General features: G+C 32.2%; 7 protein-coding genes across 10 annotated transcripts in view; 3 read left to right on the top strand and 4 right to left on the bottom strand.

Annotated features, from left to right (window-relative positions):
- The first annotated feature begins 3,866 nt into the window (after positions 1-3,866).
- On the top strand, positions 3,867-12,415 carry LOC107930325 (homeobox-leucine zipper protein REVOLUTA). Its single transcript, XM_016861988.2, has 18 exons — positions 3,867-4,536; positions 5,008-5,173; positions 6,672-6,751; positions 6,858-6,948; positions 7,327-7,422; positions 7,518-7,631; positions 8,067-8,150; positions 8,262-8,417; positions 8,789-8,863; positions 9,109-9,215; positions 9,360-9,543; positions 10,194-10,382; positions 10,489-10,569; positions 10,766-10,900; positions 10,992-11,311; positions 11,789-11,894; positions 11,978-12,127; positions 12,232-12,415. Exons 1-18 carry the CDS (start codon positions 4,310-4,312, stop codon positions 12,379-12,381), a joined length of 2,511 nt encoding a protein of 836 aa, XP_016717477.2. The 5' UTR covers positions 3,867-4,309; the 3' UTR covers positions 12,382-12,415.
- A 1,681-nt stretch (positions 12,416-14,096) lies between these two features.
- LOC107930246 (serine/threonine-protein phosphatase 6 regulatory subunit 3) lies at positions 14,097-21,091 on the top strand. Of its 2 annotated transcripts, none has more exons than XM_041085970.1 (19): positions 14,097-14,423; positions 14,910-15,013; positions 15,198-15,284; positions 15,402-15,477; positions 15,567-15,641; positions 15,755-15,808; positions 16,209-16,268; positions 16,374-16,490; positions 16,575-16,669; positions 16,780-16,988; positions 17,108-17,205; positions 17,375-17,478; positions 17,634-17,799; positions 17,927-18,049; positions 18,469-18,551; positions 18,847-18,988; positions 19,071-19,100; positions 19,288-19,358; positions 20,137-21,091. In XM_041085970.1, the coding sequence occupies exons 1-19, from the start codon at positions 14,385-14,387 to the stop codon at positions 20,867-20,869; spliced, it is 2,466 nt and encodes an 821-aa protein (XP_040941904.1). In that variant the 5' UTR covers positions 14,097-14,384; the 3' UTR covers positions 20,870-21,091. The 2 variants fall into 2 exon arrangements, with proteins under 2 accessions (XP_040941904.1, XP_040941905.1); XM_041085971.1 differs by having other exon boundaries at positions 14,112-14,423; positions 20,140-21,091.
- A 3,044-nt stretch (positions 21,092-24,135) lies between these two features.
- LOC107930156 (auxin response factor 18) lies at positions 24,136-28,517 on the bottom strand. The gene is made up of 5 exons (XM_016861767.2): positions 28,405-28,517; positions 26,096-27,096; positions 24,628-25,457; positions 24,448-24,513; positions 24,136-24,353 (listed from the first exon to the last, which is right to left on the bottom strand). Exons 2-5 carry the CDS (start codon positions 27,080-27,082, stop codon positions 24,272-24,274), a joined length of 1,965 nt encoding a protein of 654 aa, XP_016717256.2. The 5' UTR covers positions 27,083-27,096; positions 28,405-28,517; the 3' UTR covers positions 24,136-24,271.
- Positions 28,475-29,107, bottom strand: LOC107930071 (GATA transcription factor 11). The gene has a single exon (XM_016861667.2). It carries the CDS (start codon positions 29,105-29,107, stop codon positions 28,475-28,477), a length of 633 nt encoding a protein of 210 aa, XP_016717156.2.
- Positions 29,108-31,688: 2,581 nt separating this feature from the next.
- LOC107948839 (uncharacterized) lies at positions 31,689-39,805 on the bottom strand. Of its 2 annotated transcripts, XM_041085972.1 has the most exons (15): positions 39,682-39,805; positions 39,278-39,386; positions 38,080-38,191; positions 37,131-37,250; positions 36,565-36,669; positions 36,375-36,458; positions 36,158-36,273; positions 35,960-36,061; positions 35,470-35,583; positions 34,614-34,670; positions 34,412-34,478; positions 33,683-33,736; positions 32,252-32,326; positions 32,096-32,131; positions 31,689-32,012 (listed from the first exon to the last, which is right to left on the bottom strand). In XM_041085972.1, exons 2-15 carry the CDS (start codon positions 39,295-39,297, stop codon positions 31,920-31,922), a joined length of 1,155 nt encoding a protein of 384 aa, XP_040941906.1. In that variant the 5' UTR covers positions 39,298-39,386; positions 39,682-39,805; the 3' UTR covers positions 31,689-31,919. The 2 variants fall into 2 exon arrangements, with proteins under 2 accessions (XP_040941906.1, XP_040941907.1); XM_041085973.1 differs by lacking the exon at positions 39,682-39,805 and having other exon boundaries at positions 39,278-39,671.
- A 2,087-nt stretch (positions 39,806-41,892) lies between these two features.
- On the bottom strand, positions 41,893-47,560 carry LOC107952943 (alpha carbonic anhydrase 7). 2 transcript variants are annotated; one of them, XM_016888163.2, is made up of 7 exons: positions 47,545-47,560; positions 43,640-43,857; positions 43,141-43,247; positions 42,914-43,016; positions 42,242-42,409; positions 42,056-42,109; positions 41,893-41,981 (listed from the first exon to the last, which is right to left on the bottom strand). In XM_016888163.2, the coding sequence occupies exons 1-7, from the start codon at positions 47,558-47,560 to the stop codon at positions 41,898-41,900; spliced, it is 750 nt and encodes a 249-aa protein (XP_016743652.1). In that variant the 3' UTR covers positions 41,893-41,897. The 2 variants fall into 2 exon arrangements, with proteins under 2 accessions (XP_016743652.1, XP_016743643.1); XM_016888154.2 differs by lacking the exon at positions 47,545-47,560 and adding an exon at positions 43,951-44,045.
- Positions 47,561-65,956: 18,396 nt separating this feature from the next.
- Positions 65,957-71,447, top strand: part of LOC121212376 (acanthoscurrin-2-like) — a 7,477-nt gene continuing 1,986 nt past the window's right edge. The window contains exon 1 of the mRNA XM_041084852.1: positions 65,957-66,052. Within this exon, the coding sequence (XP_040940786.1) occupies positions 65,957-66,052 (96 nt within the window). The remainder of the gene's footprint in view (positions 66,053-71,447) is intronic.

Genomic DNA, 71,447 nt, shown 5'->3' on the forward strand with positions numbered 1-71,447 from the left:
TCTTTGAGACGGACTAAGCATCGCACGTTATTGAACTTGTTGCTTCTTTAGGCAACCTTTAGCACTCATGATTTATTCTATGTTGGCTGACAAAATCTCAATCAATGGCAATACCAACTAATTAAGGGGGGTAAATCGACTTTAAATATACAATACTTCGAAAAATTTTTCCGCAAAAATTAACTTTCCCTTAATAATAAAAATAATAATATTTATTTATTGTTAAGCAAAATATTTATTACTAATTGAGAATTTGAAATGATTTAAATAGTGAAGTGAAACGTGTTGGTTAATTACTAGAAAATAAAAGAATAATTAAAAGGAAAAATGGAATTTTAAGGTTGCCCGAATGTCTCCTTCAGAGAATATTTGTTGTATTACAAAATAAGCCCGACCAAATTAAAGGAAATATTCCCAATAAATAATTATTTATAAAATAGTCCCTATACATAGTGATTTTTCATTTTTGGGCATGGCATGCGCATTTTCACTTTATATAATTGTTGGTCTAGTATTAAGAAACATATATTATTTAAAGTCAATGGTCCCTCCTTTTTTTTTTCTTTGGTGTGTATTGAATATGTATATGCATATGAAATCATCCTTCTTAGAAATCTCAACTTTGCTACTCAATCATGTACGAGTTAATTGCATTAAACATATTTAAATTATGATATTCGTGTTAAATTAGTTTTTAAAATTTAAAAGTTCTAATTATATCTTTAAATTATCGAAGTTATATCAATAGGATTTTCACGTTACTACAATTGTTAATTTAACTGTTAAATGAGACATCAAGTTTAATGTGGCATAATTTAAATGATTTTTTAAAAGAAAAATGTGAATATAGATAATTTCAAGATATTATTATAATATTTTAAATTTTGGGGACTAATTTAAAACGAGTATCATAGTTTGGAGATACCTGATTTGCATATACGATTAAAATATGCTCAAATTCTATGTACTTTTCGTACATTTAAATTTTAATAATTTATTTGTATTTATAGAAATTTAATCTATATTTTTCAAATTTAAGAGAGATTATAAATACATAGATAATAGCTTCCCTCTATATACCCAAATATTCTTAATTGCTGAAATTTGGAGAAAATAATCTCTTAAAAAAAACAACTTAAAAAAGCCAAAAAAGAAGGCTAAATTCATGCTAGGGATGAAATTGGCAAATTGTTTGATTGATGAGTATACACATTAAAGTTTCCATAAGAGGTTTCTAGAAATATTTGATTTGTTCTTCTTTGGAATGGCTTCAATGAGGCAATAAAGGAATCCTTAAAAGGAACCCAAAGTTGGAACCAATTGAAAATGTGTTCTTAAAGATAGAAAAAAAAAATACAAATAATTTTTGTATGAATTTTATTGAGTTAATTGCATCAAATATCTTCAAACTATAACTTTTATTTTAAATTGGTCTTTTAATTTTAAATTATTTTTAATTACATCCCTAAATTATCAAGATTACATCAATTAGGTTATTCTATTATTAAAATTATTAAAGTAATTATCAAATAACATGTCGGATTTATATAGCATAGTTTAAAATGAAATTCAAAAAAAAAGAAAAAGAAAAAATGAATATGAATGTAATAAAAATAGATGTAGTAAAAATATTAGTTTTGAGGCTTTCAAAGCAATTACAAAAGCTTTATTATTCACATTTTCCTTTTTAGTTTTTATTGTTAAAAGTTGTGTGGCGATGTTTAGATATGTCCATGAGTTGGGTTGTGACCCCATTCAAAAAAAATTCAAGTGTAGACCCGTTTTTGGGTTAGCTCAGTCAACCAAAAAAGCCCATTTTATTATTGAAAAACAATGAAATCTTAAAAAAAAAATTAATATTTTTATATTTTATAATTAAATTTAAAATTAAAAAATAACTTTATTATTTAAATTGAACTCGAACAGAACTGGGCCAGGCTGATGTGAAAAAAATCATTGTCCAAGGCTGTCCCAACTCGGGCGGGCTACTTGGCCCTTGGATAGGTTTAACAATGTTTTAGATTTCTCTAAATTTTTAATTTTAGATTATATCAGATACGATTTGTTGTGTCATTTTATAAATTTTAGAGATATAATTAAAATTTTATAATTTAATTATTTAATTATTATTAGACCGATAGTTTAATCGATTGAACGGAGGAGCATTCATGGTTTGATATCTATCTAGTTTTTAAAATGTTGGGGCGAAATCAAGAGGATAGGTAAGAGTCATTGCCCCTCAAAATAAAAAATTGTCAATTCAGCCCATTTATAAATAATGAAATTATATAATTAGATTCATTCAAAAGTCGGTTCAAATTTTTTTATTTGAATCTGAATACAAATTAATTCTCGATCTAACATGTCGAGTTCTAACAACACTCGATAAGATAAAACTTTAAAAAAAAAAACCTTTAAAAGGTGTAGTTTACTTGTATTAAAAGCCAAACCTAAAAGAAACAAAGAAAAATAAGATTGGTGCATGAACAACAATTATTGAACTTAAGAAATAATGTTGAACAAACATAAAAATTATTAAAAAAATAAAATAAAAAAGACAATTAGACAAATAAAAACAGAGATATTTGAACTAATCCTATCTGTAATCACTTGATATATTGATAACCAAACACCTAACCCTACAAGACAAAGACAAAAGACAAGGATAAAGACACACAAATCCAAAATAATTTTATATATTAAATAAAAATGAAAAACACAAATTGGTAAGATTTTGCTCATTTAATCAATATATCAATTATTGGTTTAATAATTCGTATTTTACTGTTAATTTTAGTGTAAAGACAGGGTTTTATTAAAGTTATCAAACCAAATTGAAAAGGGAATTTGATTATAAGTTTTTTAAATATAAAATAAATTATAAAATTATTTTTAATATAAAAATAAGGGTGAGAGTTCAAAAACCTTTTAATTATAAATAATATAAAATATATAAAATATTTTTATCAATCTCATATTTCTTTGGGTTAATTCCATCGACCCCCTAACTATAATCCATATTCTAAATTAGTATATAAATTTCAAAATATTCTAATTCAGTACCAACATTATGCCAGTCAAGTTACTCTGTTAGCTTACCTGTTAATTTAGATCTTAATTGAAATATTGGATATGACGTGAAAAATATTTAAAATATATGGATTAAATTGTAAACGTTTATATTTTTATAGCACGTGCAACTAAAATTAGACATGTTAAAAAAGGACAAACTATTAATAAATAATAAATGAATCAAATCCAAACTATCCATACAGTATAAACACACATGTTTACACATGTCAGATTGATATTGCATTTTATATCTAAATCCTTCTCAAGATTTATCAACTAAGTGCCGTATCACCACATGAACCAAAATTGGAAAAACTTATCAAGTTCAAGGACTAATATTTACGAAAAAAATTTCAAGACTAAATGTTGCCTCATCCCAATATTTATATAGTTAAAATATGTCACGAGTCTCTCTATTTTTTAAATTTTAAAATTCAAATCTAATTGTTAACATTATTAAAATTATTATGTTAAATTTAATTTCATTACAACATCATTGTTTTAGTTATACTGCTACAAAGTGAGTATTTTTTTATTTCAAAACGTCACACCAACAAATTTAATACTATTAACAATTCAACCTGAATTTTGAAATATTAAAAATAGAGGACTAAATTCCAAATTTTATAAAAAGCACAAGGACTTATGACATATTTTAATTGATAATATAAAGACTCAATTAAAATATTTCAAAATTTAAGATCATTTGGTGCAATTAAACCCTTTCAGACTTTGTAGGCACAGTCTCATGAACACACTCATATAGAAAATCTCTGCCAAGTTTATCGGTTTGCGTGCAAATGAAATATAAAAATTTTCATTTCATCTCTTTCCAATTCCTCACTGTTTCAAGCTCAGACTTATTAGATCACTCGCTGTCTCACAGCTTTTTTTTTTTTCTTCTCTTCATTTATCTATCTCTTTGAGAAAAAAAGTTTATATTTTGCAGAAAGAACCCTTCACTTTGTATTATTGACACCCTTTTTCTTGTTCTTCATCATGGTTAAGATTTGTGTTCCTCTTGACATTTCTTTGTTTAGTTCTTTCAGAAAACCAGCTTTTTTCTAATGCTAATACTTTTGTGGCTCTCTCAAAAAAGAGAGCCAAATTTTGTTATTGTGTAATAAAGAAAAAAAAAACCCAGTTGAGTTGACCCCCTTTTTGTTTTGGTTTTAAAAATTGGATCTTCGAGAGACATCAAAACACAAACAGCTGTTTCAAAGATTGCTTCTTTGAGATGGCTATGGCGATGACACATCATCACAACAGGGAAAGCAGCATAGACAAGCATTTAGATACAGGCAAGTCTGTTAGGTACACAGCTGAACAAGTTGAAGCTTTGGAACGTGTTTATGCTGAATGTCCAAAACCAAGTTCTTTGCGTAGGCAACAGTTAATAAGGGAATGTCCTATTCTTTCTAACATTGAGCCTAAACAGATCAAAGTTTGGTTCCAAAATCGCAGGTAAACAAATAAAGCTTGAAACTTTGGTTCTTGTTTTGCAAGGAAAATTTGGGTTTTCTTTCTTTTTTTTTTAAAGGTTTAAATATGTCTATAGTCTCTGTACTTTTCAAAAATTAAGGATTTAATCCTATACTTGTATTTTTAAGAATTTAGTCTCCAACTTTTCAGAGTCCAACTGATAGGACTGTTATTTTTTTTTGGTAAATTGGATGGTGTATCATTTTGAAATAAAAAAAAATATGTAATTGAAAAAATATAACAGTAGTAACAATTGGACTGAAATTTAAAATATAAAAATTGGAGAGATTAAATTTCTAATTTTCAATGAGTATAAGGGCTATAAGGATATTTTAATTTTTTTTAAAGCCTATATCCCTTATGAAAAATTAGAAATTTAGTAATTATACTTGTACAGGCATATTTTAACCATTTCAAAAATGACTAGTTTTCATGGTTATGGGGTTTTTGCAGGTGTAGAGAGAAACAAAGGAAAGAAGCTTCAAGGCTTCAAACAGTAAATAGAAAATTAACAGCAATGAATAAGCTGTTAATGGAAGAGAATGATAGGTTGCAAAAACAGGTTTCTCAGTTGGTTTGTGAGAATGGGTACATGAGACAGCAATTGCATACTGTAAATGTATATTCTTTTTAGTCCTTTTTCACTCCTTTAACTGTATCAAATTGTATGTTTTGTTGAGTTTTAATGCTTGGATCCTTGTGTTTGACCATTGGAATGGGCTGTAAAAGTACTATAGTTTGGATTTTGTCCCCACCACTCAAAAAATGGGTAAATTAGTCTCTGTTGGTTACCATCATCAATTTAACAGAAAGATCAATTTGTTATTTGATTTACCGTGCAGGGACTAATTTGTTATTTTTTGAGAAGGAATAAAATGTAATCTAACTCTTACTACAGGAGTCTCCATGGTACTTTATATAGACCAGACTTGTCTTAATTTTGTCATCATGGGGTTTACCTTGTGAATTTTGTGTCTAATGCTATGCCTTCGCATGTTGTTTTTGTTTTGCCTCAAATTGGGCATCTTTCAACAAAAGTATCATGGAGAGGCTCTAGTACTAGGATTTGTATTGCATTTTGCCCCTTCTACTTAAAAAATGGACAAATTAATCCTTGAACATTAGATCAAGGAGCAAATTGGTCATTGTGTTAAAAATTTTATCCATTTCTACTCTTAAAAATTAGTCCCTATACATAAGAACGTGATACATCATATGTAATTGTCTAGTTATTTTGTCACATCAGTTTGCTCTTTAATCTAACCTAGATGGACTAATTTGTTCACTTTTTGAATAAAAGGAGCAAAATACAATCGAGCTCCTAATACACGGCCCATCACCGCATTTTTGTTTTCTTGTTCTTGGCACATTCTATACATATATATATATATGCACACTTCTTTTATATTTTTACCTACTATTGCTTACTTTGTGTTAAGAGGATTGTTTTGGGGAATTGTTATAAATTCATGGTTCTTTGACTTGTTTCCATAAATGCACATTTCAGTTCGTGGAATGTGCCTTTTTTGTATTTATATCACACATGTTGCTTGTTCAATCTTAGAGTATTACTTTGGCCAATTGATATAAACAATTCCACTTGTTTATTGCTGTTTGATTTTGTATCTCATGCTATGCTCCCCATGTGTTTGTTTTTTTGCCTCAAATTGTGTTTCTTTGTTTTCTTGTTCTTGGCACTTTCTATATATATGTGTTTGCATATATATATGCACACTTCTTTTTATAGTTTTACCATCTACTGCTTACTTTGTGTTAAGAGGATTGTTTTGGGAAATTGCTATAACTAAAGATATTTCGTTTTTGTGTTCATGGTTCTTGTTCTTGGCACTTTCTATATATATATACACACACACATATGTGTGTGTGTGTATATATGCACACTTCTTTGTTATGGGAAATTGCTATAACTAAAGATATGTTCGTTTTCGTGTTCATGGTTCTTTGACTTGTTTCCATATATCTACAATTCGGTTCGTTGAATGTGCCTTTTGTATTTACGCATGCTGCTTGCTCCATACATATAAACAAAGATTATGCTTATACGTGAACATTTCCACTTGTATGTTGCTGTTTATATTTTCGGGATTGCTTTGTAGGCATCGGCGACTGATGCGAGCTGTGACTCTGCGGTAACCACTCCTCAGCATTCACTGAGAAATGCTAATAACCCTGCTGGGTAAGTTAAACTATTAACTACGATGAACCAGTACTCACTCTTGCTATCTCTATCTTTCGTTATATTTTGCTAATGAATTTGATGGATTTCATTATGTTATTACCAGACTCCTCTCTATCGCGGAGGAGACCTTGGCAGAGTTCCTTTCCAAGGCTACGGGAACTGCTGTCAATTGGGTCCAGATGCCTGGGATGAAGGTTTGTCATTGTTCTATGAGGATGCTAGTGATATTATTTTGGATAAACGATATTAATAATCACCCAATTATTAGTAAAATATTTTTTTAGTTATCCAATTTTGAAAAGTTATAAAATGGTCACTTAACTATTCAATTTTGTCTTTTTTAGTCACCCAACTATCTTGGATTTTGGGGTGTTTTCATTTAAAAAAAAGATAAATTGAATAGTTGAGTGTCCAATTTTACTATAAGTTGGGTAACTATTTTGTAATTTTTCATGGTTGGGTGGCCAAAAAAAAATACTAATAATTGGGTGACTACTAGTGTAGTTTACCCCATTATTTTTCTTGCGTCACCAATCGGGATGGCTAAACCCCATTGGTTTATCTATTGTCAGCCTGGTCCAGATTCAGTTGGGATATTTGCCATTTCCCAAAGTTGTAGTGGAATGGCAGCTCGAGCTTGTGGTCTTGTAAGTTTAGAACCTACAAAGGTATGAAATTCTTATTGTCATTATGGAGAATCAAGACGATTTTATTTAATATTCATAGCATGGTTTGATTTGAGCAAAACAATTATTGTTAATAGATTGCAGAGATTCTTAAAGATCGTCCATCTTGGTTCCGGGACTGTCGGAAGCTTGAAGTTTTCACCATGTTTCCAGCTGGCAATGGTGGTACGATTGAGCTTGTATACACACAGGTGAAGAAGATCTATTTCATTTTATGTTATTGGAAGCGGTAAAAGTACCGTGGAGGCCCTTGTAGTAAGAGCTGAATTGTATTTTGCCTCCTCCAGTAAAAAAGGGGCAAATTAGTCTTTTTGTTAAAAATTTTCTCCATATCTACCGTTAAAAACTGATCCATATACGTTAGCATGAGGTACACGTGGCACGCCACATGTCACTGTTTGATTATTCTGTCAGTCATGCCTTTTTTTACAGTAGAAACGAGTGAAATTTTCGACAGAAAGGATTAATTTGCGCTTTGATCTAGTATACATGGGCTAATTTGCCCATTTTTTGAGTAAATGGGCCAAAATGCAATCTGATACCTGTACAGGAGCCTCCATGATATTTTTACCTATTAGAAGCTTACTCTCTTATCACGAGGAGACTAAAAACGATAACTTTTTTAGATGTTTGCTCCTACTACATTGGCTCCTGCAAGGGACTTTTGGACTCTAAGGTACACTACAACTTCAGAGAACGGCAGTCTCGTGGTATGTATGTCGTGTACTTGTCATGTAATAAATGATGCAGATCAATGCTATGTACAAGTAACTTGATATGCATGCTTCTTCTTTATTTTTCCTTTTGGTCTCTTTTCCAAGGTGTGTGAGAGGTCTCTTTCGGGTTCCGGTGCTGGCCCGAGTGTGGCTTCCGCAGCTCAATTTGTGAGAGCTGAAGTGCTTCCTAGTGGCTATTTGATTAGGCCTTGTGAGGGTGGAGGGTCGATTATCCATATTGTTGACCACTTGAATCTTGAGGTACGACCTAACACGTAGGTACTTTTCAGCTACGTTGCTTTGACTTAGGGCCCAAAAATAGTAGATTTGCCATTTAGCCCCTTAATTTTTATGAAATTACATGTTAGTATAACGGTAAATTACACTTTGGCCCTCTAATAATTTATGGTTCATCTCTAGCCCCACCTAAAGCAATTTTTTGGCTTCGTCCCTGCACTGACTTCTCTATTTTTTCATAAGTACACCCATGTTCAACAATATATGGGAACATGACTCTCGAAGTATATAGAAGAACTTGGAGAATATTGAATGTACCATGAATCTGTGTAACATAGGTTTTTCAGACATCTTTGGACGACAAAACTTAATTTTGGGACACCTTATTGATGCAGGCATGGAGTGTGCCGGAGGTCTTGCGCCCCCTTTACGAATCATCCAGAGTAATTGCTCAGAAAATGACTATTCCGGTGAGTAGTTTCGTTATTGTAAGGTGATAATGTACTATGGTTAGTGTAACTCTAAAAATATCAGACATTTAACATCATTACGGGGAATCGAGACAAATTTGGACACATGTTGGACAATGTGGATGTGTTTTATAAATTCTTTTTTTTATGATCAAATACCAAAACACGAAAAGTTTCTTCAATTTTTGTTCCTATTGCCTTGAATGACATTTTTTAGAGTTACTGATTAATCAAAGTATGTGAAGGCGCTGCGCTATGTTAGGCAGATTGCTCAAGAGACAAGCGGCGAGGTGGTTTACAGTTTGGGCAGGCAGCCTGCTGTGCTTAGAACATTTAGCCAAAGATTAAGCAGGTAACTACAAGATTATATTAAACCCGATTTAAATACAAGTTTGATATTGGAAAAAAGATTCACATGTGTATGTCCACAAGCCATTTACCCGAGCATTCCTCTTTAGTTTCATTGAAGTATCATGCGACTATCATTTACTTGCAGGGGCTTCAATGAGGCAATAAATGGATTCAACGAAGATGGCTGGTCGATAATGAATTGTGATGGTACAGAGGATGTGATAATTGCTATTAATTCCGGCAAGAGCTTGAGCAACAGTTCGAATTTGACCACCGGTCTTTCATTCCTCGGGGGTGTTCTATGTGCAAAGGCATCCATGCTGCTTCAAGTAAGTTCAAAACCATTATCATATGTGCAATGGCTGACTGTATTAACAAAATGGGTAGACTACACTTGCAGTCACCCAACTCTTAGTAAGTTTCTTTTTCGATTTTTTACTTTTTGGTCACCAACCGTTAAATGGTAGATGGAACTGCTTTTAAAATTGGCATAATAGCAACTGAACCCTCAACATTTATATATTGTGTCAATTTAGTCTTGATTCTACAAAAATTAACCCTTAACGCTTACACATTGTGTAATTTGGTCCTTTTTCCCCTCCGATTTTGCTTTTCTTTGTGACAAATGAAAGTAAAACTGCAAAAACAAAGTCCACATTGCACATTGTTTAAATGTTGAGGGTTATTATTTTGGAATCAAGACTATATTGACACAATTTATAAATATTGAGGGTTAAAGTTGTTATGACGCGAATTTTAAAAGTTGTCAAGTTATCTTTTTGATAGTAATTTAACAGTTGGTGACCAAAAAAGAAAATTTTGAATAGTTAGGTGTTCATTTTGTAACTTTTCATAGTTTGTTGACAAAAAAAAAAATATTAATAGTTGAGTGACTATTAGTGTAGTTTATCCTAACAAAATTATTCACATAGTAAGCAAGTTTTCTTTTCCATATTACCTTTGTTGCTATTTGTGTCAGAATGTTCCTCCTGCTGTTCTTGTCCGATTCTTGAGGGAACATCGTTTGGAATGGGCTGATTTCAATGTCGATGCTTATTCAGCTGCATCATTGAAGGCCGGAACATATACTTATCCTGGAATGAGACCTACAAGTTTTACTGGGAGTCAGATCATCATGCCACTCGGCCAGACGGTCGAACATGAAGAGGTATATCTTCTATGTTCATTTTTCTTGAAGTACCCGTGTTGGACACAAACAGTGTCCCATACAACTGAATTTGAGTAAAATAGATTGGTTATTTATTATATGTCAGCTGCTCGAAGTTATAAGACTCGAAGGCCAGTCTCTTACGCAAGAAGACGCGTTTCTATCAAGGGACATTCATCTATTACAGGTGCTTTTTAACAATTCCTGGTTCAATGTTTATGTTTATTTCCGTGTTAAATTGGAATATTAAACTGTGGACACTTTAACTTTATTGGTTGTGTTCTGATTCATTACATTAATTAATACTCGTCGCCTCATAAAGGTTAAAATCGTGATGTCAGTTTATTTAAATTTTGTTCATATTTGTATTATTTTCTTTGCAGATATGTAGTGGAATTGATGACAATGCGGTTGGGGCCTGTTCGGAGCTTGTGTTTGCACCAATAGATGAGATGTTTCCGGATGATGCTGCCTTACTACCTTCGGGATTCCGCATTATCCCGTTGGAGTCAAAACCAGTTAGGTTTCACTGCACCTGAGTTTTTCTGTTAATCATTTCTCATATCGATGATCAGTGATGGTGTTATTATTATTCATTCTGATACATAGGATTCGTTGGCTACAAATCGGACTTTGGATCTTACTTCGAGTCTCGAAGTGGGGCCTGCAACAAGCCAAGCTGCCGGAGATTCTCCGAGTCAGAATGCACGATCGGTGTTGACAATTGCCTTCCAGTTTCCCTTCGATACAAATCTTCAGGATAATGTTGCGACCATGGCACGCCAGTATGTCCGTAGCGTCATTTCTTCTGTCCAGAGGGTTGCTATGGCCATATCTCCATGCGGATCGAGCCCAACTATAGGACCAAAGCCATCTCCAGGTTCTCCTGAAGCACTTACGTTGGCTCATTGGATCTGCCAGAGCTACAGGCAAGTTGCTTAGAAAAACATTAGTAGTTGTCACTAACATGCCACGCTAGAGGGTAAAAGTACCATTAAAGTTTCTATACTTGAGAGTTAGATTGCATTTTGCTCTCTTTACTCAAAAATGGACAAATAGTCCTTATATGTTAGATAAAAGAGCAAACTGGTCCTATTAAAATTTCTATCAATTTTTACTGTTAAAAAATTGTCCCCGTATGTCAGTATGAGGTATATGTGTTTCATTAGTCTAGTCAATTTTTAACAATACAAATAGATGGATTTTTTAACAGAAAAAATTAATTTGCTTTTTGATAATTTGCTATTTTTTTATTAGAGGGGTAAAATGTAAATTGACACTGTACATGGGCTTCCATGGTACTTTAACCCATGCTAGAATTTTTCGTGCTTCTGAATCAGCTCATGCATTCCCACCGAACCCATGCCTCTTTGCTAACGGGTCGTTTTTGTTTCTTTTTTCCGCAGTTTCCATTTGGGGGAAGAGTTGTTGAAATCTGAATCACTTGGTGGCGACTCAGTATTGAAGAATCTTTGGCAACATCAGGATGCAATATTGTGTTGTTCGTTGAAGGTACGGTAACGGTTCCATCGAAAAAAATGAATACTAGAAGCTCATAATTCTCGAGTAATGCTTCCATTTTTTTCATTTTTCAGTCAGTGCCGGTTTTCATCTTCGCAAATCAGGCCGGTCTAGACATGCTCGAGACAACTCTAGTGGCTCTACAAGACATCACACTGGACAAAATATTCGACGAGTTGGGACGCAAGGCATTGTGCTTTGATTTCACCAAGTTGATGCAGCAGGTTAGTATTAACCGCACCATACTAGTTTCAACCCGACTTTAAACTGTTCGGCTGATGAATATGGGAAATTCATCTCGTAACACATTCTATACTCTCTTTAACAGGGATTCACTCACTTGCTGGCCGGAGTTTGCATGTCGACAATGGGCCGCCATGTCTCGTATGAGCAAGCTGTTGCTTGGAAAGTACTTGCAGCTGATGCAAAAACTGTCCATTGCTTGGCATTCTCTTTTATAAACTGGTCTTTTGTGTGAACAAAAAAGAAAATTATAAATTAAAATTTCCGAATCCCCAGTTTTTTTTCTCTCTAGCCAAACATGAATTTGATGAACAAAATCAGAAAAGGAGAAATGAAAAAGAACAGAGAAAGTTCAGCTCAGGTTTGCATTTTATTAATCTAATTAAGATATTTTTAGTGCACCCCAAGTATTGTTTAAAATGAAATGGTTAAAATGTTACAGGTCCTGTATTTTTTGTAAATTAAAAATTTAGTCCTTGCAATTTTATTTCAGAATTTCTATTTTTTTTTTTTACTTTTCAGATTTAAAAAAAATGTAGGTTCAAAATTGTTAATGTTTTTAAATTTATTTTGTTAAATTTGTTAGTGACATTTAAGAAAAAGAACTAAGAAAATTATAATGAACTTGAAAAATAAAAAATACAAGTACTAAAATTTAAATTTATCGATAAGGTAATAATTATGAAAAGATTATTGTCAATTTCCCTCCTACATCTATTTGAAAACTAAAAGAAATATTAAAAAATGTTGCATGAAAAGCAAACAAAAGGTAAATTATTTTATTTATTGATTGGATTATTTTCACTGTAGATCCCTAAACAATGATCATGATTTTAAATTGTCAAAAATTTAAAAAATTCTAATTGAATCCTTAAAGCATCAATAATATATTAATTAGGTCATTTTGTTAGCTTAGCCATAAGCTTGGATGTTAAATATTAACTTACATATAATGCTAAGCATATTAAAAACACAAAAAATAAAAAAAAAATAGATTTATGTACCTACCTTGTGAACAATTTGAATTTGGTCCAAACAATTTGTTAATCAATTTTTTATCTAGTTCAATCAGTCTTTTACAGATTCAACTCTTCTTCGGTTTATTACAATGGATTAAACTAGTTGGACCATAGGTTCTTAGATTAATCAATCAATTGGTCGATTCAAAAAACCATGACTAAATTGGTGGTTAGGAAGATGGAAAAAAAATCCTTCTTAATGCAATGTTTGAAGTATCAATTAAAATGTTTTGAAATTCAAGGACCAAACTAAAAATATAAACAATAATTTGGAGACGTTTGATGAAAGTAATCCTTAATTTTCGGGGTAAACTACACTCGAGGTCACTAAATTATTAGGAAGTTTACGTTTTGGTCACCTAACTTCAAAAAGTTACAATATGGTTATTGAACTATTCAAAAAAAAATTATTCAAGTCACCAGACTGTTAATTTTTTTAAAAGTACTACTAGCGAGCTCCAAGTAACGATTCAACTATCAGTATAGTGGATTAGTACATATGGACAAGTAGAAGAACATACCTTAGTTCTAAGTCAATCTAATGGCCAGTGTCAGAGATCGAAAAAGAAAATTCATTGGATTTTGGTATGTAGATTCATGACATTCAAAGATATTTCATGAAAAAAATTAAATTATAGAAAAGAAGGAGAAAAAGAATTTTTGATTGATGCTAACAATGCGAATTAAAAAGGCCATATAACAACGATTTTAACAGTCTAATGACTTAAATAAAAACTTTCAAATAATTCAGTGACTATTTTGTAATTTTTTAAAGTTAATTTATCAAAACTTAAGCTTACTAATAGTTTAGTGACCTTAAGTGTAATTTAACCTAATTTTGTTTTATCAAATTCCAGGGGTACATTGGGAAATCAAAAAATAAAATAATCAAGTCGCACGTGTCAAATACATTTCAATTTTTTTTTTTGCCATCCATCACCTCTCCCCCACCGGCCCACCTTCTCTTTTGTTTCATTTCCCTCGGCTACTATTACTACAATCTTCATCGGCTTCATATTAAAAAAAGAAAATCGATCCATTTTTTTTTCTATTTCATTTAACAACAAAGCATTAGGGTTTTTAGATTCCGCCCTCTTTTTGAACTCCCGCGTTTTCATTCAAAGCAATCTTTGAACAATTCCTAGATTCGTTGGTTAATTTTTAGGGTTTACAGATCTATTCAGCTCATCTGTTTAAAAACCGTTTGATTCTCTTCACCATGTTTTGGAGGCTCACATCCATGTCTGCTTATTCTCCCGTGAGTAAATTGAATAATTAATTACATTTTTTTTTAAATTTTAAATTTTTTTTAAGTACTGATTTTAATAAGGGTTACTTAGGGAGCAATCTTTATACTATGTATTGAACATTTTTATTTTCTTGTTGGTTGGAACGAATTAAATGATGTTCTTGTTGCTTAGTTAATTTGAAATTTTACTTTGGATTCATCGGTTGTGTAATAAAGTTGATTCAGTGACTTAAATTTGTCCGCATCGTTGGGAATATTCATTTTATTTAAATCGATGAAATCATTTTGATTTTTAAGCTTTTTTTTGAAGTTGGAAATGACTGGAGGTCCTTTTATTTCAAGCTATCTAATTTGCGAGAATCATTTAAACTATGTAGATATGGTTATTTTCTAGATTGATGCTGGTTCTCCATTTCAAGTGAATTGTTCTAAAGGACATTGATGAGTGTATTTATTGGGATTTGGTTAGTTTCATTGATGGATATTCTTTTGTAGGTGGAGTCGATATTAGACAAGGAAAACTTTACTTTGGAAGAGCTTCTTGATGAGGAAGAAATAATCCAAGAGTGCAAAGCTTTAAATAGTCGACTAATCAATTTGTAATTTTCATGCCTTTCACTAATTTTCATTATGTTTTCTATATTTTATCATTTTCTACTCTGTTGTAATTGGTTGGAATGTAGAAGTTATTTGCTACAATTAAAATTTTGAAGGGTTTGTGTAATTTGAGTGAGAATTAGTCTTGCTTGATGCTCATTACGTACTTAATTCTTTAATGTTCAGTCTACGAGATAGAGCCCAAGTTGAGCAGTTATTGCGATATATTGTCGAAGAACCTTCAGAAGATGATGACAGCAAACGGACCTTCAAGTATGTCATTTTCATCTGGAATGATACTGACTAGATTTCTTACTGTTTTCTTGTCTTGTAACTTTTCTGATGTTTATTCTTCTCTTTTCTTGATGATCTTTTCATTTTTATGTCTAGGTTCCCATTCATTGCCTGCGAGATATTTACATGTGAGATTGATGTTATTCTGAAGACTTTAATTGAGGATGAAGAGGTATGGGTTCCATTTTCATTCTTGATTATGCATCTTTAGTTATGGAAATTGCTATGATTTTGTTTCATATGCTTTTTCCTTTGTTGCAGTTCATGAACTTGCTTTTCTCCTTCTTGGAAACGAACCGTTCTCATAGTGCTTTGCTAGCTGGTTATTTCAGCAAGGTGTGTTGTTCATGTTCTGATTTTTTCTGTGTGTTTTTTTATGTCATGTTTTCTATGATTACTACTTTGCTTATTATCACCACTTGATACATTCCATTTCCTTTGGACATTAGGTTGTTATATGCCTCATGCTACGGAAGACTATTCCACTTATGCACTATGTCCAAGTAAGTAAAGCTTTTTTGTTTATTATCACTTAGACTTCTTGCAAATATGTTGTAAGCTTCTTCTATGAATTGCACTTCTGATTTGAACTTTACCTTGTTCCCAAAATTGAGCTTTGCATGGTTTATTTGACATGGACATGCATGATCCAGCTATAAAAATTTTCATCTGTAAGCATAGTTAAACATGCTTAATTAGTGTTGTAATAAATTCTGTGGACTTTATCTAAACCTTTTTCTCTAGTGAGCTGGTTCTCTGGATTTGGCATGGTAAAATGCTGTAAATCTAGTAATTTGCATGACAAAGTTGAGCTTGTTGGTAGTTTATGATCCATTAACTACAAAAGATAGAATATACTTTTTAATCTATTTATAGGGATTTACTGAGACAAGTTGTTAACAGACACATCAAGAGGTGTTGCGCCAACTGGTTGATTTGATAGGAATCACTTCCATCATGGAGGTAACCAAGATATTCTGTGTTGTTTTATTGCAGCAGTGGGTTTCATATGGTTTTTCATTAAATATTTTTGGGTGAAATTTGATATAAGTTTGTGCCTTTTCACAGGTTTTGGTTCGGTTAGTAGGTGCTGATGATCATGTGTATCCTAATTTTTTGGATGTAATGCAATGGTTAGCTGATAGCAATTTGCTGGAAATGATCGTGGATAAATTGAATCCATCAGTAAGTGCAAATTTTCTGTTTTATCCTTGTAGTGACATATCATACTTTGTAACAAGTGTCTCACATGTTTTTTAAAACGACTAGTGCCCACCTGAAGTTCATGGTAATGCAGCAGAAACATTATGTGCAATAACACGGAATGCCCCATCAGCTTTAGCCACTAAGCTCTCTAGTCCAAGGTTTGTGAGATCTAGTTCCTTCTTATCTCTTCTGAACCCGCATCATCATCTCAGTTCTCCATTGTGTATATGTTTGTGACTTGACCTGTAATTTTGCACATGTATGACAGTTTTGTTGCAAGGATATTTGGCCATGCATTGGAAGATTCACATTCAAAATATGGCCTTGTACACTCTCTCTCAGTTTGTATTTCATTGTTGGATCCAAAAAGATCAGCCATTGCTTCTCCCTTGATGCATTATTTCCGAAATCAACATATGTATGAGCCTCCAATCCCTGTAAATCCTGAGACTATCAATGCAATGCTCCCTAAACTTGGTGAGTGTTTTTTTCCCCCCTTTTTGTAAGTCATAATAGTTTTCACATATTCCTTGTTGCATGTAACATGTTGGCTTTTAGTTTGGCCATGGTGTTCAAGGCTGCATCTTGTTGTGCAGGGGACTTACTCATGCTTTTGAATGTATCATCTGATGAGAAGATTTTGCCTACCACGTATGGAGAATTAAGGCCACCTCTAGGGAAGCATCGCCTAAAGGTTCATTTTATATTCTCAAAGGAGTTGTGTGCCAATCAACATGAAATACCCAACTCGACACCTCTTTGATTTATTTGGTGTTTGTAATCAATGCATGTCTGACTTTTTTCGGGTCTGTATCATAATTTATTTTGTTATTTATGTATTATGTTATTATTATTTTCTTTAGATTGTGGAGTTCATTGCTGTCCTGTTGAGAACTGGAAATGAAGCTGCAGAAAAGGAATTGGTCGGCTCAGGAACCATTCAACGCGTTCTCGATCTCTTCTTTGAGTAAGCTCTTGCTTAAACTTGTCATCTTGAATGAAGTGAAAACAACTTATTCGAAGTTTGCATCTAGTGAAATATGCTCGATGCCATCTTGAGGGAGTGTTGGATCTTTTCTGTCAGCAGGCTAAGATTCATCTCTTTTTTTTTAAATTATGCAGGTATCCATACAACAATGCATTACATCATCATGTTGAGAGTATAATATTGTCATGTCTGGAGAGCAAGAATGATGCAATACTTGATCATCTTCTTCACAAATGTGATTTAATTGGGAGATTTCTCCAAACTGAAAAACAGCCAATTCTTTCTGGTGACAATAATCTGGTAGATGTTAATCATATTGCTATTTTCGCATTTTGCTAATGGGAGTTTAACTAATATAATTAGAAGCTGTTATAAATGCTACCTGGTTATGCAGTGAGCTTGCTTAACCCTTTCTCTTGTCAAACAGCCAACTTTACCTGCTGCTGGAAAATGTGCACCACGGGCAGGAAACATTGGACACATTACACGTATTTCAAATAAACTTGTACAGTTGGGAAGCAGCAATAGCTGTATTCAGGCATATATACAGGTGTGGAATTGGCTGTTTTCCGATATCATATTTATTGCTTCTGTCAGGATTTAAGGGCTGTAGATGCATCTTTATTTTTCGCTAACAACTTTTTTCGTGATTAAATTACGGTATGACTTTTGTGATTTAGTAAATCCGATTTAATTTCATCAGAATTAGTTGTATTTAGCACTTTGGCAATATTCTTCCTTGGCGGTAAATTCATGGCTGGATCAAATTGTTGATTAGGATATATTGCTGGGATTCTTTATATAAAATTTATTTATTTATTTATGAATTTTCTGACTCAAGCTCATATATTTTATATAAGGAAATGCATGGCTGGATCAATATGTTGAATTAGGATATTTAGCTGGGATTACTTATATAAAATTTATTTTTTGTAAATTTGCTGACTCAAGTTCATATATTCTATATAGGAAAATAGCGAGTGGAATGAGTGGCAAGCTAATGTTCTGCAAGAACGTAACGCAGTAGAAAATGCTTATCGATGGGCTTGTGGGTATGCTCTTATTTCACTTCTTATATGCACTGCCATCAGGTTGAAAGGATATGCAATTGAAGGTCAATTATCTCTATATTTGTAAAATGACGTAAAATTTGACTTATAGTTCTCCCATATATAATATTTTAAATTTACAGTAATGCATACAGATGGGAAGGTTCTGGTAGTGTACCGATTTTTGAGTCCATGTTCTGTCATGATACATTATTGCTGTTCATAATAACTGCATATTTGTTAGATCTAACAGAAATCATTTAAAGAGTCCTTGTGTATTTTTCTTTCTCATGTCCAGTCGCCCAACATCGTTGCAAGACAGAACAAGGGATAGTGACGAGGATGATATTCATGATAGAGATTATGATGTTGCAGCTTTAGCAAATAACCTAAGCCAAGCTTTCAGATACAAAATCTACGGCAACGATAATAATGAAGAAGTATGTAGTTTGAGCTTCTCATAACAGTATCTCGAATTCTACCTGTTTGCTTTACTTATTGTTTTTATTTAACTGCTTTCAGGACCGTGGTGCTCTTGATCGAGATGATGAGGTGAGTGGCTCTAATTTCTTTTAATTAGTTTAAGTTCTTTCTCTGTGTTTAAAATGCTGTTAGGTTGGTCTTTCAAAGTCTTATCTATTTACCTAGCAGCACGATTATTGGAGGAACCGAACAAATAGGAAGTTTTTCATTTCTTTTGACATCAAAATTTACTGTAAATTTGTGTTTGAATGTGCAGGATATAAACTTTGATGATGAATCTGCTGAGGTTGTCATATCATCCTTGAGGCTCGGTGACGATCAGGGGAGGTGAGTTTTCTTGTTTGTTACTCATTGTTCATGTTGTTCGGACTTTTCATTTTTGTGGATACGAGGACAAACCTCCAAAGATGCAAATGCATAGAAAACCTTTAAAAAAAGTTATCTATATCTGTGTCTGACACACACACTTGAGTCTGAGTCAGAGGTTCACGAACCACCAATTATGTTATTGTATATTGTATATTGTTGTTCATTACTCATTGTTCATGTTGCTCCAACTTTTCATTTTTCTGGATATACCTGTGTTTTTAACAAATGGATATGAGGACGTACCTCCAAAGATGCTCCGAATGCATAGAAAACCTTTAAAGAAAAATGATCCATATCTGTGTTTGACACTCACACTTGAGTCCGAGGTTCATGAACCACCAATTAGTGTAATTTTATTGTTGTTCGTAACTCATTGATTGTCATTGTCCATGTTGCTCTAACTTTTCATTTTTGTGGATATACCTATGTTGAATACGATATGAGGACATACCTCCAAAGATGCTCCGAATGCATAGAAAACCTTAAAAAAAAATATGATCTCTATCTGTGTCTGACACTCACTTGAGTCCGAGTCAGAGGTTCATGAACCACCAATTAGTGGTATTTTTATTGTTGTTCGTTACTCACTGTTCATGTTGCTTCGATTTTTCATTTTTGTGGATATACCCGTGTTCAACACATGCGTGTGAGGACATACCTCCAAAGATGCTCTGTATCGTATTTTTATAAGGTAGCTGTATTGATGGCAATTGCAACTCATGTTTTTCTAATACAGCAGTCTGTTTACAAATTCCAACTGGTTTGCATTCCAAGATGAAGGAACCAGTAATGTACCTATGGCCATATCCCCAACCGAAGTGATGCATGAGATTAACTTGAATGGCACTACAAACAGTAATAACAGCAGTAGTGATGACGAGGTGGTAGTTGGAGAGGATGACGAGATGAACGAAAACAGCACATCTACTTCCAATCCGATGAATGGGTTCAGCAACTCCGTGAGCAGTGGAGACTTGAATCCGCAAGAAAACGAAAACTTGTTTGGAGGTAGGCCTTCACCTTCGGGTTTGCAAGTAGTCGGTTCAAGTAAGAATCCATTTCTCGACGATGACAATCCGGATGTCAACCCACCGAGTCCTATCGACACAGTGATGACTGATGGAGAGTCCCTTCCAAACGGGGAATCCATACTTCCGAATGGTTCCTCGGACGCAATGGATTCAAGTGAGGGATCAATGAGCAGTGACATGAGTCAGAAATCTCCACCACTGGTGCCGTCTTTGTTCGAAGAGGACGTTGAATTCGTAGGAGTGGAATTAGAAGGTACGGAGAAGCCAATGGAACAAGCTCTAAAAGAAGGAATAGTTGGCGAAGCCAGAGCATTGAAGAGGAACGGTAGTGGTATACCCATACCGGAAAAGGAGAAATCTGACGAGTCCACCGGGATAAAGGAGTTCAATGATTCAAACTATTGGAGGGTTGATCATGAAGTTACTGTTTTGGAATAGGAATTTGGATCACACAATTTTGGTTTGGGCCACGTCAGCAAAAGCAAAATTTCACCGTATGTACAGTAAAATATTTTGTTTCCAGACCAGAGGGGTTAAACGGTAAGCTGTGCTAGTTATGGGTATTACTGTTCATTTTAGTTATTTTATTATTTTCTTACTCATCATTATTATTATTATTATTATTTATTCCAAGTCTTGTTAGTGATTTGAGGTTGGTCATATTTTTCTCTTTTTCTGTTACTTAAAAGATTTTTTTTATAATTAAAATTTAAATATTTTATTATTAAATAATGATTTCGAATAGGATGAATTTGTGAAATCCTTATTTAAGATCTATTAAATGTGAACATATATAATAATAATAATAATAATAATAACGTATTGATTATTTTATAAAGAAACATGTCATGACTGTCCAACCATTTTAATAATTTAGACAATGCGACCTAACAAAACACCTAACTACTCCTTTTATGCAATACAATCATACATCACATGTGATGTTCTGTTCTTTTTTGCCTTTTCCTTTAATTACCAACCCAAAAATAAGGAAAAAAAAATATTGATGTTTTATTTTGGTTTATGTTTCATCATAAGAGGATTCAGATATATTTTGGATTTTTAATTCAGTTGTGCTTTGTAATAATTGCTTCTGGTTGTAGTTATTTAGATTTATTATCTAGGGTTATACTTTAAAACTCTTAAATCGGAGTGAAAATGCATTTTAAGCACGTGTTGTAATAGTAAATTAAAAAGATAAATTTTGAATTATGTAGTAAATAAAGTAAAATATTTTTTAAGGTAAATAAAATTTATTCATTGAAGTGGAAGGTATGGTAGTGTATAATTCGCTTGTGTAAAATTAAAGGGCTATTTGATTATTTTATTTTGAATTTTAGAATTTAGTTTTCATTTATTTATTTGATAACGTAGTTAACTAATTTCGTTCAATTTTGAATATATATTATCAATGGTGTTATTGGTTGTATTTTAATTTTTAAAAATATAAAAAATACTAAAAACTAAAGATTGTATTATATAAAAAAATTATAAAATGTATAGTAAGAGGGAATTCTAAATATACATATTAAGAAATATATTTATCATACTTCAAATATATCCGAGAAAAAGGAAATTGGAATTGGAGAGTTCAAAATATCGCGATAAGTCAAAATCTCAATATCTTTTACTGACTGTACTTTTTGTTGACTATGAGGAGATCAGATTGTTTGGTTTTTCTTTTTTTCTTTTCTTAATGATATGTTGACCTTTCAATGCTTCAAAGGCGGCGGTAAAAACGGATCAAATCACGGTCGTACATCAGACACAGGTGGAATTAATCTCAGCCGTACAACTTGTTGGAAAAAAATAAATGCATGAGGTGACCTTTTTATCTAAGAGATCTAAGAAAATCTCACTTGTGTGGGTCCCACCGCACGGACGCCGACATCACGCCGTGTCATCAAATCTCTGTCGTTTTATTACATGCTTTTAAAACAAACACTTTTTTCCCCACCTTCCTTTTATTTAATTATTATTTATTTAGTACACTTAAATGAATTAATACTAAAATCTTTTGGAATTGAAAAATAAAAATTATAACTTCATATAGTTTTTAAACTCAAAAACATGTTTTTTTTCATTTTTAATTTAATAATTAAATGTTACATTTTTAATTAGTTCTTGTACCATGTTTAAGCAGTTGATTTAGTCCATATAATTTAATTGTCATTTTAAATTTTTTTATTCTTTAAATTTTAAAATTTCAGTTGTAAAGAAATTATAGCTATTAATTTCATTAAGTTCTGTTACTCTCGAAATTTGATATCATGCCAGCTTGTTATTTTTACGTATCGCTCACAAAGAACTCGTTAATAGATTATATGACTATCGTTTGAGCCAAGATCAAAATTTAAAAATTTAAAAATTATATAGATTAAAAATGATCCAATTAGAGAATATGAACTAAATTGACAATTTTACGTTAATGCAAGGTAGCTTTAACTGGTATAGTTTGTATCAATATTGAAGTTTCAAAATTAAAAAAAAATAAAGATTAAATTTTACCAATTCAAATAATGCAAAATTAAACTCAAATAAATTTAAATACAATGATTAAATTCACAACTTATACATTTTGATAAAGCTTAAATAAATATTTTAAAATTAAAAATCACAACTCATAATTCTTGGATCTTGGGTTAATTAATTAATTATTAATTGTTCACATAAAAATCATTTATGTGGATGAATTGTTCAAAGTGGATGAAAACTCAGCACTTGGTTCTTACAACATTTAAGACACCATTAATACAACCTTTTTGGATTCAGTGTTCTATGCCTCTTTTTTTTTTGACCTTTAATCCCCATTATACTTTTATTTTTTTTTAAATTTTAGATTAAACAAATAAAATTTATTTTTAATAAGGGAGCAAAGAAGCTCAACCATCAAAACGGCGACGAAAAAGGAGGGCCACACGTGGGACCGTGGTTTGCTTTGATTGATCACATCTCATCCCAACTTTCAACGCTTTTGCTGTTTGATGATTGGTCTCATCATCACGTGTGGCTGTTTCTATTTTATTTATTATTTTTTGGGATTTTAAATATATATTTTTTTTAGTTTTCACAAAATCCAGTAATTTTCAAACCTATTGAGAAAGTAAAGTCTTCCATGTTTTCTGTGTTTATGATCCCAAAACAATCCCATTTTTTCTTATTCTTTTTTCATGGAGATCCAAAGATTTTTGCTTAAATCAATAATGGTAATAAGATGAAAATTTTGTTGACATTTTTTATGGGTTAAATTATGATTTTAATTTCTCGATTTAATTGTTGTATTTAAATATAATATAATTTGATTATAATCCACTTTTGATCATTAAATAAAATATGAATAAGTTAATTTTTTTCTTCTTTGAAATAATGAACACTTTCAGTTCATTGTATGAAATTATTCGACCAAACTCAAATCATTTTTCCGTGAGGTTGAATTAATTACTTTTTCAAAGTAACCTTAGGCACTCGAGACTCTCTATAGAATCAAGAGATAAAATCTTGACCGAAAATAATACAAGATGCATTAAGAGGTCCATCAACTCTATATTGAAAAGAAAAATTGAAAATCTCGTAAGCTTAATTGGTTCTTTTTTAGTTATGCAAATCAATAGTTCAAACCACACTCGAGGGCAAGGCATTTTTCAAATTTATGCGAATAATTCAATAACTATTTTGTAACTTTTTGAAATTAATAAAAACATAAATTTACTAATAATTTTGGTAACATTGAGAATAATTTACCAATAACATTCAACAAATTACAAGACATTTAAATGTTCTTTTTGAAGATATTTTACACAAAGACAAGAAACCTGTACAACAGAATACATAGGCTCGAAATCATGCAAACATGCTTAAAGGACCTGTCTTGTTTGATCCATGAAATCCATTTTCCGCAGTTCGGGTTCCGGTGAGCCGTGACCTGAAAAAAGAAGACGGTTTACCGAGTTTAGTATAAACAAGTCAGGTTGTTCAAAATCAGACACACTGCTTTAGCTACTAATGTTTTGGCATACCTTTCAATAGTATTGTTGCTTGAATCCATTCTTATTGTTAATCTTTTGGTGATCTTCATAAATGCACTACAATGCCGAAAAGAAGATCGAAAATATAGCGTAAATATAAGCCGAAAGAAGCTAACCGCAGTTAAAAGTTTGGAAATTTTGATGTTCCGATAAAATGGTTTAAAAAGATACCTGAATGGTTCATCTCCAGTTCGTTTGACGGCACCGGTTGCGTCTCGATACAGCACATGTCCGGACATTTTCGATCTTTCTATTCCGAACATGTTAGCCAATCTCCTGTATAAATCTTCATAAGAATCGAGAACCGAGAGGTCAAGAGTTCGTCCGACATCCTCCGATTCCATGAATACCTTGCAATGACCGGTATCCATGCAGGGTTCTATGGCTCGATTGTCCCGATCCCACAAAAATCGAGCAGTAGATGACTTCTCCGGAGAGAATTGGTTCCCGATAACAGATCCTGAGCCGTTGGATGAATCTTTTGTTTTGCAGCTGTTTCCACTAACAACTTCCGAGACAGCTTCACTTGAAGAGCTCTGAGACAGTTGCTGCTCAGTGAGTATCGGCTGACCAAAGAGTAAAAACCGGCATTTTTTCGGGATTTTGGATTTATTACAAGATAGATTATTGCAACTGTTTGTGAATGTATCGGGAGTTCTATCGTGTAGATCAAACCGCTGGAAACCAGACAGGCACAGTCCCGAATTCAGGTTATTTTTAAGATGGAGATCCGATATAGGTAACCCGAATTGAACTTGCCTGGCTCCCTGTATCCCTACATGAGCATTATCAGATAAACGATAAAACGGGTTGCTTGGGCTAAGGGGCTTGCTTGGAAAAGACTGCACTAATAGTCCGTCAAGGTGTTGAGGGAGCCGCAATTTCTTCATCGGTCGTAAAAAGGGCGAGAGGTGGATAGCGGGCACGTTCGATGCTAATTCAACTGACCACGGATTCACACGGTTAACGTTTTGCAGCAAATCCGGTTCATCCCATGTCACCTGCAACGGCGAATCGATTATCAAAGTCAGTAGGAAGGGCAGCTAAAAATGTTTATGGACCGACAAAAGCTTAAGCATCCATTTTTTACTACGAGTCGAGTACATTTCTCTTTCGAGGAACCGAAAACGAGTACGGTTCGATCAATTTCGAACCAGTTATAAGGTTAAATGACCAAGAACATACTTGCAAAGCAAAAACCGAACCAGCATTGCGAGGATAAACTGATACGAAACGTATAGTAACAATTTGATTCATGTTGTTCTATTTTAGTCCAAGACTACTATTGTTCTACACATACAAATCAGCTAATGTACCATAGATATATAAGCAAATAAATATGGGTAAAAGTACCAAAAAAGTCTATGTATTAAAAATCGGATTGTATTTTGCCTCTTAACAAATTAATCTATATATATTATATCGAACAATAAATTTATTTTGCTATTAAAATTTCTATTTAATTCTACTATTAAGAATTGTCTTTATACATTTACACGAGATACATTATCGGGTTATTTTGACAAATGAAATTTTTAACAGAAATAATTAATTTATTTTTTAATTTAAAAGTAATTTGCAAAATGTAATCTATCCCACTTTTACCAAAGAATATGTGAATGAGGATCGAATATTGTACCTCAAGAAGCCGCCACGGCGAGTCCGGCCACCGGACCGGATCTGCAACTTGAACGGACGATATGGTTCCGACGAACCAACTAATTCTAGAAGAATCTTCAGTCTCGAAAGCCATTTTGAACCTCATGCCACAACACCTAGGGACCTTCATTGCTGTATTCACTGCAGATGCCCTAACACAAAACTCCGGCCTGCTTGTTCTCGGATAATAAACAACCTCGAACGGCTTCCGGCCACCGGAAGCCGCCTTCGCCGCCTCCAAAACCTCCTCCGGCTTCACTTTTCCGTTCCTTTTTGAATCCCCATAAAAACCCAAACTTCCATAACAATCACCATCCCCAATCCCAAGCTTGGCACGCCTGATCCCGACACGAATTCCACCGTTCTCGGCTCTCAAGAACACGACTGAGTCGCCGGCAACGAGTTTTTTCCGGTTGACGAAAGCACTCCAACCTGTAGTCAACAAATGTCTCCTCGGAGTTCCCCTATAAATATGCCTGAACTTCCATAGCTGACCATGAACATCAACGGCGACGACGGTTTGAACCGGAGGATCGGCACTATAATCCAACGCGGGAAAAATGGTTTCAGCACAGTATCTCGGAACGGAAAACCCACCGCCGTTGTTAGCATCGGATTGAGTCAACGTCTTAGCAAAAGAAGCAGCCTTTTTTTCAATATTATTACAGCCGCCATTTGAAACACCATCATCGTCTCCAACATCAGGCTTATTGTTCTGTAATGGCGTAAGCATGATCTTGGCATATACTTCATCGGTTTCAACATCGGCCATGAATTTGACCGAGTCAACTCGGCAAAGAACAAGGGGTGGGAATTGACGAGAAAACGGGAAATCCACCGAGTTAAGTGAGTGCTCGGCATGGCCTTGAGGGAAATAATAGACTTTGGAGTTTATTGGTGGGATTTGAACCATGGATCCAGCACATGCATGCCATAGATTTGGGTCTAAGCTTTTTTCAAGCTCCATTTTTTTACAAAAAACTGCAGAAAATGTTGAAGTTTGAACAAGGGGATTTAAAGAGAGAAGATGAAATGAAAAACCAGTTCATTAAATTTTAAGACAATTAATTGTAAATCTCTTACTCCTTTTTTTCCCTTAAAAACCAAACATTGAAAAAAAGAAGACAGAAAATAGGTTTGCCCTCACTCTGACATACTCTTAATGATGATATATACTCTTAACGATGATAAAGATGATATATATATATATGGTAAAAGTAGGATGGATACCTTGTATTTACCTATTTATTTTAAAAAAATAAATAAATTAATTTATCAGAAAATTAGTACTTCAATTAAAAATTTTATTTCTTTTTATTTAAAGTTGTAATTATCAATTTTTCATAAAAAATATTTTGTACTATTAAGATTTATTTAGCTGGCATCAATATCTCGTACGGGTGATATAAACTGAAACTAAAATATCGTAAAGAAACATAGGCAAAGACTAACTATGGTTGACTTCACCATTAACCGTGGTTGAAAACCATTTATAACTTTATAAGTTTTTTTTATAAATGCAAATTCGAGTGACTAAAAAATTAAATTAAATTATTTAAAAAAATTTAAATTTAAATTTACACTCATGATAAAATTAAAATACTCATAAATGTATAATGTAACATAAGCTTGAATACTTAAATACTCAAAGTTTCAAACTTTAATTTTTTTTTAAATTCTGGAAAATTTTCCTTTTAATATCACTTAATTATTAGAATTTTTATGTTATAATTATATTATTTGATATAAATAAATATATTAGTGCTATCTTTTTTTTTTAAATGTAAAATTTTCATCGTAAAATGTATGTGATTTATGATTTTTGCGTAATTTGTATATTTTATAGCATATTAATTTAACTTTATTTACATTTTTACAAAATTTCAATATGATAATATGTAAAAAAATTAATATGATAATAATTTAAGGGTTTTATATGGTAAATTAGTAATGGAATTAATAAAATTCTCAACCAAGTTCAGGAAAAAAAACATCGTCATCAATTTTAAAAAAGACACTAAATAAAATTGCATTGAAGAAGAATATGAATAGGTCTTATCAAGCATGTTAAAAGTAACTAAACTTTTCACTAAAACCTAATTTGAAACACAAAACATGAATAAGTCAAACAACTTAAATCTATATGACTTGAACTCGAAATGATCAAATAAGTAATTTTGAAATGATTCAAACTTGAATGACCCGACCCAAAAAACTTGAACCCGAACTTAATCCAAACTTGAAATGAGCTGGAAATTTGAAAACTTGAATTGATCCAGTTCAATTTACCTTGAACCAATCGGGCCGTTGAATTGACAGGTCTACAAGACGAAGGACGGAAGCTACCGACTTCAAGCTTTCAGTAAAGTTGGTACCTAAGCGATGTTTCTGTCGGATTGACAACACGGATGTTATTGCTATCGCCGGTGAATTGGCTTTTTCTTCTCATCTCTACCACCTTCTTATGAGAGTTGGAGTGTAATGATGCAATGAATGTAGGACTTCCAGCAGGACGGTACTCGGGAAAGAGGCGGCCAGACCTGTAGCGAACCCCACATGCATTACAAAGGGTCTTCGAACCCATTGGACCTTTTCTCCATTGCGGTGTTTCTGTAACTTCACAATGCCCACATTTCCTAATAACAAGCTGTTGGGAGGAGTTGTTGCTCTCACTGAACCCCGAAAGCAATTTCAGGTTCTTTTTCTTTAGTCTCTTCTTGGTAGGTTTCTGAGAAAGATGGCTTACGGATTCTGATTTGGAACCAACTGGAAAATAAAATCTTTGGGAGGTAGAAAAGGTGGAGGATACAAAAGGCAATGTGAATGGTGAGTTCAAGGTCGATGCTCGTCTTCGATTGGTTCTACATCGCTTCCCCTGGAAACTGAGATTAGGATTAATAGGTATTCGGTTTGCACCCGAGGAAGAGATATGACTATCAAGTACAGACACTGGACTGGAGGTTTGGAACCAAGATGAACCTTTGACATCCATGGACTCGCTGTAGGATGCCTTGGTAGAGCTCGACTGCTGAGAATATCCATCACACTAGATATAAAAGGGAAAAAAAAAACAATTCATGGTTATCATACTTGTACGACAATTCAATCGAAAAATGGTTAGAAGACCACCATCCATTTCAGAGTAAGTACCAACTATAATAATAAGCATAAATCACATATAAAATTTATCATAAGGAGAGCCACTTCAATTATGTGGGCCTCAATCCATTGGTTGGCAAGGCAAACCAACCACTGGTCGGGCCTGCTTGTTTAGTTGGACCAAACAGCTGCACCACCGTCCTTTTAACAGCATGTTCTTGGTTTTTGCAATGTACAACATCAACACCGATTTTTCAAAATCACCAAACAAGACTAAGCAAGAAAATAGACCCTGTTACAAACAAATCAATGCCCCCAACATTTTTATAGCTCTTTGCCACACTAAATAACCTGCTTTTACGATGCTCTGTCCCGAGCGTGCTTCAAAGCAGAATTCAGTCAATAAAGAATAGAATGTGCAAGTACTCTAAGGAGACATTGTTTCTAAACCAAAACGAACCAAGGATCACCATATTGCTATAATGGTTTCTCCGAAAAGGATACAATCTAAGACTTGCAACAAAGCATTTAGCATTTAACATGCACATAGTAGAATGTACTCTCGGAAGACTAATCCATTAAGGCACGGACGGTGTGTTAAGCATGTTAACGTTTTAGTCCGTGGCACAAATGATATATTTAATATGTCTCCTAATATATCCGATTTCGAACCAATATTTCATGCTAAAGCTAAGGTACGCCAATGGGAAATTAGGAACTAAACACGAAACAATCATAAACATCGAAAACAAAGGGAACACTCACTGAAAATGTAAGGCTTTCAACTATACTATAATCAAGAAAATCTCCACCACAAAAGCCAGCTAAATGCTGAAAGTTACAATCGCACTCTTCACCACCACTAAAGCTGCCGCCACCATAGCCACCATTGTTGTCATACAAAGGAAAGCCAAAATCTTTTATAACATTACCACTAACACCAACCATCAATCCTTTCAACATCCTCCAATGGTAAATCCAAATACTTTATTACATCATCATCAAACAAATCATCATTCATGGTTTAAATTTTTTTTCTTTTTAATTATCTGTTAAAAAGAAACATAAAAAAGTTAATCACTATTATAATATATATCGTATAAAATATAATTAAACGCGTTTTTATAACATTAAACTCAATCGAAAGAAATCAATTAAAACGCGTATAAGAGGGGGATTAACAAAGAGTTATTGTCCCATTTGGAAATTACCTAATCTAGATATACTGTCATTTTTCTTTATTATCTTATAAAAAATCAAAATTTAAATTATTTAGCAACGAAAAGAAGGTAATAATATAGTAACATTATAAATGGAAATGTCACTTTCTAGGCTGGATAATCAATTAAGTTGTCATTTTAGCATGTAAATTAAGTAAACAAAATAAGAAAGTAGTAAATAACAGCTCAAAATTTTTTTTCTTTTGGTAAAGAGCTTGTTTGGATAGATGGAAAATAAAAATGCAGCAAAAAAAAAGTTTTAAAACAACAGTAAAAGAGTTAGAAGATGCAGAGAGAGAGAGAGAGAGAGAGAGAGAGAGAGAGAGAGAGAGAGAGAGAGGACCTGGTTCAAAGAGAAGATTGAAGGGAAAAAAACTATTGTTTGGATGAGAGGAAAATGAAAAGAGATTCTCGAAAAAATCTTTTGTGTCTGCGAATTTTAGGGATTTTTTTCTTTCTTTTTTCGTGAAAGAGAGAAGAAGCTAATGTAAGAAAGCGCGCATAGAGGTGGCTGCGCGGTTTCCTTTTTAATCACCGTTCATTCGTCATCAAAATTTAAAACTTTTGAAAATATCAGGGTTAATTTCATTGAAAGTCCCCAAATTAAGATTAGATTCTAAATTGACTCCTTTTAATTGACGAGTCATCAAAATATCAGTTCTGTGTATTAATTAGATCCTTTCCTCTATGTTGTCGTTAGCTTGAGAATCTGGCGGGGAAGCAATTTTGAAAGGTCAAATTCTTGAGAAGGTCCCTATATTATGTGTTTTTAGTTAATTTAATCCCTTTACTATTGACTTTTTAAAATGTATATTTTAGTCATAATTTCAACTTTTTCTGGTAATTTTATTAAATAATTTAATGTGGCCTTTTCATAATATATCAATAAAAAATTCATTTTTAACCAAAAAATAGACAAGAATACTAATTCAAAAAATAGAAAAGAATATTGATTCGAAGATTCGGGTACAAAATGTAAAAAGATGAATGTTTATTTAAAGATGAGAAATAACCATTTTGTTTAGAACACAATTATTACTAACTCAATTAAAATCCAAACCCGACCCAAATTTATTTGTTTATAAGAAGTCAATAATCTAAAATCGTTGAACTTAAACTTAAGTGACCCGAATAAAAAATAATTCAAATTAAAATGTTCAAGTCTCAATCTCAAACCCAAAACAACACAAATCCGAAACAATCCAAACTTGAATTCACACTTTTTCAGGAAAAAAAGAGAGTCAAAAATTGAACCCTAACAAACATCAATTGAGATGACTATAATTTACAAATGAGGAAGATAATGAGGGAAGTGTGAGGAAAAACAAATTTAAAAGGTTTAATTACAAAATTGGTCCTTAGACTATATCATTTTTACACTAAGTACCTAAAGTTTTAGGATAAATGAGACAAAATTGATAGTTTAACCTTAAGCACCTAAGTGAGAAAAGTAATATAGTTAAGCAAAAAACCAAAAACCAAAAATTACCCATTTCCGAACTGAGCATGGTATGCCATGTCGGCATTGGCGAGACGATCCTGAAAAATCGACAACTCGCTTTTGCACCTTATTCTAACCTGCTAAAAGAAAAAAGAAAATCAAATCGTGGAGACTTTTATCTATGTTACTCGGATTTGAAAACGAAAGATACATTACTTACCTCTTGTCTACGAGATTTCTCAAATTTGGTCACTCCCTGAAAGAAATTTATGTTATTTAAATTTAGAGTCACTTCCTGAAATAAATTTATGTTATTCGAATTCGAATTTATGAAAATTAATACACCATAACATAGCATGGGAAGCTGATAACTTGCCTGATTTACAAGAGAAGGGATTACTTTATGAATAATCCACTCTGAATCTACTACTCCAATTTTTTCATGTGCGGGCTGTGGAGAAGAAACATGATTCTTATTGTGTACATAAATAAAGGGATAAATATCAAATTTATACATGAATTTTGGTGTGATGTGTAAATTAATATATGAATTTTAATTTGGTGTAATTATACACATGAAATTTAAATTGTACTTCATATGTATACATAAAATTTTGATTTTGATTCAACTGTACATATTTAAAAAAAATTAATATATACATATTTTCATATTGGATTAATATAGTTACTTGTGTATGTAATATATCAACCTCAAATGGTACTAATGTTGTTAGTAATTTGTAAAAATTGAATCAAATCGAAATTTCATATAATGTACAAAATTAAAGTTTGTGTATGATATTGCGCATTGGATCAAAGTTCATTTATAATTTTGATATTTATCTCATAAATAAATAAGTTTAAGTCACTATTTGACATTTGAATTTAGCCCCAAGTGTTTAACTCATTGTCAATTTGGCCCTAACTTTTTTTTTTGGATAAATTTAACCTTTAATCTTCAAATTTTAGTTAAATTGCTTCTTTTAAAGAAAAAATGATTGAATTTTTAAAATTTTAACTACACTAATGTGATCACCTGTATGGTAGTCTACATGCATTTCATTGCTGTCATTAACACATTTTTTTTTATAAAAAAAGTACACTTATGTACTTTTTTGCATTTTTATAAAGCATATATGGACTATCATATGGGTCGCCACATCAAAACCTTTAAAATTTGGGTAAACTACACTTGTACTCACCCAACTATTGGTAAGTTTCTTTTTTAGTCACTTAATTATGAAAAGTTAAAAAATGCTTATCCAACTATTTAATTGTTTTCTTTTTTGGTCACCGACCATTAAATGATTGATGAAAATATGACATGACAGTTTGTAAAATTGACATAATTATACATTGCATCAATTTAGTCTTAATTCTTAAAAAATTAATCATCAATGTTTACACATTGTGTAATTTGATCTTTTTAAAAAAAATTGCGAGGGTTAATTTTTTCTAAATCAAGACTAAATTGATACAATGTATAAATGTTAAGGGTTACTGCCAAGTTATCTTCTTGTTAGTAATTTAATGGCTAATGGCCGAAAAAGAAAAATTCTAATATTTGGGTGACCAAAAAAGAAAAAGTTAAATAGTTGGGTGACTACCAGTGCATTTTGCGCTTAAAATTTTAACAATTCAATCAACTTTTTTTATCCTTAAAATTTTTTTGACTAAATTTTAAAGTTCGAGAACCAAAATTAAGGCCAAGGTGACAAAAAGATTAATGGTTAGGGGTTAAATCTATCATTATGTCAAATGAGAAAATGGGTATAATTCAGGGACTAAAGTATAAAAAATTGCCAACCTCAACACATCTTCTGAGAGCAAAATCCAATCCCCATCCGTGCACAAGATCATTCTACAAACAACATGAAAGCATTTTGGTAAGTATCAAGAAAAAGGGAAGGAGCTCAAAGAAATTAAACCAACTTTCAAACGTGCTGGTCTACGTTACTAAGGGTGAGTTGGATGGGCGGTCCGTTTACTTGCGGTTAGTGTAAAAACAACGGTGGCAGTGAGATTGGATACTGTAGCGATACTGTAGCGTGAGACAAAAAGTAAGCTAAACGCACTGCACCACACCTAATCGCCCATCCAAACTAAGCTTAAAACTCGGATATAAATGTCAAATACGATGTGTTCAGTTATTTTTTCAAGCATTTGAAAGGTTGTATATTTGAGTTAATGTTGTATCAAATTGTCTTAAATAGTCTCATTTTAAAAAGATAAAAGTACTATCGAGGATATGTACTGGGAGCTAGATTGCATTCTATCCACTCTATTCAAAACATGAGTAAATTAGTCCATTTTGTTAAAAATTTAATCCTCACGTGTACATTATGTTGATATACAAAAACCAGTTTTTAACAGTAAAAATAAATGAAATTTCTAATAGAAAAATTAATTTGCTCTTTTATCTAACATACATAAACTAATTTACCCATTTTTTTAAAATAAAAAAGTAAAATACAATCAAACTTTTAATACAGACATATTTATGTTACTTTTTTTAATAACCTTAAACATACATTACCTGAATCATATACCATACACATCGCCAGGCTTCACGAGAAAATACAGGCGCCATAATTTCCACAAAACTGAGTAAAATCATCAAACAATGTTAAATGGCACCAGTTTTTTCATAATCTTCACTTGGTCCGAAAGTATAGTATATATCATGTGTATATATATATATATATAGAGAGAGAGAGAGAGAGAGAGAGAGAGCATACGCTGCACATGGTGGTAAATGTTGATCGCTACACCAGCCTGGTCTCTCGAGGCTAACCCTGTTTACGACGGCGAAGTCAGGAATTTGTTATTAGAGGCTAAAATGAAATTTTAAAAGTTTGGAGAGGTGAAAGTAAAAAAAATTATTTAAAAAAAAGACTTGAATACTCTACAATTAAAAAGGACTAAGCTACTTTTAGAGCTATAAACGAATGATATGTTCATCGATAAATTTAGAATTTAAATTTGATCCAACTTGATTCGACCATAAAAAAAAGAGTTAATAATCATAATCATTCAACTTAAATTAACTTAAACTCAAAACTTGTCCAAATATGAAACTATTCAAATTCAAGATGAGTCAAACTTGAACCAACCCGAACCCAAAATGATATAAACTTGTAATGATCGAGACCTGAAAAACCTGAATGTCAAACTCGAAAGAATTGAAACTTGAAATGACTCGAACACAAAACTGACCTAAACCAAAATGACTTGAAAATTTTTAAAATCTAAATTGACTTATCTAAAACCAACTTGATTTGATCGAATTAAACTTATATTTACTTAAACTTAAAAAGATCTAGACAAGTAACCTAAAATGATTCAAACCTATAATGGCCTGACATAAAAATTAAGTCTCAAGCTCAAATGATCCAAACTCAAAAGGACTTGATATCAAAATGATTTAAACTTGAAATTAATCCAAACCCAAGATGACTTGACCCCAAAATTGACTTACACTAAAATAACTCAAAATTTTTAAAATATAAACTAACTCGATTCAAATGAATCTCACTCAAAACCAATCCGAACCATTTGTTTTACAGGTATAGAATGTAGAGAAAGAGAGCCTACTTGTGAACCTCTTGGTCCTCTCTCCTCCTTGTCATCTCCCATGTGACTACATCATTGGGCCCCAAACCTGGTTGTGAGATCTCCAAACCATGTTTCTTCACCAGCTCTATGTATCTGGTAACTTGGTCACACAATATTAAAATACATACATACATATAGGGGCAAAGCCAGAAATTATTTTAGGAGGGATCGAGGTTGAGCTATATATTTTTATGAGAGCTAAAATGTAATTTCATCTTTGTATAGGTTTAAGTTTTTATAGTTTTCAAAAAGACTAAATCAGAATTTTAGTATTTGGGAGGGGGCAAACTATAATTTTACCATATATTAACTTAAGATTTTATAAATTTTGAGAGACTAAAAAAACAATTTCTCATTTTAGGGGACCAGGGCCTGCCTGCCCCCTCCTTCGCCACTGCATACATACATATGCATGCATGCATGCATGCTGAACATTAGGTAAACAAGAAAAAGAAAACATAACACGAACCTGTCTGCATTGAAGTGTTCCACTCCAAGATCTTCATCCCATATGAAAATATATTCATAAGCAGCAACAACATCAGGGTGCAAAAACCTTTTCGCATACCACCTAAATGATACGAATATATTTTTTTATGTATGTATATGAACATGTTACATGCATATGTATGTATGGATGGATGCATCATAACACTGTAGAACATACCATTTTGTTTGTTTGCTGGCAGTAACATGGATTGCTTTCTTTGACCATTCAAATTGGTCCCATTCAGTTGTCTTCCCATCATAATGAAACAGCACAATTTGGAAATCCTCAGAAAACTACATCAATAAAACATGTAAGAATACAATACTGTTAGAACAGCAACAACTAAACACATTAAAATGCAAAAAAGACAGAATATTGGGTCCATTGATTGAACCTTTTTAACACATGCATCAATATTATACATTTGATGAATACCAACTGAAAATGCTGCTAAATACTTTGGTTTCCTCTTCAAATCCTGCAGGTTTTTAATGAACAATCATTTCAGCAAACACCTTATGAGCATATTTGGAGGTGGTATGAAGCTGACAATTATACAATGATACAATGATTGTGTTTTATACCAGAGGAGGTAAACCATATAATCTGCGAAGATGAAGGTCAGATTCTGGAACATTGATTCGAGGTGGTAATAATTTTGAACCCCGAGGATTCCTTCGAATATATTTCTGGGGGAAAAAAAACCAGAATTTTTTTTTTCAACAACATTGGATTAAAACCAAGTACTATGACGTAATTGTTAACAAACAACACTTCACAAAATTTGGGTAAAAATATCATGGAAAGCTTTATACTAGGAGTCCAATTGCATTTTGTCCCCTCAACTAAAAAAATGTACAAATTGATCCATATACATTAGATCAAAAAGAAAATTAGTCATTTCTATTAAAAATTTCATCTATTTGTATTTTTAAAAATTAGTTTGCCTCGCGGATTAACCAGACAATGGCACGTGGTGTGTCTCTTTTACGTTATACTGACATATAGAGATCAATTTTTAACCATAAAAATAGATAGAACTTTTAATAGAAGGACTAATTTACTTATTTTTTTAAGTAGAAATGATAAAATGCAATCTAACTACTACTATTACAGAGCCTTCATGATACTTTTACCCAAGTACTGTTACCTTGGGTCCTATGGGAACATCGACCACATTTGTTTGAGGAGATTTGACTACAAATAAACCTTGGTCATTAGATGCTGTTGCTACATCAATAGATGATCTATGGCTTGAAGGTAAGTAAACCTGCAGGGATTGAGGGAAAAAGTTTAATTACTGTTTTAGTCCCTAATATTATAATGAAATTCAATATTTGAACAGTCTACTTCAATTTTTGGCATAATTTGACTCTCTATTTTTTGTAATGTTATTAGTAGTTTCGAATTCATGACACCATTTGTTGTTTTTAAATTGACAATATGGATTATTTTATTATTATTAAGTAAGTTGACATTTGAATTTATTAGAGTTAAATATAGTGGCAATGGTGAACCCAAAAAATCACTTTGACAATTAAAGTGTAATTTTATCATTATATTAACATGTAATTTCATAAAATTTGAAAGGATTAAATAGAATTTTTATCATTTGAGAGGGGCAAGGTACTTGCTTGCCCCTTGTCTATGCCCTTGCATAGTTGACTAAATTTCTACATGGCATTGAATAATAGAAAATTTACTAAAGAAATTAAAGTGCAATTTTATCATTATATTAACTTGTAATTTTACGAAAATTTAAAAAAATTAAATGACAATTTTATCATTTGGGGGCGGGGAGGCAAGGTCCTTGCCTACCCCATTCAAGCCCTATAGTTGACTGTATTTTTTACGTGGCCACCTTAACTACATGATTGAATGATATAAGATTAAAGTTTCACAGTCATCGTATTAGCGATGCTGTCAATTTAGATAATTTACTAACATTATAAAAGTAAAAGGATTAAATTATACCAAATTAAAGTAGAGTCTCGTTTTTCTAACATAGCAGAAGGACTAAAAACCGAAATTAGACCATTCAAAAACCATCATATGAGTGAAGATTATGTAAGACATAAATGAAGGGAAAAAGAAGGTACCTTGTAATGAGAAAAGAATGGAAATGAAGAACCAATGAAGAATCCTAAAGCAAATCCAATAATTGTCGTGATAATGAAACGGGCACTGTCTTTTGTTTTCTTAATAACTCCACTGTCAAAGCATTGAAATAGTTTTTAGCAATGAACATAGGGCTAATTTCACCAAAAAGTCCTCAAACTATGGTCCACATTTTAAATTAGTCATCAAATTTCAAGGGATTCTAATTGAGTTTTCAAAGTATTAGTATCCCATCAATCAAGTCTTTTCTTTTATTTACCATCGGCTTGTGCATTAATTGTTAGCTCGGACATGATGTGGAGCATATTTAAAATATGTTATCAAAATTTAAACGTGTTTATCACATGGACCGCTTAGATGTAACGTATTAAAAAGAAACTAACATTTTCAAAATTGGCAGGGATCTAAGAAGCATTTAAACCAAAAAGAAGAGAGAGTCTAATTTTGATATCAGCAAGGACCTAAGAGGCATTTAAACCAAAAAAAATTGAGTGCTCCAAGGTAATAAAAGTATCATGGTGGCCCCTATACTAGGATTCAGATTGCAATTTTCTCCCTATACTAAAAAAAGAGACAAATTAGTCCCTATACCTTAGATCAAAAAGCAATCTAGTCCTTCTGTAAAAAGAAATTTATCCATTTCTACAGTTAAAAACTAGTCCTTATACATCAACATAAGATACACGTGGCACTGTTTAATTATTCTATCAGTCACGCCAATTTTTAATAGTACAAATGAATAAAATTTTAACAAAAAATGACCAATTTGCTCTTTGATCTAACGTACCAAGACTAATTTGTCTATTTTTTGAGTAGAGAGGGAAAAATGCAATCTAACCCTTACTACAAGAACCTTCATCGTACTTTTACTGCTAGAAAGCTCAATTTTTTAATTTCAAAGTTGGGAGGGACCTAAAAGTGGGGCATGCTCCTTCCAGTACCCATGTAATTTCGTCTCTAGGTATATACTTGTTTAAACTTTGATTCACACGTTTTAAATATACTTCACATCAGATTTAAGCTAACATTTAACATTCGAGCCGAAATTAGATTAATAAAAATATCCAATTAATACAATATAAAAATTTTAAGAACTCAAATAAAGAACCAATTTAAAATCTGAACTACAATTGGGACACATCTAATGCAAATTAACCCATAAACAAAAAAAATGGTAACCTGCGGTGAATGGTGGCCATATCAGGAATGCTATATCTTGCAGTCTATTTAAGATAAAATGCTACCTCCCATAAGCACCTTGAGGAGCGAATGGAACATTCTTCAATATCTATATTACCAATAAATAAATGCAAATTGAAATTAAATCCAAAAACTTTAAATTGTATTCAAACAAGTACCCAACAATGCAATTTATAAATTTTTTTTCAATCTCCAGATTAATTTTATCATTTTCTCTGATCCATTACATAAAATAATAAGAAAAAAAAATCTCGGATCAAATTCAACAATTCAAACAAATAATTAAATTTATAAAATTGTAATCTGGTAATTATTTTTAAAATATTAAAAAGAACCCCAAAAAATAAAATTTCGTAAAGAAAATGTTAGGGTTAGAAACTTACCTGATGATCAGTTTGGCTTTTATGTTAAAGTGAGAGAGAAATGAGAATCAAAAAAGATTTTTTTTTTGTAATATAATTTTTTTTTAAAGAAAGACAAATAAAGAAGAAGACAATAGAGATTTGTTGTGTTGTTTTAGTTATTACAATGAACTTATGTTAAAATTTATTTTAAGTATTTAATATTTTGTATTTTAAATTTATTAGTTTTTTTTATAATTAAATTATAATTTATGCACGATCTATTTTCATTATAAATATGTTCTACCAAGCTATTTAATTTATATTCTATTTTATGTTAAAAATAATTTTTTTAAAAGTTTTATTTAATAATAAATATAAATGGAGTGGTAATTAATTTATATTTTAATAAATTTTTATAATTTTATTTTTTTATTTTGAGATTATATAAAAGAATGAAAATACAAAAATATCTTCATAATAATATTAATTATAATTTAAAAGAAGGGTATTTATATAATTTCATAATTTTAAATTAGATTTTATAAAATCAAAACAATATGATAATATATATAATTTAATTATGAGTTATGGAATTTTTAATTCCATTCCTACAATCAAACTCTAAAATAATAAAAACTAATTCTTTTTTTTTTAAATATACAAACTTAAACATATAACATTTATCGATAAAATCACCCATATTTTCTTTTTTAAGTGATTTTTTTGTCATTGTTTCTCATCGAAATTTTTCGTAAATATAATTCTAGTAAATATTTATTTGATTTGGGATTTAGAAATTATCACATTTTTACATTATTTATTAAAAAATGTGTATAGTTGTTAATTATGCTTGCTTATATGTTGGTTGGATTGTGTGAATTGGTTGATTAAGTGTTGATGTATGAAAGGTTAGGATTTGGTGACGTTTTGAAAGTATTTAGATCATTCACTTTGATGATTATGTTTTGAGGTAAGATTGGGTTGAATTGATTAAGGTTTTGGACTCATAAAAATGTAGAATTTTGATCATTTGGTCACCGAGTCTCGAGACAGAAAGAGCATCTCTCGAGACCATTAGAACAAATTTCATTTAAGTTTTGTATTTTAGAGGATGAAGTCTCGAGACAATTGTTCCTAGATCTCGAGACAGAAGAACATTGGCTAAATAGATTTTGCCCCGCTCTAGGTCTCGAGACAGAAATTCCTTGTCTCGAGACATTGAAATATCGAAGCAAAAATAGGAAAACAGAGGAAGTTGGTCTCGAGACATAACATGTAGGGTGTCTTAAGACATACTAACTTCAAAGCTAAAAATCTCAAAATAATTTATGACATGTTTCGAGACATGGGGATCTTTGTCTCGAGACATAAATTTCAAATTTGACATTTAAGTTTGGATTCGAGTCCTAACTTTGAAATTAACTCATATAACCCCGTAAATTGATGAAATAAAACCAAAGATTGTCTAAATGCATGCATATGAATTAAATTGATGATTGAATTGAATTTATTTGTGTTACAGTAGCTTGAGTTGCTTCGGTGACGTAATTGACATCACACATTTGAATTCGACGATCAAATCGAGTGTGGGGTATTACAACAAACCTAGGTGATTCACATTGTTAGGTACAAGGTCGAGAGCCACCATAATCGATGTTCTTGGGGGATAAAATTAGAAGAGAAAGATTCCTCCTTTTTCCGTTAAAGCTAAGGGATTTTATACGCTTAACAACAATCTTGAGGTACTAGATGTCAAGTCTCTATTAGTGGGTCAGGGACAAGTGGCCAAGTGATTCATCGCTATAGAGCTAAGTAGGGGGACAATTGATCGTATTGTTAATCACTTTAGATGAGACGTGATAAATAGATTTAGAGATAACAATTAATGAGTAAGATCCAAATGGGTACTAAGCCAAGTAATATCTCCGAGGGGTGCTCTCAAAGGATAAATAAGACCCTCCTTAATGTCGTACCAAAGAATATTCTCAAAGTTTAAGGGTATAACAAAACTTATAAAAAAAAAGGAGAAATTTGCAAACGGTGGTACATAAAACTATACATATATTATATGGTTAGGGTTATCTTTGTTCAAAAATAAAAAATAAGTGAGATTTAAATAAAAATATTAAAAATATATTCATTTTAATAATAACAATAATAATAAACGAATACATAATTAAGCTCAAAAAAGTTTATAAAAATATTAAATAATTTCTAAAACATAATCAAAATAATACTATGAATATCTCTCTCTATTAATTCTCTTTATCATCTGGTCTGAAGAGTTGAATCCATCGTTCGTTTATTGGCTGCAATGGTCTTGCATTAGTATCCGAATCCTGCAAATAATTAATTAAAATTATTATATATATAATATAAATATTTATATTTATTTTTTTATTTAAGAACTTACGTCATGAACGGCCACACGAAGCAACCTCACTTGCTCTCTTGTAACAGTCCTCACCTGATTAAAAAAAAAAAACAGGTTTTAATGATCAGTAAACTGTTTTAAAGATAAATTACAATATCGTAAATTACGAATTAAAGAACAAAAGACAAAAGATTTATTTAATAAATTTTGAAGGGATTAATGAACCTTTTGGACAAAGCTCCAAACAACGTTTTCAGTACAAGGAGGAACAGTTAAAGAGCCGATGTATCTGTAATATTTTCTGCTTCCGAATTTTATTCCCCTTGGATTCATTACACCCACTGCTCTTTCTGCTTCGGTTGTGTCTGTAATGGCTGTTAAATGTTCCTCTAACTGCAATAACAGACAAATTCCGGTACCGGAATTGTTATATTTCTTTGTTTCGATTTAATTTTTTTTTGGAGTTTTCGTGTGCAGGGAGGAAGCCGGGTGGAAGGTAGAGGCTAAATGGTATAATTTCACTTTTAGTCCTTTTAAGTATAAATGGTTTGATTTGATTTTTTTTTTTTGCTTTAGTCATATGTGAATTTTTTTTTTTATTTTGGCCATTTGAAAATTTACTTTTTCAATTTAAAAACTATTTTAAAACAGGATAAAGTACCATTTAGTTCCTGAATTTGACAATTTTTTTTAACTTGATCCTTGAACTTTTTTTTGTCTATATTGGTCCGGGAATTTGGTAACTTTTCTCAATTTAATCCCTAAATTTTATCCATTTGGCCTCCTAAGATACTTTAATTTTATCTTGCCCCCAACATAAAATTTATGATTTCATCCCTACAAATATGTTTTTCCGTATAGAACATTTACATCCGACAAATAAATGTTTGTACTTACTGATAACAGGAAAGGATCTGGTCTTCCAATCTTGTACATGATCCCTATTACAGCAATCTTACCATCTGCACTTTCATGAACCAAGTGTGCCTCTAAATCAAACCTGAATTTTCAAAGTTAAAAAATATATACTTTTAGTTGGTTCTATTGCAATGAAATTGTAACACGGGATTATATTAAAAAAAAAGAACATGAATATATGAACATTTCAAAATTATATATATTACCTTCTGCCATTAATGGTATGCTCAGAAGGAGAATGCCAGTGACACTGTTGAAGTGCATACTCAGTACCATTGATTTCTATAGCTCCAGCTTCACCATCAAACCTCAACTGCATACACACAAAGTATGTTGATTCAAGTTTTTTTTGGATAAATTATACTAGTAGTCATCTAACTAATAGTAAATTTCTTTTTTGGTTACCTAATTATGAAAAGTTATAAAATGGTCACCAATTGGCTAAACACCTAAAAATCCAATATAGTTAGTGAAAAAAAAGTTAAAATTGAATAGTTGAGTGATCATTTTGTAACTTTTCATAGTAAGGTAACCAAAAAAGAAGTTTACTAATAACTGGAAGTTTACTAATAACTGGATGACTATTTTGTAACTTTTCATAGTTTGATGACTAAAAAAGAAATTTATTAATAGTTGGGTGACTACTAGTGTAGTTTACCCTTTTAAAAAAAAGAAAAAAGACAAGCTTTGATTTTAATTATATACCATCATATCATGGCCTCTATTTCTTAGGGTAGCATTAGCTGGTTTGTAGCTTCTTTTAAGTTTCCCTAAATGGGAAACAATTTGAACTCTTTGATTGAACATATCAATAGGGGATTGCATTGTGCCATTGCTACATGCACCCCATTCTTCATGAATATCTCCCCATCTTGATGGTCCTCTTTCATTGTTTTCACTATAACTAAATTCACTTTCATCCTCTAAAAAATTTTTAAAAAAAAACCCAAATGAATTATTTAAATATTAATGGTGAAAGAAAAAATTATAGCTATGGGTTAGTATAGTTTACTTACCCACTTCTTGAGATGTTGTTGGCCTTGAATGTTGCAAGATGATGACAATGAACAAAATGCAAACCAAGGGTTTCATTTGTAGCTTTGCCATTTTTAAAGAGCTTTTGTTATGATACAATGTTGGAGAAGGGAGGCTACTTTATATAGCTTAGTTCAACTTTGAAAATTCAATGTATTTCCTTTGAAAATTTTGGATTATAAAAAGGTTAAAATGTAGTATAGGTCCTTGTACTTTTGTTTCTAGGAATTTAGTTTATCTATTTTTCAAATTTTAAAATTAGATAAAGAGACTAAGTTCTTAGAAAAAAAAAACAAAGACTAAATTTTAAATTTGGGAAGAATATAAGGACTTATGACATTTTTAACTTTATAAAAAATGGGTTTTGTTAAGAAATTTTAACTCATTCGAAAGAAGTTTTTTAAACCATAATTTATCAAATAACCGATCAAACTTTCTATAATTATCGGTATTCTCTCGAGTTCTGAGTTATTATTATTATTTTTTGTGGTGGCAAATATGAACACAAGAACTCAACAACTTGATAACTAATTATTTATTTATTTATTAATTTGGATTTATGTGTTTTTCTATAGTATTATTTTTATTGATGTTGATGTTTGGTCAATAATATTATGTATAAGCTTACGACTGAATTAAAATTGTTTGAATAGAGAATGTTTTTTAATAATAAATAAATAAATAAAAGCGTGCATATTTCGTTTTCATATTAAATTCAATTCCTATCAATTTAATTATAAAAGTGACATGATAAAGAAAAATATATGGAAAATTCTTTGAAAGAATTAAAATATAAAATGTTTAAGAAAAACATAAGTTAAAGTTTAAATTTTTTTAAGGGTAGAAATTAAATTATAATTTTTATGAAAGTAAAAATACAATTTCATTATTTTAATACTCTATATATTTATAATTTTTAAAGTATTAAATAAGATTTTTATCATTTTTAGGGAGCTATAATGCTATTTTACCTTTACTAGTTTAAAATTTTAAACGACTTAAATGAAAAATTTTCTATTTTAGAGGGGTTGGGGCCCTACCAACCTCTTAGTTACGCCCCTGTGAGTGGGTATTTGGAACATTGGAAGTGTATTTTTTTTATTCCACAAACATGCTTAAAAAATTGACATGTATCATTTTTTTTTAAAATATTTACTTTTTTAATATTTTATTATATGTTAATAAGACACTTATCAACACATTAACCATTCTTGTAGAGTCTAAAAGCTCTACTAGCAGTACATTAAATGGTTTTTCATGTTAAAATAATATTTTGAAAATTTAAATTAGTTATTATAATTATGAAGATAACAAATTAGTAAATTTTGATCAAAAATGTGAAATTTGTGGTGAAATTTAGATTAGTGGGTCAAATTGGAAAACTGCAGCCCAAATAAAGAACACGATATTAATTTTTCAACTTTAATGGCTAAATTACTGTTATTATTTGGAATTTAAATGACTTGTATAAGTATTAACACAATTATTATTTCTAACGGAACTACTATTATTAGTAAATTTTTATATAAAAATTCAACAAAATTTTGAATGAAAAAATATATAAGATTGAAGATCTAAAAATTATAGTGTTCTGTCGATTGAGTCTTAACTCAATTAGTATGTGTATTGTTGTCAATTTAAGAGAACGTGAGTTCGAGTACGTTGGAGTATATTATCTTCCTATTTATGGGTTAGGAAGAAGTTATGGGTAATTCTAGATACTGTGTTAAAAAGAACAGATATGACCGTAACTTGTAATGAGATTATCTTTAAAAATTTTATAAAGATATAAACTATTAAAATAGTGAAATTACATTTTTGCTCTTATAAAAATATACTTCTTAATTAACTAACTTCACCATTTCTCACAATGTGAGAGGTTTTATTGATTTTAATTAATAAAAATGCAAAAATACCATTAAAATCATATAACTTATTTTGTAAAAAGAAACAAATTTTTCAATTAAGTTGATGATTAAATAATTTTATTATAAGTTCTGATTATATCTACTTGTTTTGACACAAATTCTAGAAGGCTATAATCCATCACTGATCCATAAATAGGAGAATAATGCACTTCAGCGTATTCGAACCCACGCCCTTCTATATTAGCAACAATGCCTATGTCAATCGAACTAAGACTCAATCGACATCAACGATTTTAAATATTATCGATTATTAATATTTTTGTAATTACTATAATATCTATAATTGTTTTCTAAAAATATAATTAAAAAATTCGAAACTATTGTAGTGGTTTGAATTGAAACAGATCCACGTTTTGATCTAGAAATTGTATCAAATCGATTCATATATAATTATATAAAGCAATGAATTTGAAATTCAACTTTTTCAATGAATCTTTTTTTTATTAGGTCCCTCTAGAAAAAGTCTCAAATGGCACATTTGAACATCATATCAAACACTACACCCCTATGAAGATATTTATTTAAGAGTCGGTTCAATATTTAAAAGTTATATAAAAAGGGGTAAATTTTATTAGTAGTCACTCAATTATGTTTTTTTTATTCATATGAAAAGTTATAAAATGGTCACCCGATTATATAACGTAAAAATGGAAACACCTAAAAACTCAAGATAGTTAGGTGACTAAAAAAGATATAATTGAATAATTGAGTGACCATTTTGTAACTTTTCATAGTTGGGTGACTATTAATGTAGTTTACCCTAATAAAAGCTTGATTTCGAACTTAATCCAATGGACAATATTTATACATTGTTTATCAAATTATTATTTTTTAAAATATACAATTAATCCTTGTACTTTGATAGAATTTACGACTTAATACCTATACTTTAAAAGTTAAAAAAGCTATTCCATATAATATGTTTATTATCATTATATGAGGTGGCGTATGAATGACCATAGGTGGTAACAACATATTTTTGACTTTTTTTTTCTAGTCAATATGCTTATGCAACCCTTTATGTACATGTATTATAGGTTAAACTCTACTCTCAATCCTTGTACTTTTTATATATTTAAAATTAATCCCTTTACTCTTTTGATTTAATAATTAAAATTTAATTGATAATACCATAAAAAAACTCGACTTTCACTTCATTCTCTAAAATAATACTAAAGAACAACAGAATCAGAATCGAAAACTTTACGACCTCAAACTCAATATTTTTATTTACTTATTTGTTTTTTCATTTGTGTGACTAAAATTTTTAATTTTAAAAATTGCACATAATCTAATTTTACTAGAAAATACTGTGGAAGTGTTTGCTTTCCATAAAATGATGTTATTAAATTGACCAATTTCTATTAAATATATACTATTTTTTTTTCATTTAACCATTACATCATGTTTGAAAGAAAACTTAGGCTTTCTTTAGAACAAAAAATTATGATGAAAATATTGGAGAATATAAAAGAATATTCAAAGTTGTCATTCAATTTTATTTATGTAATTAAATTCCAGATTAAAGGTGGGTTTGGGACTGCGGTGTGGTGCGTTTAAACTTACTTTTTTTCTCACGCTACAGTATCACTACAGTATTTTTTTAACTCATAAATAGGAAGATATTGCGCTTCAACGCACTTGAACCCACATATTCCTGCATTGACAACAATACCCATACCAATCGAGTTAAGACTCAATTGATATGTTAGTTACAAGTTTTTAACTTCTTTTAATAATAAATATTTGGTTTGGTAATGTGAAATTAATATAACATAAAGGATAAATAGAATTTTAAGGCAAAAGAGGAGCTAAAATACCAAATAAAATTAGGTTTTTAGACACATTTATTCTCATTATAATGTTGATGTGAATTTTTAAAAATGATTAACGCTCGTAAAATTTTCTGTTAAATTCAAGTTTATTATAATATCATTTTTTTTATTATATGGCTATCAAATGAGTATTTTTTTTTAATTTCAATATGTTATATTAGAAAATTTAATAGAAGAATTTTAACGAGGTTAATAATTAGTTCTAAATTTTATATCTGAAAAAGTAAAAAGACTAAATTCCTAAAAGAATTTTTTTGAGTTAATCTAAATTAGAGGTGTTCATGAGTCAGGTCAACCGAGTTTGGGTCAAGCTCATGCAAGGTATCTAAGCTAATTTTTTGAGCTCGAACCTAGCCCAACTCAAAAAGTGGGCTTACTTTTTTTGCCCAAGCCCAAGCCAATTTAAGAAAGGTAAACCCATGCCCGATCCGGCTCGCCCATATTTGATTTTTTTAATATTAATATTTATTTAAAAAACAATTTTTTAAAAATATAATACACTAAATGCACTATAAAACGTTAAAATAAAAGTTTTCTAACAAATACAAAAGTATTTATATTAAAAAACACTACCATAAAAATAATAAATATTTTATTGTATTAAATATAATTTTTAAAATTTTATATTTTAGGTTGGGTAAATTTTTTTTAGGTTTTAGATAATGAGTTTAATTATTATTAGGTTAGTGATTTAATATAAACATATATAGTTAATATAATATCTTTTATAACATAATATATTCAGGCCGAGCCGTGCTAAGCTTGAGGTAAAAAAATCTTGTCCAAGGCTCGACCTGTATAGAAACAAGCCTTAAATTTTTTGAACCTCGTTTTTTGTCGAATCTCCCATTTTTCGGGCAGGCCTGGACGGGTGACCTTACCAATAAACATGTCTAATCTAGGCTTGACTACTTGAGTAAGTATGAAATGTGTTAGTACCATATATAGACTTGACTCAAACATAACCGACCCTAGATACCTCTAGTGTTAATTATTTGGATTCACTAATGATATTATAAAAGTAAGAAGCTCAAATTATACCAAATTAAAGCACTAACAATTAAAGGCTAAATCTCAAATTAAACATAATAAAAGCTTCCCTAAAAAAAAAGAAAGGGACCAAGACCTCAATTTGACCCGTTTCTTCTAATGAGATTGATTAAAAACTTACCATTTTAAACACAATATCTTTTGGCTGCTTTTGATGTATTTATAAGCTATTAATAATATCAATAATTGCTAGTAAGAATTCAAATTTAACTATTAAAGATATTGTTGTGAGAAATAATCATAAACTCGTATTAAAAAAAAAGGGTAAAGTGTATCCAATAAGGTTGAATATTGGTGTGCAAATCCTCCAAATTAAGTTCTACGATACCATTCATGAAGAAGCTGACTAGCTGCGGCATTGCAATTGGCTTCAATAATAATTCACCCCGTTAATGCCAAGGGATCTTTTATATCTTGATAGTGATTCTTTTTCATATGCTATGTTTGGATGCATGGTTTTGGTCCCACTCGATTCGAATTGAACTTAAATAAATAAAAAATATTGTGTCGATATGGTTCAGCTTGAATTCAATTTAAATAATATAAAATATTTTTAAATTTAAATTTAATTATAAAATATATTTTAATGTTTTATTAATTTTTGAATAATGAAACGGATAACATCAACCTAACTTGAAAACAAATCTAAGGTTAAAAACTTTTAAAACCTGGTTATAATTCGATTCAACCCGTCCGACGAAGTTCAAGAAACTTGAATAGATTTCACCACTCCCTTGTATATTATATAATAATTTGACACCATTTGGCAACTTAAATAGAATACCCCACTCCCTCATATATATATATAAAGAGTTAATTGCACTAAGCATCCTTAACCTATGGTCTTAATTCTAAATTGGTCTTTAAACTTCAAAATATTATAATTACATCCTTAGATTATCAATATTATATCAATCAGATTCTTTCATTATTAAAACATTTAATTTAGCCGTTAAAATTCAAAGAGAAATAGAACGTTATTGTATAACGTTTAAAAGTAAAAACTGAACAAAAGAATAAAGAGTGAATTATAAAACTTATGTATAAGCTTTGAAAACCTCAAAATTAAAATTTTTAAAATATCCATTTTTTTTAATTTTCATTTTAAATTATTGTTTTATCTCAATCAATTGATTACAAGCAAAATGGAGTAATAAAAACTCCAGCCTCATGTCTGATCGACAGAGTTGCAAAAAATAGTAGTACAGCCTACAAAGAAACATAACAACAAGCAGACTGCACTAATACAAATCACCAAGAAACAACAAATTACTAATAAGCTTTAAAAAAGTGATTCCTGAATAGTCCAATGTTTGCCAACGAATTAGCCATACCATTCTTCTGACTATTTGTGACCACAAACTTTATCTCCACCAAATGCCGTAATCCTCCTTTAATATCCGCAAATAATTTTCTTACCGACCATGGTCGTAAACGTCTATACTTCAGCCAATCAGAAACACTACTCAATTCAAACTCTACAATTAGGAGAACATTTACCTTCCACATCCAATCAATAAAAATCTCCGTTGCAACTTTAATAGCCATTGCTACCGCTTGCTCCACTCCACATGCACCACATTTACTAGAAAAAAGAGCCGAGACCACTCCCTTTTCATCCCTCAAAACCCCTCCAAAGCCTGCAACCTCCTCCACAACTACTCTAGCCACGTTAAATTTCAACCAACTCGTAGGAGGAGGATCCCAAACACAATCCCTATCCCTCCCCAATTTTCTACCCGATCTGTAGTTTAACAGTTAAATTAACGATTTTAATAACGAAATGACCTAATTGATATAAGATATGATAATTTAACATCACTAGGCAACTTAAATAGAATACCCCACTCCCTTTTATATATTGTTGCGATTTGGCCAGTTGCTCTTGTAATTCCTTTTGAGCCCTTTTCATCCTTTCAATTCTCTCATTGAATTCATTCTCTATTACTCTAGCTTGTCGGCGCGTTTTATATGGATGACGTGGTTCCAGTCTTGAAGTCTTGCAACTGCGAATTGTACGTTTTAACCTCAGTGAACGAGTATGGGATATGCAATGAATGAATTGATGCATGAATAAATGCATGAATGTCAAATGAATGTCAGTCATGAATGAATATGCAAAAATTTGGTGTTAATTTCAAGATAGCCCCTATTTAGGCATTTCCTTAATCAAAGGAGTCTATTACACAACGTTTCGGTCACTCGTATAATTGACTCCTCCATTAGAAACCCGTTTTTTGGCGACCAATCTCTAATCAACACCTTCCTAACAAGATGCCTTCGATGCATGATGAAAAATAGAAATACAGACAAACGACCTTGGTTAGCGCAACACATATAAACAGAGAAAAACTGTAGAAAATCTAACAAATTAAGCTACTTGGTCTAGTGGACTCGATTCCCTTGTTTAGAAAGCACAAATGTAAAAGAAATAGAAGGTAAGATGTGCTTTTCCCGTGTACTTATTTTGGTTACTACTAAACGAGCGGAGGTTCGGCATGGCTCTAGTTGGATGGCTCGTATGGTTCACTATATGCGGTTTTGGTTCTAGATGGGTACTCGAATCGTCTGCACTGTCATCTACTAAGATTAGTACAGAGCCTCGGTCATGGCCCATCATAGGCTTACGAGATCAATTCGAGGGATTACATTTACTTATGCCTATGCGGAGGGACAAGTTAACTCACGAAAGCATAAGTCATATATAACCCGAAAGTATTCACTAGCCTGTGCGGAGGAAGAGTTAACTCACGAAGGCGTAGCGTTTACTTTCTCTTAACAGGGACGGAGCCCGGGTATAGAGCTCATGTTATGCAACAAAAATGCACGTGCACGGTGTGTGGGGAGAAACTTGTAAACCTTTACGTTTTATTTAGAAAAACTAAACCAAAACTAAAATCGCAAAAATTTAAAGCTGAAAAACAACCTGATAAAACAAGTTAGAATATATACAACACGATGCAAATGCATGATTTTTTTGAAAACAAAAAATTTAAGGATCACGACTAAATGTTAATTTGAACAAGAAACTTTGAAAATTTTGACAACGCGAGTTTAATTCGACTCGACTCTCAAAAAGGGTCCCCAGCGGAGTCGCCAGCTGTTGCGACCTAAAAATTTCGGGTATGGGCGCAAATCGAAGCGATTATTGAAAATTTAAAAATGGAGTTTTGATTTTATTTAAAAAGGAGTCGCCACCGATCTTTTCTAAGTGTGATCGGACACATTCAAAAATCTCTTTTTAGAAGGATTTAAAAAAAAAAAACTTTTCCAAAAAAAAAAGCAAATTTAGGTCCACGTTAAAATCCAGAGAAAATTAGGGTTCGGGAGTCGGTTACGCGTGAGGAAGGTATTAGCACCCTCGCGACGCCCAATGTTGGTATCTCGTTAAACGCGCGTTGTCTTAATTTTCAAAAATACAAGTTCAATTTTATATTTAATTGTGATCTGATTAAAACTTGAGAAAACTTTTTTTGTTTTTAAACACGAGAATTTTGAAACACAATAATAATTTTTGAAAACACGAAGATTTTTGAAACACGGAATTTTTTGAAAACACGGAAATTTTCGATACATGAGAATTTTTTTGACACGAAAAATTTTGAAAACACGAAAATTTTTGAAACACGATTTTTTTTAAGAAGTACCGCATTTAACACGAATCAATGATATTCATCCCTACATGGCAATGAAATCATTGCATTAGTGTCAAATCGATTCAACTTAATATTTAATCGTGATTCTATTATAACATGAGAATTTTTATTAATATTTATTTCAAAATTTTTAAACACGAGGATTTTTCAATGTTTTTGTTTGTTTTTTTTTTAAAAAAGGGCGTCCCGTATTTAACACGAGTCGTTGATATTCACCCAACATAGCGATGAAATCAACGACTTGATGCTAAATCGATTCGTTGCCTTATTTTGAAAGTTTAAAAAGGATATTTGGCTATTTGGTCGAACGCGAAATCAAAACCCAGCACGTTAGGGCACATTTTCTTGAATTTTCCAAACGCGAAATATTGCCTTAAGTTAAAACTTTTCCCTTTTTGAATAATTACGAGTACAATACTCGAACGAGATGCATTTGTTTTATTTAGAACAAAATGCAATGATTTATTATTGGGGTGTACAAAATCGAAACATGCTGGGATTAATTGAAAGGGATTTTCAGAATGTCAGTATAAATGTCATTGACAAAGAAGCTGGTGTAAGTAAAGATGTCTCGAGGATACGCCCTTGCCCTCCTGGTTTCATGTTGAACAATTGGATTGCTGAGGAGCTTCTTGTAGTTTATAAGCCTTCAGAGTAATGCTAAACATCAACCTTCTATTGTGTCCTTAGATATAATGGAATTCTTTTGTAGGAGCTTGCATTCGCTCTTTATCATTTAAGTGAATATCAATGAAGATGCATTTTGTCACGATTTTTCGCATTATCACTAATTTCATAATCATTTTCTCATTTCATAACCTATCCTTACATTTGCCTCATTGCCATGACATAACATTTTGTTTGTTGTTTCCAATACTTGGATGTCCCCCGATAGCTTTCTTTTCCATTCAACTTTCAGGTGCTCAGATATTGATGACATGAATAAGCCTGTTACGAATCTTGAAATTGATTTTGAGAAGGCTGTTTGCTTAGGAGAATTTGAAGCCGAAGAAAATGCTGAAGATTATGTCTCGTCTCCTGAATTGTTAAGAATGGTGGAACAAGAGGATAAACAGATTCTGCCTCATGAAGAATTTGTGGAAACAATAAATTGGGCACTGAAGAGAGGAAACAAGAAGTGAAGATTGGGACTTCTATTTCAGAAAGTACCAGGCATAGTTTGATCACTTTACTCCGCGAATACAAAGATGTTTTCGCATGGTCATACCAGGACATGCCAGGGCTAGATGAAGATTTAGTGGTCCATAAGCTCCCATTAAAGCCAGAATGCAAGCCCATCCAGCAAAAATTAAGACGGATGAGGCCCGAAATACTGTTGAAAATAAAAGAGGAAGTCAAGAAGCAATTTGACGCTGGCTTCCTACAAGCCTCCAAATATCCAGAATGGGTGGCTAACATAGTCCCGGTACCAAAGAAAGATGGAAAAGTATGAATGTGCGTGGATTACCGTGACCTGAATCGAGCAAGCCCAAAAGATAATTTTCCCCTGCCACATAGTGACACGTTGGTGGACAACACAGCAAAGCATTCATTGTTTTCTTTCATGGATGGATTCTCGGGGTATAATCAGATCAAGATGGCCCCTGAGGATATGGAGAAAACTACCTTCATAACAATGTGGGGAACGTTCTGCTACAAGGTGATGCCATTCGGGTTAAAGAATGCTGGGGCAACATATCAGAGGGCTATGGTGACGTTATTCCATGACATGATGCATAAAGAAATAGAGCTTTACGTCGATGATATGATTGCTAAATCTCGAGGAGAAGAAGAGCATGTAATGAACCTCAAGAAGTTGTTCGAAAGGCTGAGAAAGTTTCAGCTAAAGCTTAATCCAGCCAAATGTACATTCGGAGCTACCTCAGGAAAGTTGCTAGGCTTCATTGTCAGTGAAAGAGGTATCGAAGTTGATCCAGATAAAATAAAAGCCATCCAAGAATTACCACCTCCGCGCACGCAAAAGGAAGTTAGAGGATTTTTAGGGAGATTAAATTACATCGCCCGATTTATCGCTCAACTTACCAACCAATGCGACCCAATCTTTCGGTTTTTTCGAAAACATAACCCGGGAGAATGGAACGAGGAATGCCAAGTGACCTTTGATAAGATAAAACAATATTTGTCCAGTCCTCCAGTGCTAGTACCGCCAACTCCGGGAAGACCATTAATTTTGTATCTGATAGTGTTCGAAAGTTCAATAGGTTGCGTACTGGGACAACATGACGAGTCAGGAAAGAAAGAAAAGGCGATCTACTACCTCAGCAAAAAGTTCACTGAATATGAGGCAAAATATTCGTCCATTGAGAAATATTGTTGCGCTTTGGTTTGGGTAGCTCGGAGACTCAGACAATATATGTTGTATCACACGACATGGCTAATTTCAAAGCTGGACCCAATAAAATACATGATGGAATCGCCGGCACTATCAGGAAGAATGACACGATGGCAGATCCTCCTTTCGGAATATGACATTGCCTATGTAAGTCAGAAGTCGATAAAAGGGAGCGCAATAGCTGACTTCTTAGCAACTCGAACGACAGAGGAATATAAGCCTTTAAGATTCGATTTCCCAGACGAAGACTTAATGTGCATCATAGACTTAGAATCCGAGTCATCAAAAGAGAAGTCATGGAAGATGTGCTTTGATGGTGCATCAAATGCTTTAGGGCATGGAATTGGAGCAATCCTGGTATCACTAGACAGGAATCATTATCCGTTCACTGCAAGACTGAACTTTTTCTGTACCAATAATATCGCAGAATATAAGGCCTGTATCATGGGGCTTCGTGCAGCTATCGAACGAAACATCGAGATCTTGGAGGTGTACGGGGACTCAGCCCTAGTGATTTACCAAATCCGTGGAGAATGGGAAGTGAGGGACTCAAAATTGATTAAGTACAGCGATTTAGTGGCTGGATTGATCAAGGAATTCAAAGAAATAACTTTTCATTACTTCCCACGAGAAGAGAACCAACTGGCTGATGCCCTAGCCACTTTGGCTTCAATGTTCAAAGCAAGTAGAGAAGCAGAAATAATGCCCCTCAAAATGAGCATAGACGAGGTCCTTGCACACTGTTGTAGCATTGAGAAAGAAGTAGACGGACGACCTTGGTTCCATGATATCTTAGAATATACCAAGAATCAAAGGTATCCCGAATAAGCGAATGAGAACGATAAAAGAACAATTAGAAGAATGGCAGCGAGATTTGTTCTTGATGGGGATATCCTGTATAAAAGAGGAAAGGATCAAATGCTTTTGAGATGTGTGGATGATGTTGAAGCTAGAAAAATACTTGAAGAGGTCCATGAGGGAGTTTGCGGAACGCATGCCAATGGTTTCAATATGGCCAGAAAGATCATGAGACTCGGTTATTATTGGCTGACAATGGAAAGTGACTGCATCAATTTTGCCAGAAAATGCCACAAATGTCAAATCTACGGTGATAAAATTCATGTAGCCCCTTCACCCCTTCATGTCATGACTTCTCCGTGGCCTTTTTTATGTGGGGCATGGATGTCATAGGGCCAATTTCTCCAAAAGCTTCAAATGGACATCGATTCATTTTTGTGGTTATCGATTACTTCACAAAATGGATTGAAGCCGCTTCGTTTGCCAATGTGACGAAGACTGCAGTGTGCAAGTTTTTGAAAAAGGAAATCATTTACCGATATGGTTTGCCTGAAAGAATCATCTCAGATAATGCCACGAATCTGAACAATAAGATGATGAAAGAAGTGTGCGAGCAGTTCCAAATAAAGCATCATAATTCCTCGCCCTATCGCCCAAAGATGAACGGGGCTGTTGAAGCAGCTAACAAGAACATTAAGAGGATCATTGAGAAAATGATCGAGACATATAAAGATTGGCACGAGAAACTTCCATTTGCTTTGTTTGCATATCGCGAACATCTACGGGAGCAACTCCTTTCTCTCTAGTCTATGGAATGGAAGCTGTGCTACCTATCGAGGTTGAGATCCCCTCTCTGCGAGTATTGATGGAATCAAAGTTAGAAGAAGCAGAATGGGTTCAAGCTCGATATGATCAGTTGAACCTCATTGAAGAAAAACGTCTAAAGGCAATTTGTCATGGGCAAATGTACCAAAAGAGAATGATCGCAGCCCATGACAAGAAGGTACGACCAAGAGAGTTCCATGAAGGAGAACTCGTTTTGAGAAAGATTCTCCCAATACAAAAAGACCTGCGAGGAAAATGGGCACCAAATTGGGAAGGACCATACGTTGTAAAAAGGCATTCTCAGGAGGAGCTTTAATCCTTACCGAGATGGATGGGAAGGAGTTACCGAATCCGGTGAATTCAGATGCGGTGAAAAAATATTATGCTTAAGATGAAAACCCGAAAAGGGCATCTTAAAAAAAAAAGGGATCAGGGCGAAAACCCGAAAAGGGCGTCTTGATTAGTACAAAAAGATTAGGATGAAAACCCGAGAGGGCGTCTTAATGAAACAAACCTGGCGGTCGAACGATAGGTCAAGTAGTGAGACTACAGTATTTGAAGCACTTCTGAAAGCTCGAAATTTTTACGCAAGAAGCCATGCTCGAAAAGATTATTGATTGAGGAACGTGGAAGAGTTCATGTGTTGAATATCTAGAGCATTTGTATCCGTTGAATACGACCTTTTCTTTCTTTTTGACATTTTTACTCTCATTGGTTAACTTTCTTTGTTTGCCACATTTGAAATAAAGGAATATGAGATATCCTTTTTGTCCCTATCTGACCATTTTCATGCATCTAATTATGTGTTTATTTAATGATAAATAGTGAAATGACATACTCTAAACAAAAGAAATGTCAAGCATTACCCGGATAAGAATTTGATAAGTGCAAGATCTTCAAAGCAAGAACAAAGTTTAACCAAGAGCAAAAGGGTGATATCTGAGAAACGTCGATTACTCGTAAAGCTCGAAGACAGGTATGAGGCCTGAAGAGAAGGTCGAGAATCAAAGCAATGAACGCAGATCCTCAACAATCATGGCGAAAATGACATACGACCAATATGCTTAAGGAGCACTGCATAATCATGTAGGCATAAAAGCATTTAAGACAAACATGTGCATATCATGATACATGGCATATACAGGTACTCCAACAGAGCAAGAAATCTTGAATGAGAGTCGCACTGAATCAAAGGAAAAGATACCCGAGTTCTACCAAAGGACTGGTTTTGGTATTTTGATGTTTAATATTCATGCTTTCCAAGGAAAATCAACTCATATTGCGAGAGATGAGTTGAGCCTCAAGACACGTTGAGGTATTTTTAATTTTTTTTAAAAATCAACTCATATTGCGAGAAGTGAGTTGAGCCTCGGGGCACGCCGAGGTATTTTTAGTTTATGTTTTAAATTGACTCATATTGCGAGAGGTGAGTTAAGCCTTTTAATTTTTGTTTTTCAAAATCAACTCATATTGCTAGAGGTGAGTTGAGCCTCAGGACACGCTGAGGTAATTTTAATTTCTGTTGTTAAAAAAAAATCAACTCATATTGCGAGAAATGAGTTGAGCCTCAGGACACGCTGAGGTAATTTCAATTTCTGTTTTCAAAATTCAACTTATATTGCGAGAAATGAGTTGAGCCTCAAGACACGTTGAGGTATTTTCAATTTCTGTTTTCAAAAAAATCAACTTATATTGCGAGAGGTGAGTTGAGCCTCGGTTCACATGCTGAGGTATTTTCAATTTCTGTTTTTAAAAAAAATCAACTTATATTGCGAGAGGTGAGTTGAGCTTCAGATTACACACTGTGGTATTTTTTTCAATTCATATTGCGAGAGGTGAGTTGAGCCTCAGGACACGATGAGGTAATTTCAATTTCTGTTTGTCAAGAATCAACTCATATTGCGAGAGGTGGGTTGAACCTTTTAATTTCTACTTTTTCAAAATTAGCTCATATTGCAAGAGGTGAGTTGAGCCTCGGGGCACGCTGAGGTATTTTCAATTTTTGTGTTTTAATTTCAACTCATATTGCGAGAGGTGAGTTGAGCCTCAGGACACACGCCGAGGTATTTTCAATTAAGCCTTTTGATTTCTGTTTTTCAAAAAAATCAACTCATATTGCGAGAGGTGAGTTGAGCCTCAGGTCACACCGAGGTATTTTCCATTTCTGTTTTCATTATTATGTTTTTGAAAGAATCAACTCATATTGCGAGAAATGAGTTGAGCCTCAGGACACGCTGAGGTAATTTCAATTTCTGTTGTTAAAAAAAAATCAACTCATATCGCGAGAAATGAGTTGAGCCTCAGGACACGCTGAGGTAATTTCAATTTCTGTTTTCAAAATTCAACTTATATTGCGAGAAATGAGTTGAGCCTCAGGACACGCTGAGGTAATTTCAATTTCTGTTTTCAAAAATCAACTCATATTGCGAGAAATGAGTTGAGCCTCAGGACACGCTGAGGTAATTTCAATTTCTGTTGTTAAAAAAAATCAACTCATATCGCGAGAAATGAGTTGAGCCTCAGGACACGCTGAGGTAATTTCAATTTCTGTTGTTAAAAAAAATCAACTCATATCGCGAGAAATGAGTTGAGCCTCAGGACACGCTGAGGTAATTTCAATTTATGTTTTCAAAATTCAACTTATATTGCGAGAAATGAGTTGAGCCTCAGGACACGCTGAGGTAATTTCAATTTCTGTTTTCAAAATTCAACTTGTATTGCAAGAAATGAGTTGAGCCTCAGGACACGCTGAGGTAATTTCAATTTCTGTTTTCAAAATTCAACTTATATTGCGAGAAATGAGTTGAGCCTCAAGACACGTTGAGGTATTTTCAATTTCTGTTTTCAAAAAAAAATCAACTTATATTGCGAGAGGTGAGTTGAGCCTCGGTTCACATGCTGAGGTATTTTCAATTTCTGTTTTTTTTTTTAAAAAATCAACTCATATTGCGAGAGGTGAGTTGAGCTTCAGATTACACACTGTGGTATTTTTTTTCAATTCATATTGCGAGAGGTGAGTTAAGCCTCAGGACACGATGAGGTAATTTCAATTTCTGTTTGTAAAGAATCAACTCATATTGCGAGAGGTGGGTTGAACCTTTTAATTTCTACTTTTTCAAAATCAGCTCATATTGCAAGAGGTGAGTTGAGCCTCGGGGCACGCTGAGGTATTTTCAATTTTTGTGTTTTAATTTCAACTCATATTGCGAGAGGTGAGTTGAGCCTTTACTCACGTGCTGAGCTATTTTTCAGTTTTTGTTTTTAATGTCTGTTTTTAAAGAGTCAATTCATATTGCGAGAAATGAGTTGGGCTCAAGATCACATGCCGAGTAAGAATAAAGATTGAAGCTGATGAAAGACACCAGACTTGGTCTCCCTGAAGTTATAGTGGAACCGGTCAAAAGTTGCAAGTCTTGTCTCCCTGAGGTCGCAGTAGAACTGATCGAGGATATCAAATCTTGTCTCGCTAGAGTTACAAAAGAGAAGATCACGAATCTCATCTCACTGAAGTGATAAAAGAGCAGATTGAAGCTGCAGATCTTATCTTTATGAAGCTACATGGAAGCAGATCAAAGCCACAAATCTCATATCCTTGAAGTTACATTGGAGTAGATCGAAGCTACAAGGCATATGTCAGAAGATGTAGTGGATTGAATCTAAAGCTACAAGATGCAGTAGACTGGAAGAAGATTATCTGAACTAGAAGAGCACCAATGAAGTCAAGACCCAGCAAGACCAGGCAAAATTGGCCTTTCATTACGTCTTTGCTCCATTCCCGTTACACGACAATGAGCAAAGAGGGGCAGCTGTACAGGCCAATTTTGGGCCACCCCCAAAACCCAATAACTAACCTACCCTAATCCAAAAACCCCTAACCCAATAAGCCTAGTACCCAAATAACAAGCCCAAAACAATTACAACAACCTAAAAATAAAACAAACCCAACGGGCCAACAAAATAAACCCTAGCCCAAATAAAAAAATGACAGAAACCCTAGCAGCCCTATGCCCATGTGCGCCACTCAGCCTCGTCTGCCCCCCAGCGTCGCATGCGCGCCCTCGCCCCCATGACGCTCCACCTTCTCGGCTGCCACGCCAACGCACGCCGGCCGACGCCCATGCGTCTGACACCACGAGCACCTGCAAAGCGGAGCAGAGATAAACAAATAGAGAAATAACAAAAAACAAATACAAAAAAACATTTGTAATCGGTTATAAAAACTAAAAATCTACCCATTGTAATGGTCTTCTTCGGCTTCGGTTTTTCTTACGAATATTAAGAAATAATAATAAAAACTAAGGTGATTTCCTAGTTTTTTTACTTGAATCTTTCCTTTTTCTTTACTTTCATTGTCGTTTTCTTTTTAAATTTTTTAAAACGAAAATAAAAAAGGGGCGAACAGAAAACGAAAGTTTGAGGGTTGATTTTTAGTCTTCCCCGATTGTTTTTTTCTTTCTTTTATTTATTTATTCTGTTTTGTTTCTTTTTAACACGAAAATAAAAGAAGAAAAGAGGTATACCTTTGAAATCACCAAAAAGCGACGAACTTTGGACGTCCTACCGCCGTGCACGGCGGCGGCCGGTGGTGCTCCGGTGACTGGGTCCTCGCCGGATTCCGAGGGCTGAGAGTGTTGAGAAAATCTTAGAGACTCTCTCTCTGATTTTGTTGAAAAATGAAAGTGAATTGATTTTTTTCTGTTTTTTCCTATTTATATGGGGCCTGAAACGGCACCGTTTTGGGCTTAAGCATTAATAGCCAGAACGACGCCGTTTTGCCTTAAGACCCGAAGACCCGACCCGTGAGGCTAGGATCCGCGTGTTTTTCTAGCGCATGGGCTATTTGCGCGTGGGGTCCCTCCATTTCTGCGCTAAGATGCAATCAGACCCTTTTGTTTCTCTCATTTTGGGCCCGATTATTTAACTCAGGTTTCATTTTAGTCCATGTCAAAACGCAGCATTTTGGGGACGGGGATTATTGCCCAGTTAGTCCTTATCTCTCTGCGCGCGTTTAGTTCAGGTCCCTATTGTCCTTTTTATTCAAAATTTGTCACTTAATTTTGTTTTAATTTCAGTCTAGTCCCGGGTCCATTTAATTTGCTTGTTTATTATTATTATTATTCTAAAAAATGGAAACTCTTTTATTTTTATTTGTTTTTAAATTTTTATTTGTTTAAATTATTTATTGTAAACTATTATATATATATTTTAAAATTTTCGTATGCATGTAAATATTCTTTGAAACGATTGGTACTTTATTTTTCTATGTATAATATCATTCATTTAAAAATGTTTTATATTTATTTACCCTAAGTTTTCTTGTATATTGTTTGTTCAAAGCTTTTGTTACGTATTGTTCTTATTAACCATTCATATTAAATTACTATTTACTTTAGATTGTTATATATATATATATTATGTTTTGTTTTATTTTCCTTTGATTAGTAATGTTGGTGTTTAAATTAGATATATTGTGTGTTCATTGTCTTTGTGCGTACAATAATTTGCTTATTTGTATCCGTGTATATTTGTCATGCATTGTTGTATCATTTTATTCATAAATTTTATGTCATGTTCCATTATCATTCAATTTCATTTCATCACTTCAAAGCTATGCTCGATTTTGTACACCCCAATAATAAATCATTGCATTTTGTTCTAAATAAAACAAATGCATCTCGTTCGAGTATTGTACTCGTAATTATTCAAAAAGGGAAAAGTTTTAACTTAAGGCAATATTTCGCGTTTGGAAAATTCAAGAAAATGTGCCCTAACGTGCTGGGTTTCGATTTCGCGTTCGACCAAATAGCCAAATATCCTTTTTAAACTTTCAAAATAAGGCAACGAATCGATTTAGCATCAAGTCGTTGATTTCATCGCTATGTTGGGTGAATATCAACGGCTCGTGTTAAATACGGGACGCCCTTTTAAAAAAAAAACAAACAAAAACATTGAAAAATCCTCGTGTTTAAAAATTTTGAAATAAATATTAATAAAAATTCTCATGTTTTAATAGAATCACGATTAAATATTAAGTTGAATCGATTTGACACTAATGCAATGATTTAATTGCCATGTAGGGATGAATATCATTGATTCGTGTTAAATGCGGTACTTCTTAAAAAAAATCGTGTTTCAAAAATTTTCGTGTTTTCAAAAAAAATTCTCATGTATCGAAAATTTCCGTGTTTTCAAAAAATTCCGTGTTTCAAAAATCTTCGTGTTTTCAAAAATTATTATTGTGTTTCAAAATTCTCGTGTTTAAAAACAAAAAAAGTTTTCTCGAGTTTTAATCAGATCACAATTAAATATTAAATTGAACTTGTATTTTTGAAAATTAAGACAACGCGCGTTTAACGAGATACCAACATTGGGCGTCGCAAGGGTGCTAATACCTTCCTCACGCGTAACCGACTCCCGAACCCTAATTTTCTCTGGATTTTAACGTGGACCTAAATTTGCTTTTTTTTGGAAAAGTTTTTTTTAAAAAAAATCCTTCTAAAAAGAGATTTTTGAAGGTGTCCAATCACACTTAGAAAAAGATCGGTGGCGACTCCTTTTTAAATAAAATCAAAATTCCATTTTCAAATTTTCAAATTTTCAATAATCGCTTCGATTTGCGCCCGTACCCGAAATTTTTAAGTCGCAACATATATATATGCTTCATTGACTTTTGCATCGACTAAATAAATCCACTCTTTGGTGCGGAACTTCCTAATTATAGCTAATACTAATATCTCTCTCAATTTCATCATTTTCTAACTTTCCAAATCAAAATTTTCATGATATAATACGATGATCCCACTAAACCTTGCCTCATTTGGTGGGGTTCCATCCATCATCAAATATTAAAATATTATATCGATATTGGTTAATACGTATTGGTATAAATCGATATTAATCGAAATTGATCAAAACATATTGCTATAATCGATACCGATCAAAATTTACATCGAAACAAAAATTATAATTTATTGTTCCAATTTACCATTGAAACACGTTTCAGTTGGTACAAAATTGACTTTCTCGATAAATTCTCTTTAATATTGATCCACATAAGCCCTTCCCTAATCCCTCGTCTATATAAGACTGAAGTTCTCTTCACAATATCATTAACCCGATCCTTATATTTCATTCTCTCAACTATAGGGTAAGTAATTTTGATTAAATTTCTAAATAACTTTGATATCTTTTGCTCCAAAGTTTTGATTAATTTGATTTATTGTAGAATGGGTGAAAAAATGAGGTTTCTGGTTCTTGTTTTGGCAATATCAATGATGGTGGCGAGATCTTGCTTGGCTGCAAATAAGCTGAAGCTCGAAGATGCCGCCATCGTTAATGGCCGTCGGTTGCTTGATGACAGTTCAGAAAAACACGACTCTCCGCCGAGCAGTGTCGACAACCACCATTACATTAAAAGGAAGGATTTCGGCAAATATGAGAATGGGGGAGATGGACGTGGGTAAATTAATTAATGACAACATAAATAATTATCGATTGTTAATAAATAATAATTTTACTCTATGTTTAATATATTATAAATAATCGGCTTATGTATTGTAGTGTGTTCCTTTGTACGATTGTTTCTGGTTTTAGTGTTTTATATATATATATATGTTGTTGTTATGTGTATGAACGATATAAAGATAATTTGCATGCATGCATGGCCAGCTCCATTGCATGTTCCTTTGTAAGATTGTTTCTGGTTTTAGTGTTATATATATATACATATATATATATATGTTGTTATGTGTATGAACGATATAAAGATAATTTTCATGCTTGCATGGCCAGCTCCATTGCATGAGACAAATTATTTTATGGTAAAACTCCATTAAACCCCGCCTTGCAGGGCAGAGCAAAGAAACTGAGGAACTAAAAAAAAAAATCGGTTTTAATCGATAAATTCGGTTTGGTTCAATCCAAATTTTGTATTTTTAATTTGATTTCGGGTTAGTGTTATCACCAAAACTGTACAATTTAGTTTGGGTTCGATTTTTCCACATAAAACTCGTTTTATCTAAATCAAACTAAATGAAAACAAATATATATTTAAAGGAATAATCCTAAATAGAATAATAAATTGACCATTTCAATATGTATATGGACTAATTCATTTAACCCTATTATTATTATTATTATTGTTATTGTTATTATTATTAACAACAACAACAACTAGATAAGATCATGCAAAAAGATAAAGTTATTTCATAAAAAAAGCTATAAAGTAGTTTTATATTAGAGTAAGTGAACCATTTCTCAAATATAATAATTGTTATACTATATGTCGATAATGACCGTTGGAATGATCGTAAAGTAATAAAAAAAATAAGATCACATAGATTTTACGTGGAAACGCTTATCAAGAAAATTCACGGGCAGAGGAGGAGAAATTCACTTATGTTTAAAAAACAACAATACAAAAGGTTTTCGACCACATACATTTTAAGGATTAAACATTCCTATTATAATCAATGTCTAATAGAAGAAGTATAGTCCTATACAGATTCAACTTGTGCAGCATGGTCCGTTCTATTAGTAACCCTCGTCCTTCGCCCCCACAGATTCCCTATTTTGCCTCTCTATTTTATTTTTTTTAACAAGTGAGTTGCAATCGAACTTTTCAGGCCAGATCAAACGGGACTCGAGTCACACAACTCTAACAATAATTATAATTTTAAGAAAATAGTCTATTAAACTCTATAATATTTTATTTATAAAAGAAAACAACTTTTCACAATTATTATGTTTGATAATTATGAATTTAATCAATTATATGTTATATTATAATCACTCAGTTATAACTAATTAAACTAACTAAAATAATAACACATAAAAACATTAGGTATACTGATGATTTATGTATTAGCTTTCTTTTTTATAAACTTTGAATTATTTATCAACTTAATAGCTTAACTTAAAATGTCTTTTTAAATAATCTTATTGATGATTATGGTATTAATTTAATTATTTAATTCACTTTATAAACGTATAAATGAATCTAGAGTATGTATTATGATTATTGTGCAAAAAATCAGAAATTGCAATATTAGATTTTTTGGAATCCAATTGAATTTGGTAAAAATTATCAAACTGAATCGTGATTACTGATTTTAGATATTTCAATTTCGATTTCAAAAGTGAAAAATTTCAATTTTTGTCCAAAAATCAAACCAAATCAAATACACCCCTAATTGCAAGCTTATCTATAATATCGAAGCTGTGTATAGCAACATATCTTGAAGTTTGATTTTATTTGGATCAAGAAAAATAAATTTCTAATTTCAGTGAGATTGAATTGAACATATAAAACCTGAAAGCATATTGTTAAGCTCTTTGTTATGCATTGTAGGGACCAAGTTTTATGTTTTATTTCAATGTATCTATTGGACCACAATTAAATGAAACCTTTGGCCCGTGGACCAGGTGACATATATGATCCCTAAATATTTTTATTCAACCTTAAAAGACAGCTACCTTAATTTCCTACAGCAATATCAGACCCCTCCATCAACTATATTGTTCTGACAAGGTGTCTCTAACACATGCATCAGTATCATGGAAGAGGTGCTGGTGGTGACCGAAAGATGGGAGCCCTAAACGATGGAGAAGCCGGGCTGTTTCCTCGGGGGCAGCACCTGGTATTATTGCAAATCCGTGTGCCGGCTTTAGGATCATCGAAACATCTACCTCTAAGGCACAGCATTTGAGAACAAAACATGAGACAAAACAATTATGGTAATGAGCATAAAAGAAAAAGAATTACGAGATATGTTTGCCATGTTTCTTTGTTTAATGTTACTTATCCTGTTATATCGATCAGTTTCCAAGTGCTGCTATTTATATTTTAAATTAATTGCTGGTGATTGCAAGTTGCGGCTAAACTAATATAGGGCTTGGCAAAAAAAAATTATATAGGGTTGGCAAATCTGGCTTTACTCGACAAGGGTTTTTTATTCTATCTATTTTTTTTTCCGTTTTTTCGCATATAAAAATTAATTTTTTTGAGATTTGTCACTATTTCTTTCGACAAATCATTTCTAATGTTAGAACTTGTATATACCATGGCTGTATGTAAGAGCCTTATAAACTTAAAGTCAGTGGTTCATGTCCTCCTTTGCACACAAGTCAAGCTATTTACATAGTTACGCTCACGCCTTATACTAACATTCATCCTGTAAGTCTTGTAGGTACCACCAACTGAAATATTCCCAACTTTGTGAACTAGGCCTTCCGGATAGTTTGATCACAACTTGCTAGGTCTTGACAGAGACGGGAAACAACTCCTTGCCCCTCGGACAATACCTTTGGTTGTTGAGGAACAAGTCAACTGCCCAATAGAAGACACTTTAAAGACTTCTCCTGATAAAGTCAACCCTCGTTAACAATAAAACTGTTACCATGGTTGCTTGTAAGTGGGCTATAAACCTCAAGTTAGTGGTTCGAGTCCTCCCTCATGCACAGGTCAAATTATTTACATAATTACTCTCACACCCTATATTAATGTCTATCCCGTGAGTCTTAATAGTACCACCAACTAAGGCACTCCGACTTTGAGAACCAAGCCCTCTCACGACATACTAACTTTTAGCAAAGTACGAGAGATAAAACCTCCACCAAAGGGCAATACCTTCAATTATATTGTTAGGGGATTGTTGACTACCCTGCGAACAATGCTTCAAAAAATTCTCTTTTAAAACAATTAATTAAGATTTAAATAATTTTTATAATATATATTTATAATAATATTCGTCCCAATTAATAATTTTTATAACGGAAAAAAAAACATTAATATTATTATTTGCATCTATAATATAAATAAGTACTACTACTTACAAATTATTTATTTTAAGTATTATTTACATTAAATATAGTTTTTTTTACTTTTTCTTAATTTAATAAATAAACGTGTTTATCCACGTGTGGTCAGAAAAACTAGTCTAAAAGAAAAGAGAGAAGATTGTTAAATTAATTAATGGAAATTAAATTTTAACTACAAACTATTAGTCAGTTACCAAAAACTTAAATACGTTTCCCTGTTAGAGGCAAGGGAACAACTTATATTAATGTAGGCACTTAGGTGGGGACTAAACTGTAATTCAATTCTTTCTTTTATTAATTATTACTAGAACTTGTTGCACATTTAATTGCACATATATATATTAATGTTCAACCTCATATGATGATCTGGTGGTCGGGTGTTCATCATCTTAGGTGTGGTCTGGGTTCGAATAGCATTTGTTGTTCAGTCTTTGCGTTATTATTGTAATTCACCAAATAAATATATATATCTTTGTTGTTGCAACAATTAGGAAGACGTGAATTTAAAGGCGTTTAAAGGGTTTGGGGTTATGGATAGTAAAAAGCTTAGATAACATAATTATCTCTATATTTTGATTTTTCATATTTTCATAAGTTAAATTGGTATCATTTAACTCGTGACATTTTAGTCTTAGAATTTATATACATATTAATTATTATGGTCCAAAAGCTCGATGACAAAAAATTAGTTTCAATGCGATGCTTATAGATACTATCTGTAATGGGTTTACATTGCAAAAGTCCGGTTAATCCATGAATGGTGTAACAAAGATTGGAAGGTGAAGTTTAGGCATGTCTTACAAGGAAGCAATAAGGTAGCTGATTGTTTGGCAAATGCAACAATAGGAAAGGTAAACTGTAACGCCCCTTACCCGAGACCGTTGCCGGAGTCGAGCACAAGGCACTACTAAACTTATTTGAGCACTTAACCAAATTTAGATAATTTATATCATACTTTTCAGACAAGCTGTCCAACTACGTCATAGTTGCTAAATAATTCATATCTCAAGTTATAAAACTCGAAACTCAAATCCGTAAATTTTCCCCGAATTTATACTCATATATCTACTTACCAATTTTTTTTTATAATTTTTGGTTGGTCCAATTAGTACAGTTTATTAGTTAAATCCTCCCATGTTTCAGGGTTTGGCTACTTTGACCCCTGTGCACTACGAACCAAATTTCTCTCTGTAAAAAATTCAAATAACCATGCCGTTTGTTTCTCTTAAAAATAGACCCAATGAGGAATCCATACATATACAGTATGACTCATAATTATTTTTTTTAAATTTTTAATGATTTTCTAAAATCAGAATAGGGGAACTCGAAGTCATTCAGACTCTGTCTCACCACAATTTAAATATCTCATAACATAAAATCCAATTGCATGCACCGTTTCCTCTATATGAAACTAGACTCATTAGGCTTTAATCTCATTTTTTTTCCAGCCCTTAACTCAATTTCCACAATTTATGGTAAATTTTCAAAGTCAAACTACTGCTACTTACCAAAAACTGTTTTAGTACAAATATTGTTAACTAGTTCATAACATCTTTACTTCAATTCATTCAAACTCTATACATGCCATATAAATCTTTAAACATAAAACAAAAACTACCAGAATTGATCTGAATAGTGTGCCCTGTTGTGTTGATCCGATCTACCCACTTCACTTCAAGTCAATCTACATAAAAATATTAAACACACACAAGTAAGCTTATTGAAGCTTAGTAAGCTCATAGGCATATAAACACAAATCATATCAAATATCGTACACAATCATATATCTATTAGTTTAACTATTTCATCCTCCAAATCACAATTTCATTAATAACTCATTGGAATAATTTCCATATGGCTATTCACAATTTAACTCCCTTAGGCCCATTTCTCATTTACTTCATTGTCAAATTAGGGAACAATAAGGGAATTGAGTGCTTCATTATCACATTGCCATAGTAAACTATGGACTTTCACATTGTTACGCATCACACACCGAAGCCATAGCCTTGCCATGGTCTTACACGGTTCACATATCATACCGAAGCCATATCCCAGACATGGTCTTATACGGAATCACATTATCACATTATACCGATGCCATAGCCCAGCTATGGTCTTATACGGAGTCACATTATCACATTGCACCGATGCCATAGCCCAGCTATGGTCTTAAACGGGCACACTTATCACATATTTTTCGTCAATTCATCAGGGTCACAGAATAGAAGCACTCAAATCCATTGTTCCTACTAATTTGTACTTTTAGTTACACATTATTCATTAGTTAATGCAAATTGATAGTATTCATCAACAATAAAATACTTTAACAATCATAAGATTTTCATATCAAAACATTGAACTTTTCCATATGAACTTACCTGGACTAATTTGCAAAAGTCGTAGAAATTCAGGGACTATTCTTGAATTTTCTCCTTTCCACGATTCAGTTCGTTTTCTTGATCTATAATTATAAAATCATTCCTTCATTAGCATCCATTTCAATTCTATTTCACTTCACAATTTATGCTGTTCAAATTTCGAAATTGCACTTTTACCCCAAAATTTACATTTTTCACAATTTAGTCCCTGCTCAATTCACCCATCAATTGAACTAATTTTTCTCAATTAACACTTTATTTTATCATTATAAACTATTTCAAAACCTTTTATATTCTTAATTTCAACAGAAACCTTCAATTCACAACTTTTTCACAATTAGGTCCTAAATATCATTTCCTATCAAAATCACTTAATAAAACCACCTTAATATGAAATTAGAACTTAAATTTCATAATAATTCATCATAAAATTCCCTTATCCATCCAGGGTAACTTCCAATTTCACCCATAAAATCAAAAACTAATGAATTCTACAAGTGGACCTAATTGTAAAAGTCATAAAACATAAAAATTATCAAGAAAAGTAAGAATTAAACTCACATGATGTAAAAATATGAAAAACTAGATTTATCCAGACCTTCTATGGCGTTTTGGCTGAGAAAATATGAAGAAATGTCTAGATTTTTCAATTACATCATTATTTAACTATTAACTTTTATGCTATTTCCAATTTTGCCCCTTGTTCACATTGTTTTCTTGCTTATTTCATACCCAAACCGTCCAGCCATTAACCTTTGGGTCTAATTGCTCTTTAAATCCATCTTTTTAAATACTTAAGCTATTTCTCATAATTTAACAAATTTTGCGCTATTTTCAATTTAGTCCTTTTTAATTAATTAGCCATCCAAACGTTAAAATTTTCTAACGAAACTTTAATACTAACTCAATGACACTCCATAAATATTTATAAAAATATTTATAGCTCGATTTTCAACTTTGAGGTCTCGATACCTCATTTTTGACCCGTTTGACCTAATAAATTCTTTTAATTCACTAATTTCACCATTTCACAAATTCTTCTAAATTCTTACTTGACTCATAAATATTAAATTACTATCTTGTTCAATCTTATTTGTCGAATTTAGTGATCTCAAATCACCATTTCCGACACCACTGAAAATTAGGCCGTTACATAAACCAAGTAGTTCTCTTCCCAATTCCACCACTATATGTTATATGACTAGTAGAAGAGGATGCTCATAATTCCTTATATGAAGGGACCACTGTCTCTATTCATTCTTGGTTATTAAGAGTGTTATTTTTCTCTACAAAAAAAAAAGGATTTTTAAGTTTGTAATTTGAGAAATGTTTTATCATTATTAAATAAAATAATATTTTTTCTCATTTTATTAAAAATTATAAATAAAATTTTCAATCATTATATTTATTAGCAAAACTCAAAATATATAAATATTTAGGCCTAACAAAATGAATTGATTAAACTTACCTAATAATTCATTGCTTTGTACAGTTTGATGAGAATTAGATCATTAAAGTAAAAACTATTGGATTTTATTTCTTTCCAAAATTATTTAAAATGGAAAATATGTATTATTATTTAAGTTTATGATTGAGCTAATGTCACGAGTCAACTTGACACTAACTCAATAAAAATACTAGAAAGAGCACCTACATCAAGTTGTATGTACCTATAACCTATATAATTTTGTTCATATTTTGCACACTCGTACGTGTGTAATATAATTACCACTATTATTTAAGATGTTATTATTTTAATGAGAATGAACATTTTTAGTTACGACGAAACTGGTCACTGAAAGCAGTGGTGAATCTAGAGGGGGCTGGCATGGGC

Source organism: Gossypium hirsutum, chromosome A13 (assembly GCF_007990345.1).
Source record: "Gossypium hirsutum isolate 1008001.06 chromosome A13, Gossypium_hirsutum_v2.1, whole genome shotgun sequence".
Lineage (NCBI taxonomy): Eukaryota > Viridiplantae > Streptophyta > Magnoliopsida > Malvales > Malvaceae > Gossypium > Gossypium hirsutum.

Excerpts from the sequence above, each read along its gene's own strand:
- LOC107952943 (XM_016888154.2), bottom strand. The coding sequence starts at position 44,041 with ATGGCAAAGCTACAAATGAAACCCTTGGTTTGCATTTTGTTCATTGTC. Across the intron at positions 43,858-43,950 it reads AACAACATCTCAAGAAGTGG|AGGATGAAAGTGAATTTAGT; the intron begins GTAAGTAAACTA and ends AAAATTTTTTAG. Across the intron at positions 42,110-42,241 it reads TTTGGAGCTTTGTCCAAAAG|GTGAGGACTGTTACAAGAGA; the intron begins GTTCATTAATCC and ends TTTTTTAATCAG.
- LOC107930156 (XM_016861767.2), bottom strand. The coding sequence starts at position 27,082 with ATGGAGCTTGAAAAAAGCTTAGACCCAAATCTATGGCATGCATGTGCT. Across the intron at positions 25,458-26,095 it reads CGCCGTGGCGGCTTCTTGAG|GTGACATGGGATGAACCGGA; the intron begins GTACAATATTCG and ends TCGCCGTTGCAG. Across the intron at positions 24,354-24,447 it reads AGCAACAATACTATTGAAAG|GTCACGGCTCACCGGAACCC; the intron begins GTATGCCAAAAC and ends TTCTTTTTTCAG.
- LOC107930071 (XM_016861667.2), bottom strand. The coding sequence starts at position 29,107 with ATGGATGTCAAAGGTTCATCTTGGTTCCAAACCTCCAGTCCAGTGTCT.
- LOC107930325 (XM_016861988.2), top strand. The coding sequence starts at position 4,310 with ATGGCTATGGCGATGACACATCATCACAACAGGGAAAGCAGCATAGAC. Across the intron at positions 8,151-8,261 it reads CAGAGAACGGCAGTCTCGTG|GTGTGTGAGAGGTCTCTTTC; the intron begins GTATGTATGTCG and ends CTCTTTTCCAAG. Across the intron at positions 11,895-11,977 it reads TATTGTGTTGTTCGTTGAAG|TCAGTGCCGGTTTTCATCTT; the intron begins GTACGGTAACGG and ends TTCATTTTTCAG.
- LOC107948839 (XM_041085972.1), bottom strand. The coding sequence starts at position 39,297 with ATGGCCACCATTCACCGCAG. Across the intron at positions 35,584-35,959 it reads GAACACTTCAATGCAGACAG|ATACATAGAGCTGGTGAAGA; the intron begins GTTCGTGTTATG and ends CCAAGTTACCAG. Across the intron at positions 32,132-32,251 it reads TCCCTTCTCTTGTAAATCAG|GGAGTGACCAAATTTGAGAA; the intron begins GCAAGTTATCAG and ends AATTTCTTTCAG.
- LOC107930246 (XM_041085970.1), top strand. The coding sequence starts at position 14,385 with ATGTTTTGGAGGCTCACATCCATGTCTGCTTATTCTCCC. Across the intron at positions 14,424-14,909 it reads CCATGTCTGCTTATTCTCCC|GTGGAGTCGATATTAGACAA; the intron begins GTGAGTAAATTG and ends ATTCTTTTGTAG. Across the intron at positions 16,989-17,107 it reads TGCAATGCTCCCTAAACTTG|GGGACTTACTCATGCTTTTG; the intron begins GTGAGTGTTTTT and ends CTTGTTGTGCAG.